The sequence below is a fragment of the Ambystoma mexicanum genome, chromosome 4p (assembly GCF_040938575.1).
Source record: "Ambystoma mexicanum isolate Mex_15411 chromosome 4p, UKY_AmexF1_1, whole genome shotgun sequence".
Lineage (NCBI taxonomy): Eukaryota > Metazoa > Chordata > Amphibia > Caudata > Ambystomatidae > Ambystoma > Ambystoma mexicanum.
In genome coordinates this window covers 1,135,802,471-1,135,874,559 of record NC_090927.1, presented here as the reverse complement: position 1 = coordinate 1,135,874,559, position 72,089 = coordinate 1,135,802,471, and positions in this window count along the sequence as shown.

The window sequence follows — 72,089 nt, the reverse complement described above, 5'->3', positions numbered from 1 at the left end:
ACTCAGATCCCCTTCATCAGCTGCCCTCTGGATGTCATCCCAAACAGCTAATACTACTGTTTCAGTCCCGTTACCAGGCCTAAAACCAGACTGGAAGGTATCAAGAATGGAATTTTCCTCTAAGTGACTCTACAGCTGCGTGGTAACGATCTTTTCCAGGACTATAGCAGTCCAGGGTAGACCAGTAATTGGACAATAGTTTCCCAAGTCCCAGTAATTTAAAGTCGTTTTCTAAGATGGGGGGCATGATTCACTGCTAGATATGCTGCGATTGGATCATAATCATGATTTGTGGGTTTAAGTTGTAAAATTAAATCTTTGATCATCTTGAAATTAATTGGAGAGAAGGAAAAGCAGGGGACTTGAGGAACAACCCTCCTTTGAGGGTCTTGGATTTGATTAGAGGTCAAAGTGACGTTAATTTGGTAGTCCAATCGAGTGAATATGAGGTTTATTTTTTCATTAAAAAACTAATTTAATTAATTTGCCAAAGCATGAAAAAATAGGATCCCAGATAAAACACAGGCCGGTGACGTAAGGCTCCTAATCAAGGCAGATAGACCCTTCAACCTATTCTTAGAAGAGTTGATCTGATCTTGAAGGAATTGAGATTTTTGCTGAAATAATTCCCTGTTTATAGGTTGCCAGTGTTACTTTGGCACTTTTATGGGAGGGCATGTCTTTAAGTTTGAACCAGATTTTTTCTTTCTTTCGATAATTGTGTTTTAGATCCTTTAAGGAATCTCTGAACCAGGGGTTGTTTTTGTTCTTTTTTTTATTCTTTGCTTTCAAAGGTGTTCTTGCATAAACATATTTACTTAAATTTGATGTATTAAGCTGGTAAAATTTGTCACAGTCTTTTACCAATGACAATGGCAAGAGTTTGGCACCTAAATGCAATCTTGTTACAGCATCTAGCGCCTCCTTGCTGCGCGATAGGACAGAGTTAGATGATGGGCTTGTCAGTGGGCCTGCTAAATCGAGCAGGATATAGAAAGTCAACATGAAATGGTCTGACTAGGTAACTGTGTTGTTTTCCCTATGGAAGAAATTCTGACCCCTGTATAAAACAATATCCAGACAATGTGAGGCAGATGAGCTGAGCAGAGATAAGTCATGGGCAATTAGTATTTCGCTCTATCAATCATTGTGCCACACATTCAAAAATGAAATCAGCAATTTGGATCATTGTACTGCTTCTGAAGCCAAGTATTGTTCCATTTTTTTTAAAATGTGTCAGTGGGTCCCGGAGGTCCATGAAATTAGAGTACCTGCATAGAGGTATTGCCTGAGGTAGAAGTGCAAGCAAGTACCTGAATGCCATTATCCCATTGCAAACCCTGAAACTTGCTTATAGAAAAAGTTGATTTAAAAACAGTTGTGACCCCACCACCTCTCTTGATATACCTATTTTCGAATGTTATTGAAAAGCCAAGTGGGACCAATAAGTGGAACTGGGACACAGAGTTAGCCTGAAACCAAGTTTCTGTGATAAAAAGGCAGTCTAAGCTGCATGAGGTGATTGAGTTGAATTGAATCGAACCAACTCCCACATGCATACAAACGCACACAGATGCCATTTCCTCCTGGTTCTGAACCTATCCTATCAGCCTATCCTCATTAACATACCCCACCCTCTTCTCTTGCAGACCCAGGTGAGCACATATAGTCTGCACTCAGGGGGTAGTGCTGCACAGTTTAAATCAACATAACATCTTAACAACAATCCTTTCAGACTTACACTGACAACTAACAGACAACCAACAGATGGCGAATCAATACTTCACACAACTAGCTGTCACCAAAAACAAACTATCAAACACGTACCAATGGAGGAATTAATAAGAGCTAAAAGAATATTTAGTAGCCCCTCTTATTGTGAAGCAGCCAAAAATATTATCATCTGTAGATTTCAGCAAAGGGGCTGCAATTGCAAGACGATAATAAAAGCAGTGGAAAAGGTAGAAGGCACGAAGAGAGAAATGTTGATTAACCCTGCTCCCAAAACAACCAGCAAGACATATGATACAACTAGATTTGTCACAAAGATCTGTTACAATTATCACTCAATCAGGAATATATTTCTCAAACACTGGTGATCCAGTAATCTGTCAATAGCCCAGCCTTCATTATGTAACAAGGTTAGTCCTAGTCATTTTAGGACCTTCGTACTTTATGCAACAATGCAAAAATCTGCATTCCTTAAGGCAAGACCGAAAATCTGGGATTGTAGGTCGTGGGAATGATAGCACCAAAGCTGTAGATTCAAGGTTGCAATCAGGTACAGAATTATTTAGAAAGCAAATATGAGCAGCATACATGGTCAACACAGGTCAATATTTGTATTGTGTTGTCCTATGAAAACAAATACTTTTTGATTATTTTCATTACAAGTCACTAAGAGATTGCATTCATCATGAACCATAAAACAGTGCATTATTTGTTAGTGGAGCAAAACTCATTACACTATTGACCATTATGTCATAAAACAAAAAGTTGCTTTTCCCAAATGAAGGCTTTTTTAGCTCAATGGGTAAAGTGTGGAACTTGCAATCTACTGGCTGCAGGTTCAATGCTATCATCAGTTAACACAAAAGAAAGGTGCCAAGGTACACAAGTCATATTTTAAATTTGTATTGATCTGTACTATTAAAACAGTGTTTTATCATTATTTGCATTACACGTGACTAACAGATAGCAGTAGTCCTGATTATAAATGCCATTCATGCTTTGCAAATGGACGTCAACGCCTTTCACCTTTGACAGTTCTGTCATTATGCAAAAAGTTGCCCGTCTTTAAAAAAAGACACATTGATTGTAATGTAAAAGCTGTAGGTGTGAGATTGTCATTGAGTAATCATGTATAGAAGAGTTGAGAAGCATACACGGTGAAAACAGGCTGGACTTTTCATTTTGAATTGCTTTTTAGAATTAAAAAAAATGTTGTATTATTTTCTTTAGACGTGACTAATAGATAGAAGTAACTTGGATACTAAATGCAACCACTATTATGTAAATGGAGGTCAGTACATTGCACCTTTGACCCTGATGTCATAAGGCAAAAAGCAACTTGTTATGCTGGAAGGCATGGTAGCTCAGTGGGCAGTGCAGGGGTATTTGACTGAGAAGGCTAAAGGTTCACAACTGGAATCTATTAACAATACTCGGACTATAAAGTTGAGCAGCATATGTTTTGAAAACAAGTTAATCCTTTCGTTTTTATTGCTTTGTATTACTTGAACATATTTCATGATTCTTTTATTATAAGGAACAAAAAAAGCAATAATTTTAATTACTAATTCTTGAAAATGGAGGGTAGCTAAGTGCACCTTTGGCAATTACGTCAACATTGCCGATCTTTCGTAGAGTGACCTACTAGCTTAACATTTACATCATGTCACCTGTGTTTTAAAAGCTGTGTGTTCAAGGATCTCGTCAGATAAAAAAGGACTGGAGTAGCGCACAGAGGAAATAGGTTAATGTATGTGTGTTGTTGTCTTGTCCAAGGCAAAATATGATTGTATGATTATTTTTTTAACAAGTGATTCATATAAGAAATCTTGATTCTGAATGTCACTTATACTTTGTAGGAGTATAAAGGGGTAAAGGTTCATGGCACCTTTACCATTATGTCATAATGCAAGATGCTGCTTGTCCCACACAGAGACATGAGAAAATATTTTAATTGGTAGTTCGAAGAACTTGCGATGAAAAAGCTGTAAATTCAAGGTTGTAATCAGGTAAAGAAAAATACTTGTAAAGTTGAGAAACATGCATCTTCAAAAACACGTTCATTTTGTCTTATGTATTCCTTTGTTCTATGCAAAAAAAGATAATTGTCATTACCTCTGACTAATAGATAGAAGCAATCTGGATCCTAAATACCACTTATACTTGGACATGTAGGCTAACTCGGTGCACCTTTGATAATTGTCATTACCTCTGACTAATAGATAGAAGCAATCTGGATCCTAAATACCACTTATACTTGGACATGTAGGCTAACTCGGTGCACCTTTGATAATTGTCATTACCTCTGACTAATAGATAGAAGCAATCTGGATCCTAAATACCACTTATACTTGGACATGTAGGCTAACTCGGTGCACCTTTGATAATTGTCATTACCTCTGACTAATAGATAGAAGCAATCTGGATCCTAAATACCACTTATACTTTGACATGTAGGCTAACTCGGTGCACCTTTGACTGTTATGTCATAATTCAAAATGTTGTAATTTCAAACACAAGAGCTGTTAGCTCAGTGTGTAGTGCAAGGAATGTGCATTGTGAAGGCGGTAGCTTCATGGATGTTATCCGGTAAAAAAGTAGACACAGAGTAAAGTTGACAGCATGCATCATCAAAACAGGTTAATATGTTTGTGTTCATTCCTTACTCCAATACAAAAAAAAAAGATGTCTTATCATTACAAGTGACTTCGAGATAGATGTAATCCTGAGCCTAATCACCACTTTGTACATGTAGGAAAACTCATTGCACGTTTGACTGTTATTTTATAAAGCTACTTTCCTAAAGCTAGGCCCATTAGGTCAGCGTGTTGACCAGGTGACTTGCAGTGCCAAGGTTCAATACTGAAATGAGGCAAAAAGAAAGGAAATCCAAAGGAAATCAGAGCATCATACATGTTGGAAGTAGTTCAACATTTTCATTCTTATCTCTCTGTACTATTTTTTTTTTAAACATATGATTATTTATTTTCACTACAAGTGACTAACAGATAACAGTAATCTTGATCAGGGTTGTAACTAATACTTTATAGATGGAGGCTATCTCAATGAACCTCATTGTCATAATAAGACCCTCCAGGATATTGTGGCATGGACCATCACATTTTGTTGCATGATAAAGACAATGTTAGTTCTCTATTGCATTTCTTGCTGCATTATTGCAGCAACCTTCAATTCCATAAGTAATTATTTGTCATTGCTTCCAGGACAAAGGATGCAGCCCTTTTTACAGTGTAGAGGACTATACATTGAAACAATCATGATTCAAATAAAATAGAAAGCTCCTTCCAACATCTACACAACACTAGACAAACTACATTATTTAAAAGCTGACTCTAACAAGACACACTACATTAAAAAGAACTACCAAATTAGGAAACTAATCTCAAGACTTAAAGGCTGTAGAGAGCCTATATGTATTTATGTATTTATTGTATGTATTGTTCACCTGTTCGGCGCCTATATAGCAAGTAAATACCGTTTCACAACGCCCAGAGGGCAAAAGGAGGGGACAGAGTTTGAAATACATTAGTTAACACAAAAACATTGTTTTAAAACAGTGGAGAAAAAAAGGACAAACCTACTATGCCTTTTGAGTATTCAGAACGTGCAAAGTGCAGGAAGGTAGAGGGAGGGTGGAAGTGCTAAAGTGTTTGTGCTCATGGGTGAGCCATAGATAAGTGCATAGTAGAAGTTCATGGTGAGGATAGTGCTATACGGCCAGGGGCCATGATGGCATAGTGTGAGCCTCCAAGGTGGAGGGAGTGCAAGGGCAAGTGCTGAGGGTAGACAGGAGCTGGGATGATTGGGTGTGGGCGGTCATGGGCCGCAAGGATGCATGAAGGCCCAGGACACCAATCACAGCAGCTGTGCAAATTAGCAGAGGAGAGAAGGAGGAGGTCAAGAGGAAAGTCTTGAGGCGCTTCCTGAATTTAAGGGAGTTCTGCTCAAGGCGCAGAGGAAGGAGGAGGCTGTTCCACAGGAGGGAGTCACCGGCTGGGGGTCGCATAACTAGTTAGCATGGAGGTGTCTCATTAATTATCAGAATGATTATATGAAGCGATGCATAACCCACAAAGTTATGAAAACCAATACAGTGCTTAGAAGCTAGAGGAATGTATCATGCAGTAGTATTTCTTTAAAACATTATTAAACCAATTACAGTGTTGAGAAGCTGTAAGAATCTTGCATGAAGTACTAAAGCGAGTACCCAATTATGACACCAATTACAATGCTTAGAAGCTTCAGGAATCCAGAATGAAGTTTTATATAAACCACAAAATCATTCAACATGTTACAATTCTTAGAAGCTGAAGGCTTGTAGCATGAAGCACAATGTAAATCACACAATGAGGATATCAATTATAGCTGATAGAAGCTGGAGGAATCCAGCATGGAACACTATGGCAATTACAAATTATGAAAACCATTACAGTGCTTAGAAGGCAGAGGAATACAGAATGAAGATTTAAATAAATCACACTATTATGAAAATAATTAGTGCTTAGAAGCTGGAGGAATCAGTATAAAACACTATTAGAATCACTCAATTAGGACATCAATTGCAGCGCTTTGGACGAATCAAGCATGAAGCCCTATGTAAACCACAACATTATGAAAACAATTACAGTGCTTAGAAGCTGGAGGAATCGGCAATGGAGTGTCTGGGGGAGTGGCAAGAACACTATATAGGGCTGGGGTAGGTGGGGTGGTGGTGCAATACAGGGTCTGAGTAGTGGGTTCGTGCCACAATTCTGTGCTTTGTTGGAGTGGGGGGCGCAATAAAGGGCCTGGGGAAGGCATGGTTCATACATAGCCAGGTGGTTTAGGGATTGCAATACATGGCCAGGGGGACCAATAGAGTGCATAAGGGGTTGTGAGCTTCAATACAGACCTAAAGGCCACAATATGAGCCTGGGTACGTTGGGACTGTAACACAGAGCCTGCAGGCCGAAATACATAATCCAGGGGGCACAATACAAGGATTGGGGCACAAAAACCTGACTGAGTGAATGCAACATACGTCTGCAAGTGTAGGAGGGTGTCTGCGAGACAGTGCTCAAACTTGCAGGTGAGTCGAGAGACAGAGGGCCCTAGTCATTGAATTATTTGCGTGAGAAAAAAGGGTACTTGCCTGCTAAACTGTCCGCAAATTCACATTTGTTAATTCGTGGAATGAAATGCACACTACTTTTCCTGGACTTGTGTGGAGTTTGTGCGAGCCATCGAGGGCCTTGCACGAGACTCCATGCAGAGCGTGGGTAGGCTTGCACAGAGGGCTGGAAAGGGGCAGAACACCAGAAATGGGGATGAACTTGCAAAAAAGTGGGCATTCCAATGGACGGTCTGCCGGCAGTCCCTCGCATGCCCACAAGTGCACGGCACGAGACGTATTTATAGATTTGATAGCGCAACCTCTCGATCAGGAATTGTCCAAGCAAGTCCTTCATACTATCTGCCACCCGAAGGCAGGCATAAGTACACTTGAACGTAGGATTTGCAGCATGGAGGTGGGGTTACATGTTGGATACATGGGTGCGTGTACTCAACCAGGGTTTCGATCTAATTTAGGGGGGCTCGTACGCTGTTTAGCAGGGGCAGGAACGGTTTACGGGGGTTCACAGGCAGCCTTCCTGAGTCATTACTGAGTTACAAATTTGTATATGTAGTTGGGGTGCTGTATACAGTTACGGGGTTCTCTGCACACAGTCCCTGAGATTTAGGTCTGATAGCGGGTGACCCCACACACTGTTTGAAGAGTGCATGTATTCGCATCCGGGGCAGTGCGCAAAGGTAGCTGTTCTGGCTGTTTATGCTTTGCGTGTAGGCGTGTTGGGGGCGTTCCAACCACAACTTGCAATTACAGTTACTTTGCGCTGTAAATTCCATGCATTCGTGGGGCGTGCATTTTTCATTCTGCGCAGGCCCACGTTGTGTCGCTGTGTCCTTCTCAGCCAGCGGCCCTTGCAGTACTTCTGCATACATTTCCATGAATCTGGCCCAGAGTGAGAGGGTGCAAGTGATTGAAGTTGGCTGTGATTGAATGTGCATGAGTTTGAGCATGCCTGTAATAGGGGGGAAGGTAAATTGAAAAATATGGTGTTTCTTTGCAACTGTGAGAAAATAATGGCACAGGCTTAAAGAAAATAGACGGGGGGGTCTAGCAGTAGGCAAACAGCGCACATGAAAGTGATTGGAAGATATGAACTGAGATAGAAAAAAGGGAGTCACAAGGTCAAGAGGGTATTTAAATAAACCAAAGCATGTTCATCCATTGGTGGAAAAAGAGGTAACTAGGGATGCTGAGAGTGGGGTTGTGGCTTGTTAACTAAAGAGATGGGGCAAAGGTAGGCACATGGGGTTGAGTTGAAAACATGCTCGAAAATGCATTTCTACGTGATGTTAATTTTGCAGCAAGTCCTCTGAGCAGCGGGCAGCAGACAGCCAGGGCCCAATTCATGGAATTATGTGCGCAGAAAATTGTGGACCTGCATGCGAAATCGCGCGCAAGTCCCCTTTTGTCGATTCATGGAACACAATGGGCAGGGCTTACCTGGGACTTTGGAGCAATCCGCGCTGGTCCAACATGTCACTGCGACACCACGAAGGCCTTTCGCGAGACTCCAAGCGAAGGGTCGCCGGGCCTGCACAGCCACCTATAAAGGGGGCGAACATGTGGAATGAGGAAGAACAAGCAAAAATGTAGGCTTTACAAGGGACGTTCCAACTTCAAACAATCGCACCACCAATACGCGCGCAAAACAACCGTATTCATGGAATTGAACAGGGATCGCCAGCACGCGAAAATGTAAGGGCAAATCCGAAACACGTACCCCACATGATAGCAGACATAAAAATCAACACGCACACAAACAAACGTATAAAAAGCATGCATGATCAAGAAATGAACGTATACAGGCACAATGAATGAACCATTTGTTGCAGCAGTCATCCTGGGACATCGCAGGAGGAGGAGGATGGCCAGGGCCTGTATCTTCCACTCAAGGACCAGCCTTTTTGGGATGCCTGGTGACCAGGTCTATGGCAGGTATAGCCCCCCCCCCATATCATCCTAGAGCTGGTCACGGAGTGGGAAGATGACCTTACATCACCCACCCTGTGCTCCCAAGCACTGAGCCCCTTGCAAAAGGTGCTCACTGTACTGCATTTTTCGGCCACTGGCTCATTCCAGTAGACCACTGCCATAGTAGGTGGCATTTCACAGGCCACGCAGTCACGCTGCCTACACCAGGGGTTGGCAATAATAACTGCATGTCCTTCTGTCCGCCGGCATATCTATCTGAACATCTGCAGAAATGCAAGCAGTGGTCCAGGATTTTTATGGGGTGGCACACTTCCCAAAAGTGCTAGGTGCCATTGATTACACCCATGTGCTCTACATCCACCTCGAGCAATAGAGCACATGTACCGCAACCGGAAACACTGGCACTCCATCAATGTTCAGGTTGTGTGTAATACCAAGGGCATCATTACTAAAGACTATGGCAACTATCATGGCAGCACCCATGATAGTAACATATTCAGGATATCCCCCCTACACCGGGTCCTGGAAGCTGGGAAGCATGGCAACACATGGCTCACTGGTGAGTAGCCATGGCCATGCACATGCATGCATGTTGCACACAGACAAATAGACACGGTGGTCAACAAATGACAATGACAACCATTCTCACCTCTACAGGAGACAGTTCCTGAGCTCTGACCACATATGTGATGACGCCAATGCTCAACCCAACACACCTATCCAGGTAAGATACAAAACTGCCCATATTGCAACTCGGGGCATAGTGGAGCACACATTTGGAGTGCTCAAGTCACGTTTCCGCTCCCTTGACCACTCTGGTGGTGTGTTGCTAAATGCACCACCAGTAGTGTGTAGGATCATTGTGTTAGGATCATTGTTGCGGCATGTGTCCCGCACAATGTTGCAACACGGCGTGGCGTCCAAGTGGACATGGTGGTGGCACCCCATCCACACTCACAGGCCCACCGCTTGTTTATGGCTGGGCAAAGGGCACGTGGAGAGGCTGCACGTACCCAGCATGTGCAATCATATTTAACCTAAAATACCTCCACTGTGGACTGCACACGAGCCCGCTAGATCCCAGGTGCCATTCAATGATGACAATGCGCCAATCCACTGTGACCACACAACCACCCTGAGAAAGTACCCTTGGAAGTGCTAAATTGGGTGCATCCCTTAGAACTAAAACACATTTCATCCTGTGTTGGCAAAAGAAACTATTCTCCTGAACATCCGTGAATATCTGCTCTCCAACCTTGACTCTAACATTCCCTATGTCCTCATCCTACTCAATCTCTCTTCTGCCTAACACATGGTCAACCATAGCATCCTGCTCAACCATTTCCATGATAACATCGGTATCACTGATCAGGCTCTGACCTGGCTGACCTCTTTCCTCTCTGATCGACCCTTCCAGGTCCAACTCGGGTCCTTCCTATCATCTATCTTCCTCTCTACCTGTGGTGTTCCGCAGGGGGGTCTAACCTCTCGCCCTGGCTTTCAACCAATACATGGCAACTCTCGCCCACTGCATTGCCATTTTCTGCTCAAATTTCCAGTGCTACGCTGATGACACTCAACTCATTTTCAGGCTGCCCTCGTCTACCTCCTCTCCCTCTCTCATCTCTGATTGCCTCACTGCCATTCAAGATTGGTGTGCCGCCAGTGATCTTTGTCTGAATGCCAGCAAGATGGAGATCCTCATCATTGGCACACCTTCACCATTCTTTCCCCTCACTCTCTGGCTGGCCTCCCTTGGCCCTCCTCCTACCCCCACCTGCGAGGCTAAGAACCTCTCTGTCATCTTTGACTCCACACTTTCCTTCTCCGCCCACATCTCTGATGTCTCTAAAAAGTCAAACTTCCTCCTGCACCACCTCAGAGGTACTCTGCCTTTCCTCTCCTTCCCCCAGAAGCTCACTGTCTCCCAAGCTTTGGTTCTCTCTAGGTTGGACTATTGTAACAGCCTCGTCCTAATTCTAATTGCCTCTACTCTCTGCTTTCTGCAACTTAACCAGAACAGGACTGCAAGACTTGTCCTTGGCCTCAAGCCCTGGGATCATATCTCTCCAGCTCTGAAATCTCTCCATTGGCTCTCAGTCGATGCAAGGATTAAACTCAAAACCCTCTGCATTGTCCACAAGGCGTTCTGGGGCCTGGCTCCAAAATACCTTCAGCTATCCCTCCGCGAATACCTCCCCTCTTGAGCTCTTTGCTCCTCTACCTCTAACTCCCTCAGGGTCAGTCATTTTTCAAAGAAACAAGCTTGGACTAGATCTCTGTCTTTGCCTGAGGCCTCTCTCTGGAACAGCCACCCTGCCACTCTAAAACTTGAGGAGAACCATCTCTGGTTCCGAAAGCATCTCAAGACCTTCCTCTTTGCTTCTGCCTTTGCCCCCTCTCCATTGCTGATCTGCTTTCTCTTGGCATTTTTGCACCTGACCACCCTCTGCACTGGGTACCTCCTTACCCTGCCACCCTCCTGCACTGCCTCCTGGCCACCCCTTGCACTGGAGACTGTATCTGTACCCATACAGTCCCCCATAACCCCATTTTCTTCTTTTTCTGTAATGATCAGACTTGCCCAGTCTGCTGCCGTAAACACAGCACGTGCCACTTGCTGGCTGCACTACCAGTGTTTATTGCCTCTATTATTCTATTTATTTTTATTTATTATTATTTATCTGTTTCTCCTCTGCTCTGCACTTTCCACTCTCCCCTTTCCATGCACTTTTTCCACTTTCCCTTTGCCATGCACTTGCATGTTCTCAATGTTCCTTGGCCTAGTAAGATTGTTGTTTTGTTTCTCCCCTGTTCCCCTCCCTTGCCGTGTCGCGCTCTGAAACACTTGTGTACGAGTGTGATACAAATAAATTATCATATCACAACCTGTGAAAATTGCACCCATTAAAAAATACTTGTGGCCCACAAGACAAGTCAATATCAAGTGAACACACACAGTGGTAGACTCCCATGCAAACACCACAGAAGAGTCTGCTAATGTCTGTCACTTACCTGTACAGGGTACACACCTGCATTGAATACGATGCACACCATCAGGAGACGCTTCCCCTAAATGCAATCACATGCATAGTAACAACAGAAACAACATGCACATCCATGACAACACATGATTTGCTACAGAAAATATGCAGAGTCCACCCACTGCAGGACAAACACAGGGTCCCAGACATTCACAGGAGATAGTTAGTGATCAGCCCAGGAGTGCAGTGTACCACAACAGAGAAAGGAAGAGAAAGTGACACTGAGCGGGAAGCCCAAGGAAATACCAAATCAAGGAGTACACTGCCTGGATTGGAGAAGGACAATGACATCCTCTACAGCACAGTAGGTGTGGCCATAGAGGAATTCACCAAGGTAGGTAACACAGTGACATGAGCACCACTTAAATAACCATACCAGCATGTAAGCATGCAAATCACATATAAGTTAAGTAAGACTTGCAGAAAACATGCACACCAATGACGCATGCTCAACATGCAAGACAGTGATCATGCTTACCCGCTGACTGTGTTGCCATGGTGTGAATCCCGCATCACCTTCACCCTGAACTTTGTCTCCTAATCAGGTACAGGAGGGACAGTGCCTGGTGGAGGGCATGGGGAACATGGACATCACAGAGTGCAGGGAGTCTCCCCTGGGACAGCAGTCACCGCCAGATCATGGATTACTGAAACAACATGGGAGAAGACATTACAACAAGGAGAGTGAAGTACCATTCACTCAGCACATATGTGCAATGGAACACAGAAACCATATTTAACTGCACATGCCATACTGTGCACCACCATGCAAACATGCAAACATGCAAGTTGACCTCACTATGCAGGTCTGCATGTCCACCACTGCAAACGTCATGCCTTCAGATGTTTACATCCCACCTCAAGGAAAATATAATTAAAAAAATGAAAAATAATCCAGAAAAGGGCAACTCAAAAATAAAATGCCAACATCCGGGCCTGAAGTGTAATAAAAAAAAAAGTATCCAAAATAAAAAATATAAAAATCAGAAATATCCATCATGGACTGGGGGGTGGGGAGGTCCACCCAGGAGGGAGAGTGACAGGGTGCAGGTCAACTTCCACATGGTGGATGTAAAAAAAAAGAAGAAAAAAAAGCCCTTCATGGGCTTACGGACCCCACGGCTATGGTGGACAAGGAGGTATGTCTCTGCTGGCACCACTACCCTGGGTTGAATCAGAAGGTAGAAGTGGTGCTAGAGGCTGACCATGCAGTACCCTGGCCTGGTCCTCAGTGGCAGAAGCCATGCGTGACTCTGATGAATGCACCAGCATACTGAGGGCTTGGAGGTCGCCATGCACAACATCACAGTGTGCACGGAGACCCACCAAGACATCCTGCCTCAATGTCAGCATCTCCGTTTGGAACAGTCTCCTGGTGGCTGCCTCTTCCTCATAGACTGCAGCTCTGTAGGTCAACAACTTTTGCCTCAGAGCTTCCCTGTGTGCCCGACCCTCTGCAAGCAGGGATGCCTGCAGAGACCTCAGATCTGCCCATTGGCTCCTGCTGTTGGCCTATATGCCCAGCCTGTGGGAGTGGCATGTGGATCGCATTACCTGCATCTGTTACAACACCGGTGTTGCTGATGGGATCATGGAACTGGCCACCCTATCCATGCCCTCAGCCACACTCTCTAAGGCAGCACCCTATCGGTGTGCATAGTGCAACATCTGCTTCTTCCACATCCCCCATGTGTGCAGGCCCATGCCTGCCTGACCCAAGGGATCATGGCCCTTGCTGTGATGCCACTGCCTCTGACTGCAAGACTGCAACCTTACCTTGGACATCTGGTCCAGGACCAGAAACCAATATATGGGAGCATGGCCTTGCATCTGTAACCACCACAGATGGGCCTGACACCACTAACTGGCATTGTGAAAGCACCTGACCCCCTGCAGACTCACAGGCCCCAACTGTTCCAACAATTCGTGCACTTACCTCTGCCAGAAATGTGGACTGCTCACCCTGTTCAGCACCAGAGCTACTGGATTCCCAAGAGTCAGTGGGGGTCATTACTACCCAGGCGGTAAGTACGCCAACTTTACCACCATGGTGTAAACTATGTTTACACCATGGTGGATGGCGGATTTACCACCCCATTCCAAGGTGAGTGGGGCGGTAAATCCCCATTTCCCATTTTACCCTTCCCCATTCCCATTTTTGCCCCATAGGGCATAATGGGAGTGGGGAAGGCGCTAATTACGCCACCGTAAATTACGGTGGCGTAATTAGCACCAAGGCGGTTTAGCGCCATGGATTTTAACGGCTGCTAAAAGCAGCCGTTAAAATCGGAATCAGGCGTTAAGGGTTAACAACGGCGTTAACCCTTAACGCCTGAGTTGTAATGAGGCCCAGTATCGTATGCCGAAAGTTCCAGGATAGTCTGTAGCACTAGTGGATTCTCATGGCCTGCCATGCCACATCCTCCATTGCTGGTCTGAACCGACACAGACTATTCCTCCTCCTCTTCCTCCTCCTCTGCATCTGGTGCTGCCTCACCTGCACAAGGACAGAAAAATACATGAGGAGTCATATGAAACGTGTCTACAGTAAACATGTGTGTCATATTGCTGTCATGCAACAAAATGCAGGGCATGTCTCCATGAGAGAAACAGCATACAAAGACTATGTACAAGAAGCCATCTGATCACGTAATATGCAGACTGGCAACAACATTACATGCTCAGGCCAATGCAGCTATCAGACACATTGGCAACAAACATGGTTCTTAGCAAGCACATTATGACACATTGCACTGCAAACTATTGACTAATACCATTTAAATAGGCATGGTCTTGTGGCTCTGTGACATGCTATTACATGACATGCCAATAGGTAGACACACATATTTACACCCAAGTACGCATCCATCACATGCCACATCAGTGTAGAGCTGACACAGGGACTGCACACAATGGGAACATGCCCTAAGTGTTGAAAAAAGAAAACAGTCCCAGTTGAAGTAAGACTGTAAGAATAACACCTATCCAAGGTCTGTCAAGTGGAGAGAGTAATTAAATGCAGATGCGGATAGGAAGAAGGTACAGTGGCCCACAAGAGGGACAGGGGCATGGACCCATGGAGTGTGTGGTGAGTGTGGGAGGGTAACAGGGATCAGGCCTCACAACAAATTAACTCTGAAGTTATTGGCAGCGTGGATGTGCACAGCCTAGAAATATACACACTCACTCATGGCACGCTGTGAGGCGTGTTGGTAGTCTTCTTAGAAGTTCTATGTAGAATGGAAGCACCTACGTATTTGTGTGAATAGAGAACCGACACCCTGAAGTGCATGAAATGTAACTCGTGCTTCAAACACAAGCACATGTCTAGCAGGGCAGAGAGACTGACATCCCTGATGCAACTAACAAGATGTCAAGTTGCAGTATCGTGTTGCAGATGTTGGGCGGGTATTCAAGAGGGGGATGAGTACTGTCACACAGCCATGTTCAACTGATCTACAACAAATGTGTTGTATCCACTCTTGAGTACACTGGACAGGAGTCTGTACACCACAACATGCTTCACCCAGGGCAGTCATTCAAAAGCAGGCAGAAGCACAGCACAATAATACATCTTTGTTATCTTTCACTACACGTACTCAGGATGCACAATCTTAGTCACTCACCGGACGTGCCCTCATAATTTGGCAGGCCTCTCATGCCTTGCAACTGCTCCGGTAGAATGAATTGCCTCAGAGCCTCTTCATGCTGGTTGAGCTCCTCCTCCTCTAGTGACCCCCCTCCAGTTGCCATAGCAGAGGCGAGTTTGTCACCCATCTTGGACTTGGTGCGACGGGTGAAGTCATTCCAGCGTTTCATGACCTGAGCAGCAGTGCGCTTCTCATACCCTAAGGCGTTTATCTGATCCGTGACATGCTGCCAATACACCATGTGCTAAGCAGGTGTATGTGTGCTCCATGATTGCAGGCACATGTCATGGTGGTGCTCGGTCACGTAGTCCATGAGGATCTGTAGTTCTTCATCATCGAAGTTCCTCTTCCTCAATGTGCCAGTGTCATGTGCTGTGGCATGGGGTGGAGCCTGTTCCTGCTGTGCAGGCTTTGCCTTCTTAGCACTGACCCTGTGTGGCTCGGACCACTCTGGGCCCTACATGCCAGACCACTAGTGGCCTGGGGCATGGCATCACCCACTGGGGCTGAGCCAGCTGCTTTAGCTGCACGTCCCTTATCCTTCAGGGCTGGGACAGCTACTTTAGCTGCACGATCCTTACCCTTTGGGGCTGGTACAGCAGCTTCTACTGCACATCCCTGGACCCTTTGGCCTGGAACAGCAGCTTCCACTGCACGTCCCTGGATACTTGGGCCTGGGACAGCAGCTTCTACTGCACGTCCTTGGACCCTTGAGCCTGGGACAGCAGCTTCCACTGCATGTCCCTGACCCCAAACCCGGCCACCTCTGCCACCTTTCCCTCTTGGGGCATTTCCAATCATGTTCCACGCATAAGTGAACAATGGGAGGCACACCAAACAATTGTCCTGGGCAATTAGAGTGAGAAGGCAGTGTACATGAAGGAAAACATACTTCTGTGACAGAAATATAGGATGTGAAACGTGCAGGCACCCTACAAAAATCAAAATTGCATACGTGAGACCTCCTGGATAGCTTCCGTTAAAAGAAAAAGCACTACACGATACGCAGTGGCACCCAGCGAGACAGAAAGTGCCTACGCCAATCCCTGGAAAGGTACATTTAAGGTAAGAATAGAGGTACGCGATACACAGGGTCACCCAGTGCAGGAAAAATGCATACATGACTCACCGTTAGCCTCTGAAAATACAAAAGTAGATGCGCAAATCCCCCACCAAAATAGGAAGTTTGCACGGTCTCTGAAGTGAACTAATTGCGTGGCACCCCAAAAATCACAGTATTCCACTCGTCTGTCTACTCCGCTTCGCACTTACGATCGGAGTTGCTTCTATGCGTACTTATGTTTCCCGAATCTGGTGTGCTCAACGCCAGCACGCAGCAGGTGTCACATAAGTTACATGCTGAGGGCCTTCCCTCGGATTTCATGTGTCCAAGCTATTTTCTAACGTGCAAAGTCCCGCCACACTGTTTCCGGCTGCCCACGCTTTAATACACGGAAGACCCACGCTCTTGCCTCAGAGCCATTTAACCTGTCTCCTACTGCCCTGAGCCGCCTCCTAACTAGCCATCTGCTGCTGCCTGCCGTGTGTGTGCCTGCTGCCCACCTGCCCTGTGTTTTGAGTGCCTGATGTCAGTCATTGCCAGGTTTCCTGTCCCTGGCCCTGGGACCACCTCAGCTGCTCCACCGGACTCCCACAATGACCATACCACCACCACCGCCCCACAACCCGTCTCCAGGACCACCTTGCCCACCCACACCTGCCTCGGGGGTTGCCATGTCTGCACTGTCATCTTCAGACGAAAGTGGCAACCACATGGCAGCGAGGCAGAGGACTTTCAGCTTCACTGGCAGGGAAGTTGACATCCTGGTGGAGAAGACCCTGGGGAATTTTGATGCCCCCTTTATCCCACTGATGCAACGTGGAAAGGAAGGATGTCAGTGGATCTGGTGCGGGATCACAGATGCCATCAAGGCAGAGGGGGTGGCGACCCAGACCTTCAAAAAAGTGCACGAGCGCTGGGAGGACCTGAAATCCAGGACCCACAGCAAGGCCCTGCGCTTCTTCGAGGCCAGTGCTGCCGCGGAGGTGCCTCGTGCACGCAGGTGCCGACGGTCCATTACCAACATGCAGGTCCTGTAGATGTTTTATCCGGCACTGCACACCCAGGTCTGTGAGTTGCGTCAACGTCTGGATTCAGCTGGTGAGTATCCATGTGTTGCTATGCTCTGCAGTGCATGTGCATGTTGCTGCATGTTGGCAGTGAGCCCCTTAGGCTTACAGCAAGTATGCCTCTGAGACAGATGTCTGCATGCATGCCCCAGACATTGCTCTTCATGTGTGCATTGGACCATATGTATTTAGAATTAGATATCTCTTTCATTGTGTGTTGTACTGATGCCTTTCAGACCGTAAACATGTTTTGTTACTTGTGTCTCAGACGTGACTGTGTGACAAGTGTGACAGTTGAGGTAGAGTTGCCTGTGACATATGCATGCATGATGTTCATGTGTATGTGCCAAAGATGGGAATGTGTGACTGGCCATCACTCACACCTGGATGCAACACATGCTTTTGGATGTCTGACATAATCATGTAGAGGGATTAAGGTTAATGGGAAAGTGATTGCTCATCACACTACTAGTGGCTTCTCTGTTGATGTTTGTGCATGACATGGTTATGTGCACATGATGCATGTGTGTGTAGCATAGGCAATTGCTTGGTTTTGAGAGTGTCATGTAGTCTGATGTGAATGTAGGGAGTGATGGGAACACATATATCTGCATGGATGTGGATTGCTTGTCCATGTGTGTTGGGGTGGAGGATGATGGTTGTTCCCTTAACGAGTCATGTTCCTGTGAATGTTGGTATTGCCACGCACAAATTGGAACAGTACACTGATGTTTCTGTTCTGTGTCTCCTTTTCCACAGCTGCATCTGATGAAGAGGGTGGAACCAGTGCAGTGGAGCATATCTGTGGGGATGCCTTCACCAGGCAGAGGCTCAAGGCCCAGCCACGCTCCCATGAGAGCACTTCTTCAGGGAGCGCTATGACTGTGCCCGCGCTGGTACCATCAGGCATTGCTGCTGAGGGTAAGTCCAAGAGGGCGAATGTGGGAGCGGACTCCTCAGCAGTGGGGGGGACAACTGATGCCACACAGGGGCCATCCATTGCAGAAGATGCCCCAGAGTTATCCAGGTTTGTGGGGGAGAGTGGGAGGAGGTGGCCGTTGAAGCACAGCCCATGCGATCAGGTGGGGGCGTTGTGGTGGGCGTGCCTACTGCAGTCCTGTCCCTGAGGCATGAGGCTGTACAGGCCACAATGGAGGTGCCTATGCGCATTCTTGTCCCTGGGCCAGCGGATGCAGATGTATGCGCCTGTCGGGATGTCTCCAACCAGACCCACCCCACGGTGTTGTCTGTGTCCACCTAGACCAACACCCCATACCATCTGGTGTTTCCATCCGGGACTTTGTGATACCCCTGCAGGTCGGTGTGGCAAGGCGTACAGCCGTCATCCGTGATGATGTGCAGGCTACACATAGACTGTTTGTACATCATCATGGTGAGGTATGCTGCCTCGTCAGCTGGTTTGCAACATGCCTCTTCTGGTTTGTGCTGCATGGGATGTTCACTAGTGTGACCCCCTTCTCGTCTTCCACCTCTGTGTGGCAGTCATCCACCAGGGTGCCTTCCGGCCCAGATACCACCAGGGCCCTCTGTGCACCAGTCCCACCCAAATTGCCCACTCTGGTGAAGCCAACATCCATGTCTGAGTTGGGAGTTGAAGGTCAATCAGCTGAGGTGGTCACCGTGCCTACCCAGGCACTGACAGGGTCACTGGTAATGGAGGGACAGCAGGCACCCATACGCAGGGCATGGGCCGTACGCCCCTGGGTATCGTCATCATCCTGGAGGGCATATACACAAAGCATACACTGGGCACTGTGGCAGCAGCAGGCATTAAGGAGGAGGTTACCATTCTCTGGCACTACATCGAAAGGGGGCAGTCGCCCAATGTGAGGCAGGAGAAACACGTGGATCCCAGGGAAATTATGTCTTCCGTGTTCCGGCGATATGGGCAGCAAATTGGAGCAAAGAGACAGCAGGCTCGGGAAGCAAGGAGTGTGGTGGCAAGGGCTGAGATTCCTCTGCATCAGCCGAGGAGGTGTGCTGTCATCCTGAGGCCACTTCCAGGGAAGCCGAGGTGATAGAGAAACAGATGCTGGAGACCCTGCAAGCCCTCCAGGCAAGAACGGAGGCACGCCTGGGTAGTAAGGACGTGGCACTGGACTCTAAAATGTGTAAATAGTTATTTAGGTGTAGGTTTCCTTTCTTTCCTTATTATTTTCCCCAGACTTTTCTGACAGACCTTCCATGTTTTTACTGTATATAGTTATTTAGGCCTAAGGATTTTATTTTTTTTACATATTTTACCTTAGTTATTTAGGCTTAAGGATTTTATTTTTTTACATATTTTACCTTAATCCTTCATTTGAAAATAAATTCTGTACATATGTATTCAATACATATCATTGTGTTTGTAAAATTCCATTCTTCGCGCAGTTCATTTGTTTGTCGGCCTGTTTGCTAGTTCTATTTTGAGCCAGTGCATCTCTTCATTGCAAGTCATGTGTCTTGTTGCTGGGATGTTTGCAGATGGCAGGATGCACATGTGCCTGACATGTGGTGGTGTGTCAATCAGACAAACGGGTGTGCACTGTATATTTGGATTTGCATTGACCTGTGCTGCATCACTCTGTGTTTGGCATCACTGTGGTTGGGGTGGAGGGAGGTGGGCACACTGTGGGAGTATTCCATGGTCACGTTCATAGCACATTACTGTGTTATTGCTGTGTAAAACACATGTCAGGCGTGCACCTTCACCAGCAAGTGCAGTCACACAGTGCCTTCTCTCATGTGTTGGTCAACCTCTGCCACTGGAATGCAGTAGTGGCACATATTTGATCTTCCAGAGTTGCTGCACAATTCACGAGTCTCTGTGAGTCATGCTCTGCCCACCCTACCACCACCCATGCATGGACCTGTCATGTGATAGTTCCCTGATAGGTATTTTGCCACCCAGCTCACTCATGCTCAGGCTCTCACACGTCTGGCCATTGTTTGTGGATCTTGCAACACGTTTTGGTGTGTTTGCTTCTGTCATGGGCACACATTCCATTACTGTGCTTTGATGCCATGGCAATGTTGCATGGGCACCATGCACATGTTTTTGCACTCTCTTGTCACATGTGTATGTTGGGGGATGATTAAGGCCTGGAAGGGTGTGTGAGCAGATGATCCACTCATGGATGGACCTCCAGTGATTGCAGTTAATTTGATTTGCTGGATACATGTTCATGTTGCAATTCATGGTGCTGTCACACCACAGACATTCAGGTTAACAACAGACATGCATTGCAGTGTTGATGTGTCAGACTGTCAGGGTACTACTGCCCGTGGGGATTGTGCCTTCTGGAGGGGCTGCCTGTTGGTGGTGTCACTTCTGGAGGGGGCTGCCTGTGGGGGTGTCCCTTCTGGAGTGGGCTGCCTGTGGGGGGTTTCCCATCTGGAGGAGGCTGCCCTTTAGGGGGTGTGCTTCTGGAGGGAGCTGCCTGTGTAGGTGTCACAGGTGAGGGGGTTTGGGGTGGTGTTCCATCTGGAGAGGGCTGCCTATGGAGGGTGTCACTTCTGGAGGGGGTTGCCTGTAGGGTGTGTCCCATCTGGATGGGGCTGCCTGTGGGCGGTGTCCCGTCTGGAGGGGGCTGCCTGTGGGGGGTGTCCTAGTTTAGGGGGCTGGGGGTTGCATCCCATCTGGAGGGCGCTGCCTGTGGGGGACGTCACAGGTGAGGGGGCAGAGGGGTGGTGTCTCATCTGGAGGGGGCGGCCTGTGGGGGATCACAGGGGGGGGGGCAGGGGGCAGTGTCCTGACTGAAGGGGGCTGCCTGTGTGGGGTGTCCAATCTGGAGGGGGCTACCTGTGGGGGGGTGTCCCTTCTGGAGGGGGCTGCCTGTGGGGGTGTCCCTTCTGGAGGAGGATGTCTGTGGGGGGATGTCCCATCTGGAGGGGGCTGTCTTTGGGGAGTGTCACAGGTGACGGGGCTGAGGGGTGGTGTGTCATCTGGAGGGGGCGGCCTGTGGGGGATCACAGGTGAGGGGGGCAGGGGGGCAGTGTCCTGACTGAAGGGGGCTGCCTGTGTGGGGTGTCCAATCTGGAGGGGGCTACCTGTGGGGGGGTGTCCCTTCTGGGTGGGGCTGACTGTGGGGGGTGTCCCTTCTGGAGGAGGCTGCCTTTGGGGGTGTCACAGGTGATGGGGACTGTGGGGTGGTCACCCGCCTGAAGGGGGATGCCTGTGGGGGTGTCACAGGTGAGGGGGCTGGGAAGTGGTGTCCCTTCTGCAGGGGGCTGCCTGTGGGGGGTGTCCCTTCTGGAGTGGGCTGCCTGTAATGGGTGTGCCTTCTGGCGTGGTCTGCATGTGGTGGGTGTCTGTCCTTGAGGGGGCTGCCAGTGGGGGGTGTCACAGGTGAGGGGGGTTTGGGATGGTGTCCCATCTGGAGGGGTCTGCCTGTGGAGGGTGTCACAGGTGAGGTGGGTTGGGGGGTGCTGTCCCATCTGGAGGGGGCTGCCTGTGGGGGTTGTACCTTCTGGAGTGGGCTGCCTGAGGGGGATGTCACAGGTGAGGGTGGTGGGGGGTGGTGTCCCATCTGGAGGGTTGTGGGATTGCAAGGATTTTTGAAGAATAGTCCCACACAGTTTCCAGTGAGATAAAATAACCTTTGTTACAGGTCATGAAGTACTGACCCCCAGCTCAACCGTACACCCGGCTGGCTAGTGCAAACAGTAATAGAAGCAACATTAAGAGTAAACATTCTCTGGCCAGAGGCAGGCTATGACAACCTGCTCAGAACTATATTACACTGTGACATTCCACATAGAATTATACTACATCGTACACAAAGAACACCTTGCTCACTATGAATAGCAAGCATGGCCATAACTTCATAACATATCTCCATCTCTTATTACCCACACAATCTTCTCACCACAGCGATTCTACTTTTATTCCAAATTTGTCCTCCACTCACCCTCACAGCACCCCTCAACACTGCACCCACACGTACAGGATCCAAATACAATGGATCTTCCTTCTTCTTAATCACCGCCTTCCTGATCCTCACATAATCTCTGCATTTCACTCTGAGTTCCTTATTTCCTCTTCTTCGGTTCTCCCTCATAACAAACTGCTCTTTTCTTATTTCTGAGATCTTTTCTCAACTTTTCAATCTCACAATCTGATTCCACTCCCCTTTCCATCCAAGGGGGACAGACCAAAGAATATCCTTTGTGCCCTCTCATCAATTCAAATGGTGAAACTAATGTAACAGAATGCAGTGCCATTCTCAACGCACCCATTCTTTCATCTACTGCCAAACTCCTACTCACACCACACGCTTTCGTCAATCGAACATCCTCCATAACACATCTGTTCATTCCTTCTACCAACACATTCCCTTTGGAATGGTACAATGCAGTCTTCTTTTGTATTATGCCACAAGTCCTCACATATTCCTTAAAGCATCCTTCCGTAAACTGAAGAGCATTATCCGTCAGAATATACTTGGGATATCCTTCTCTCCCAAATACCTCACGTAAAAACTTAACAATACTACCTCCATCTATGTCTCTAACTATCTTATACTTGCACCAGCGAGAGAATGCATCAACCATTACCAATATGAACCTTCATTTTCCATAGCCCATTTCCATGGGACCCAAAACATCAAACACCACCTCCTCCAACACTCTTCCCGGGATATCCTTAAACATTATGGGATGTTTCTTTGCTACCAAACCTTTACCGCTCTCAGCACATTCCATGCAATCTTTCAATCTCTTTTCCACCTCCTTGTCAAATCCGGGTCACCAATAATCTGCCCTCAAAGCTGCTTTTGTTTTGCTGATCCCTATGTGACCTTTATGGGCTATATCAGTCATTCTGTTGCAGATCACCTCGGGCATCACAGCTTTGCCCCACCGAAACACAATGCCATCTTCAATAGTCAATTCCTCTCTAACTTCCCAAAATGGCCTTTCCTTCACACCCAACTCATTTTTTCTGGGCCAATAACTTTGGATATACATTTTCACTTTTGACAACAATTCATCATTATCTACTGCTGTCACCCATTCCTCCTTACATACCACATTATCAGTATTGGCAAAAACCATTTCTATTTCCTCATCTTGAGTCTCTTTATTCTCCTTCATCGCTAATCTGGACAAACAATCCGCAAATACATTTTCCTTTCCTGATAGGACCGCCACCTCAAAGCTATGACACTGTAATCTGGTAACCAACCCCGCACCTCTCTGGGATACATTATCTAATCCTTTGTTTTCAAAAATCGACTTTAATGGCCTGTGGTTGGTTCTAATCCCAAAATGTGTGCCCCATACAAAACTTTTGATCTTCTCAATCTCCCATAAACAGCCTATGGCCTCCTTTTCCTGGACTGAGTGCCTCAATTCTGCACCTCTCAATGCACTAGAAGCATGCGCTATAAATTCTTCACCTCCCTCAGCTTTAATTTAGGACAAAAACGCCCCTAAACCCACATCGCTTGCTTTAACGGTGAGCACACAATTTCTTCTTGTGTCAAATTTCATCATAGGTTCAGCCAGATTTATTTCCTTCTTAATCTTTTTAATTTCCATCCGGCATGCATCATTCCGCAAAAACTCTTTACTTTTCCCTATTAACGTTCTCATCTCAGTGACCTTTTCTGCATAATTGTTTATACAATGTTGATAAAACTCTAACATTCCAAGGAAAAATCATAATTTCCCTCTGTTCTTGGGATCTGCAACCTCTTTGGTAGCAGTGCGCATTGAGTCCTTCAACTTTATACCCTGGGCAGATATTACATGTCCCAGGTACTCGAACTTGCCACCACGAAATACACACTTTTCTTTCCTTAGAGTTATGCCACTCTCACTCAAAATGTTCAACACTTCACTTAATCTCTGATCATATTTCTCCACATTCTCTCCAGATACTAGAATGTCATCTTGAAAGCAAAATACACCACTTATTTTGCCAAAAAACCTATACATAATTTTCTAAAAAACAGAGGGTGCAGATACCAGCCCAAATGGCATACGCTTGTACTGAAATACACATTCATGAGTGATGAAAGCTGTTATATTTCTGGACTTCTCTTCAAGTTCAACCTGATGGTATGCAGACGCCATATCAAGTTTGGAAAAGAGTTTTCCCTGCCCAACCATCGATTACATTTTGCTCATATCGGGCAATGGATGTCTATCAACCATAATCGCTTTATTTACCTCCCTTAAATCCACACACAATCTCAAATCTCCAGATGGCTTTTTTACAATCACTAGTGGAGAAATCTATCCCACACCACCAGCTCTTTCAATCACACCCATTTTTGTCAATTTCTCCAGTTCCTTCTTTACTTCTTCCTTCAAAGCGAAAGGAACAGATCTCAACTTTGCTGTCACGGGAACACATCCCTTCTTCACGACAATCTGATGTTGAATACCTCTCACTTTACCAAACTCTTTTCTAAACACTTTTTCATACTTATCTTCCACACACTGAGAAGTGTTTATCTGCATCACCTGTACATTTTGATTGGGATACAAATGTACCATTAGTCTTTTCTGATCCTCCAACCAAACAAAGGTTTCCCCTTTTTAGTGATGTAAACCTTTCCTTTGGCATACCTTCCCTTAGATTCAAAATCTGCGAGGAAGTATCCTAAAAGTTCAATCTGATCTTCATTATACCCTCCAGGATTAATGTCTGGCTCGAGCAAATTTCTAAAATCTCCATTAATTTCCTCTTCAAGCACCTTCTTGGACATCAATGAAATTTTAGATCTCGAATCTGCCACCATCCTAACATCACACTGATTGTTTCCCAATAGCATATGGATGTCACACTCCATTTCATCATCATCATTTACCATATTAACCATAATCTTTTCCACATTTGGATTTTCCGCTTCCTCTGAATACCCAATGCTCTCCTCATCAATTACTACCAAAACACTTCTTTGGAAAGATTAGTAATTTTTACAACAGTTTGCAAAATGCCCACGTATTTTTCACTTTGCACATATTGATCTCCTCCCAGGACATGCTAATGCTGCCGCAAAATTTGAATTACTCGCACATCTGAAACATAGATGCTCCTTTTCTTCCCTTCTTTCCCCTTTCGATGCCTCCTTTTTGAATTCAGGCTTCTCTTTCTTTTTATACAATTTTTCCTTCACCCTTTTCTTCTTTTTTTACTGCATTGAGTACTTCATTTTTTCCTTCATTACCATCCTTTTCTGACAACTTTGCAACACGTGCCAAGGAGTGTTTTGCTCTTTTTGCTATGTTGAGTACCTTATCCAATGAAGGTTCATCTCGTAACCATAGTTCTTCACAGATTTTGTTATTTCGGCAGTTGATCATAAATTGATCCCTTATTCATTCATCAAATGAGTCCATGAATTTACATGACAAAGCTAGATGTCTCAACGCTGTTACAAATTCCTCTATGCTTTCACCAGGTTCTTGAACCCTCACCCCAAAATTGTATCTTTCAAGAATAGTACTTGTTTTAGGTTCAAAATGAATAGCCAACTTCTTTAAGGCAATATCCAACTCTCTCATGTCATCTCCGTCTCCCACTTCTGTTATATCTAGAAGAGTGTCATTTATCCTCTGCCCCTCATAACCTAACACATGCATGAGCAGTGCTACCTTTCTTTCCATTGTGTATGAGTTACTGCATGATGCCCTAATGTAGTATTGAAACCCTTTTGTCCATTGAGGCGACTTCACCTTTGGGTTTCCTGGGCATGCTATAAACAGTGAAAGTCCCGGAACACCTGTCATGTCCATGTTCTACTTTACACTTGTTTAGTTGCTCTGTATATGTAGGTAAAACTTCTATTTAGTTCTTTCACTTTGCATTTTGCAATATGTTTTGCTTGCTGCTATTTCTCATTGTTATTGCCATATTCTATACAATTATTAATCTTTTTTGTTTAAATCAAGTATACTGGTTAAATATATAACCTTTTAACACTGTACTTTATACAAAATATACAACACATGAGTACATTACCAAATAACAGTAAAAAACCTTTGCAGCTAGTACATACACGTATTAAAAACTTATCGCAATATAATCAAAAATAAAAATAAAATAGCAAATCACAAGTGATTGCATTTGAAAATGTCCTCCCTACATAATACATTGCAAAGTCCAGCAGTGGATTTTCTCCAGAAAACACTATAGATCAAGGTTGATCAGTTTGGATAGTATTTATATCATGAAATAGTTTTGAATATACTCTTAAATAAATATCAGTACGAGTGGGGCAGATAGTCAACAAACGGCAGGCCGTTTCTATTATCTTGTTACAGAGTCGACACATACGATGTTGCAGAGGAACCCCTGTCCAAGCCCAAATTCTAGAAAAATGTAGGCAACTGTTCAAGCCGAAGTGCCGTTATAAAATGGTGAACATTTGAATTAGAGAGTTTGTTAATATAACTGGAAAGGGCATGATTGGGAAAACAATGTCTTACATAAGTAGAATACAGCGATTTGTTAGCTAGCATAGATACATTGCTAGATCTGCTCCAAACCAGTGCTTTCCCTTTTAGTTCTTTCTCAACAATACTAAGATTAATAACTGAAGGAACAATAACATCAATATTCATACAACTTGATTGTATCTCATTAATCCAGCTTTTTAACACACCAGTAGGTCAGTCTAACTCAATATAATTTACAAAATAGAAAAACATAGAAGCACCATTCCTTTTTTTTTTTTTTTTTTTTTTACTTGTGTTTAATTGTATTACAATTTTTACAAGGTTTTTTCCTTCTGTCAATTCCCACATGTTTCCTTTAATTGTTTGGTTTATTTATGCTTCCTGCTACCTTCCATGATATTCGTTTTCTTCTAAAAAGGAGAACAATTTCCTATTTGTTCTCAGATGTCTTTTCTTCCAACTTCAAGCTGTCCATAAATTTGGCAGTCGCTATCGTCAAGGTGGTTGAGTCACTGCTCATTAGCTTATTCCACCAGTCCTCTTCGCTGGCAGTCTGATACTTTATTCCGTGTGGGTGGAGGTAAGTTTGTCTGAGTTTGTTCATTCCTGGACAGTGAAGAAGTAGATGTCGTAGTGTTTCAGTGACCAACCTTTTACAATAGCGGCAGTTGTTATTCTCCGATTGTTTCCTGAGAAAGAGAATCTCATTTGTCTTCAGGATGTTCAGGCGTGCTCTCTGGAAGATTGTCCGCAGTCTTTTGTCTGGGAACTTTTTTAGACAATTTCTTACTTCGTCTAGCTTTTGAGTGTTGGTTGTATGATGGGTCGGAATTGTGTGTTCTTCCGCTTTTTCTAACGTGTCGATCCAGCCTTGTAACTTTAATTTCTTCTTTATTTTCCCTGGAATACGATTGATTTCCCATTCAGAGCAACCAATTTGCGCTGCTTGTTCCAAAAGGCTGTTATACCAAGTTGTTAGCATAGGGTTTTTGCCGCTCTTCATTTCTTTGAAAATGATGTCCAAAATTTTTGGTCTGGGGAGCCTTACGATTTTCCCTAGAAACAGTAGACTGTTCCTCCCCACCACTGAGTTCAATGATTGCAAACTTAGTTTGCGTCGGATGTTTGCTACAGGGATGGAGTTTGGCAAACGGAGCACCCTCCGCCAAAATGTGCCTTCCAGTTTTGCCCACATCGTCTTCGGGAGATATGGCATTGCCTCTGCTCCATATGTCAAAGCTGGGGTGGCTTTTGCTTTAAAGACTTTTATTATCGGTAGAGTTGAAAATTTACTGAATTTTCGTTCCAGGGATAGTGCTTGAGCTGCTAGTGTTTTTGCCTTAGAGAGCAGGTGTTCTTGCATCGTTATTTCAATTCTGCTGCAAGATAATTTCACCCCCAGATATGTGAAGCTCTTTACTGTATCCAGTTTTTCTGAGTTTGCAAACCATTGAGGGCATGCCATGTATGCCTTGTACAGCTCCGGCGCCAGGGGACAGCCTTGCTTGACTCCCCTGGCCGTCTGTATGGTTGTTGACAGCGAGCCGGCTGCATTGAGCCGGACTCTGATTGAAGTGTCGCTGTGCAAGGCCTTCATGGGTTCAAGGATAGATAACGGGCAGTTTTGTTTTTCCAGTTTCTTCCATAATTTGCCCCTGTTTACGCGGTTGAAAGCTTGGACCAGATCAATCGTAGCGACGAAAATTGTAGGTTGATCCTCAAAGACTTTGGATTTCAAGATGCTAATCAGCATAATATTGACAGAAGTACCTAAGTTCTTTTCGAACCCTGATTGTAATGGGCCCGCTGTTTTTGCCTCCTTCTGCCATGTCTGGAATTCGTCCAACACCAAGGAGCCGAAGAGTTTCCCGAACACGTCCAGGAGTGCAATCGGCCTATAATTTTTTGGGTCGTTCCTCAAACCCTTCTTGTTAATAGGAACGATATTTGCTGTTTTCTACGTGTCGGGAATGGATCTTGTAATCCTACATCTTCAGAAAATTTCCGTTATTAACGGTGCCCAGGCTTTTGCATCCTGTTTGAGGTGAGTGTTAGAAATTCCGTCTGGGCCAGGTGCACGAGAGTTGTTTAACTTCCTAATCTTTTCCAGAATAACCTGCTCAGAGCATGTTATCCATTGCGATGTATCTCGTTTTGCCAGTTTGGTTTCTATTGGCGTTGGTTCTTTGAATAGTTCGGAAAAGTATTCTACCCATTTCTCTTCTGAGACACTGTTGGTAATGGTCTTATCTGCAACTGCCAATTTGTTTTTATTAGCTTCCAAAAGTCTTGCGAGTTCTTTTTACACACTGCTCTTAACATGGACTCTGCGTCATCTTGATACAGTTCCCATAGAACTGATTGGAGCCATGCTTTGTAACCTTTTTTTTGTGTAATTGCCAACTTAAGATTTGTTTGTGTTGGGTTTAATTTGGCCTGCCGTGTTACTTTTCGTAAATAGGATTTCTTTGTCCTCAGTTCTTCATTATATTTGTGCAAATAGATTTTTTCCGGTCTTCTCTTATGCATTGGGCACAAGTAGGGAATAAGAAGTGGACAGTAGTACAGTTTTTTAGTGAGAACTTTCACACTGGATTGACTATTGTAAGTTGCTGTAATGTCAATTAAGGCATCTGATGTCATTTTCAGCCGATTCCCTTGTGAATTTGTTTCGAGCTTGTATGATATTACCACCGGTGCGTGTGTTCTTATTGACCATGTCGCAGTTAATAGGTTGTGATCACTGCAGGTGGTTTTCACTACCGTAAAGCTCTTGATTGTTGAATATAGCTCTTTAGAGGCAAAGATGTAATCGATAGTACTTTCCTTTCCTTCACTTTCCCATGTTGGAATCTTGGGACTAGCAGTTTCTAGGGAGTTCAAGTTATACAGGTCCCGGGATTTCATCAACTCAGACCATGCAAGTCCTCGTGCTATTGATTGTGAGTTGGCGGTGTTTCGCAGTGTCTTTGTAGCTTTAGAAACAGGACAAGTAGCGTTCAGGTCGCCACATATCAAGATGTGATCCACATCGTAACTTTCGGTGACGTCTGTTAATATTTTTTCCACTGTGTTCAGAAAATCATATGTTTTGGATTCCATTGGGTTCCAATAGATGTTCAGTAAGAGGATAAGGTCGTGACTGGGCTTTACCTGGGATGTTTCGTCTTTTGCCCATTTCAACAGTATTGCCTGGATTGCCAAGGATGATCTCAGGTTGTGGGCTATTTGCAAGGTCCCCCCTGACCTGACAGCTGTTAGAAGGCCTGATATAGGTAGGCCTCTATCCCCTTTTAGAGCAGGAGAGAGTAAGACTTTGTAGCCATCCAAGCTAGGCGGGTAGAGCAGCCAGGTCTCTTGCAAGCTTATTAGGTCAAATCGGCCAAGATTTATCTCCCCGGGTTGGGTGAGATGGGTATGGCCTCTGGTGTTCCATGAGCCAATAATGATATTTTGCTCCTGCTTCTGTGCACCATGCGTTTGGTTTAATGAGGCCCTTCTAGTACTCGCCGGGGGACGATTTGATTGCTATTTCTTGGCATAGCGTGTCAGTACCGATGGAATCCATGCCCATTTTTTGGGATCTTTTTCAACCTTATCTGCGTGATTCTGGGTCAGAGGCTCTGCTCGTTCACTGTGTATTTCTTTTTCCCTTGCAACCAGTCGGGGGAATGGACCCCTTGGTTTTCTATTTGATGTGCTTCCTGAGGCCTCCTCGTTTGCTCTCCACCGCCCTTTAGTGGTAGAACTTTCGCTGATCTTTGCTCTTTCTTTATCTCTTCTGATGTACGACAAGTTTGAACTTATGATTTCTCGAACTAGGCTTCTTTCATCTACGATTTTTCGCTCTTTCTTGTGGGGTGTGTGGGTGGATTTTCTCTTCGTTCTAAGAGTGCCTTTCACATTTGGAGTTCTCTGTGCCGGTTTCCATCTTTCTTTTTCGTTGGTCTCATAATTGCGTTCTGGTTTTGTTACGTGTGAGTGGGCTCTCCTGTGACATCTTTCTTCTGATGTAGTTTCTCTTAGGAGGTACCCTCTTTTTGACAGTTCTCCTGCCACCAAGAGCAAGAGTTTTTTCACTGTTTGAGACGTGATATGCAAAAAGATGCTGTCAGTCCTAGCTTTATGTGCGAATTCCACTATGTTTATGTCCACACTTCTGATTTGATCTCCTTTATGTATTTTTTCCAGGAGGTTCATAGTTGCTCTTCTGTTTAGGACAATCTTTTCTCCCGTTCTTTCACGTCGTTCTAGTTTCAGCGTGTGTGACGAGTGACTCTTGTGGGTGAAGATGGCAGATGTTCGCGTAGGATTTTGCTGTGAAGGCGAGACAAAGAGTCTTCGATTTGATCTGATTGTCCTGTCCAAGGGTTTGTCTCTTCGTCTGGTTTCTTCAGTCCTGTGGCTAGTTTTTCTGTATGTTCGAATATAAGAGTTTTTTTGTTCTTCACTTTGACAAGTCGAATACTTGTGTCTACAATAAGAATCGCTGTTTGGTGTCTCTTCGGGCCTTGCAACATCAGATTTTTCCTTGTTACTCTTAAAACGGTCATTGTTTCCTCCAAGGTTCAGTTCGGTTTTATTGATCTTTGTAATAGCCAAGCAGAACAGCGGTTTCCTCTCTGGAGTGATCTGACGTCTTCTGTCGCTTGAATCTTCTGCTTTATCTTTCTTGTTTGTTAATGTTGGTATTTGAGTCTGATGTTTCGTGTCCTTTGGATCTTGCTTCGGAAATTTGTCATCCAAGAAAGACACCTTTCTTTTTTTTATGGACGGTCGAGGTATTTCTGACTCCGAAGTTTCAATGGAGTAGACACTTAAATTGGTTAGGTCAAGTAAGTTAGCTTCAATGACTTGACCCGAATCTCCAAATTTGGTGTTCTGTTGAGAGTCGTTTTTCGGGGACTTTGATTTTTGATCGATCACCCTTATCCATTTAGTCATGAGTTTGTTTGTGTTGCTTTCAGTTGACATTTTCTTCTGTATGTGGAGTGGTTTTGTGTTTTGTTTTTCTTTCACTAATGATTGACTTTTTATAGTCTTTTCTCTCGGCTGTTGTTGGACACTCTCTTTGTTCTGCAGTTTGAACTGAACTTCATCAGTTTGATCTTTGAGAGTCTTTTCCATGTTGCAACGATTTACGTGTGAGCTCATGACGCTTTTAGTGATGCGTGGTTGTCGCGAATACTCCTCGAGTGTTTCTTTGATAGAGGTATATGTCAGCCTCTCGCCAGTTTTATCAAAGGTCGTTGACTATGCGTCTTCGATTTCTTTTTCCTTATTCTCAATCAAGTCCGTTTGGTAACTGACGTTCACTGATTTGTTTTTGAACTGAAATACCTCGGGATTATCAGTCATGGAGCCTTGGTCATTTGTGCTTGCCTTCCATGCTTCTAGGGCCATTATGTAGCCTTCAAGATGGATTAGCTTTCAGTTGCAATAGTGAGGTGTGGTCCCTCAGCGTGTCATTGATGGTTTCATATAATTTCCCAAATGGTGCAAGCGCAATGGTCACGGCTGACATAATGGGTAATATGTCAATGCTTTTGGCGGGTGAGTTTTTCTCCTTTTTTTTTGCATTTCATTTTCCATCTTTGCTTTATGTGGAGTAGAGAGTAGCAGTCGTAAAGCGTCTGCTGAGACATCGTCCTTTCTTTGCTGAGGGGCAAGTTTCCTACCTGAAATTGTGTCTCTGAGTTTTAACATGTTTTTGTAATTTAGTATTGCCTCCGCCAATTTGATTTCTTGTTGTTTTCTCTGGTGGTTTGGTTGGGTCATCGTTGAATTGTTTTCCCTTTCTTTCTCCTTCACCATATTAGTTTCATTGGATAGTTCAGCTTTGTCCGTTTCGTCTAACAATCCTGGTAGCAGAAGCAGTGGTTTTTGACTCATGGTGAATTCTGACGTATTTGCTACTTCATGATTTCTTTCTTCAATCAAGTCTAACTGTAATACAGATTCTTGTTTCTTTTCTTCCCCATCTGTGGGGTCAGCTGATTGTCCCGGGACGTTTTTTTGCCCTTCATTGTTATTTTCCAACTTTTGCTCCATAATTCTTGAGACTGTGTTAATATTGGTTGATTCAGTTTTTTGTTGAGGTGTGGGTGGATTGTAGTGCCAGCGTATTTGGGGTAATAAGCTGGCGTTTTCCATTCGCTGTACTAAAACTGATTGTTTAAGTACGTTTCTTCGGGGAGATGGGGGGATCCCCTCCAAGATTTCCATGTCGGACAGTTCAAACCGGTTAACCGGTGGAATCTTTCCCAGTTTTTCAAAGAACCTTCCAATCGGGTTATTTGTCGGGGTTATTATTTTACCTGTTCTTTTCGTCTGTGTCTTTAATGGTAATCTGTTATTGGGTGATGATGAGCCAGTTGGCTTAGATTTTTTTTCCCCTTGACTTTTTATGTTTTGATTAAATGGGATTTCGTTTGATTTGAAATCTGGAATGTTTACCTTTTCATCACCGTCTTTTCGGCAATTGAATGAATGATCCAAAGCTGTTTTGGACTCAAACCCGTCTTGTGCTTCTGTCGTTGAGTAGGTGTATATCTTACCCCAGTTGTGTTCTCTCAAGATGTTCAAATCATCAATTGCATCTGCATCAGGGTCCTCCAAGTATGATAGAGTCCTGATGGAGCAATTATGGTCTCTGTTGTCTGTTAGGCTTGGTAAAGCGGCTATTATGGTCAATGTCTAAAGTCTCATTTGCAATCCTTGGTTTTTTGCAGGGTGCGCTTTTTTCCACACCAGTGTCTTTTTTCGCAAAAATTTTGTCCAAAAATTCCTTCAATCCTTTCATAGTGGTTAGGTTGTTGCCATTGACTTCATCTGGATTCAGTGCTCCATGCAGCGGCTCAGCTCTGCCACCAGAGGGCAGGTTGCGGCAGCACTCGATCTCGGGCTCTCCGCCCACCGCTTCCCGAAACGCCGAACCCAGTCCCGGGCACGCCTGGACGAGGCCCGCCACCGTCCCCCTCTCCTCCGCACCCAGGTCCTCTGCAGAGGGGCCCCCGGCAACCCCGACGGCCCCCCGCTCGGGGGGTGACGGGGCCGCCTCAGTCGCCGCCGGGACCCCACGTCAGCCCCCATGGCCCAGTCGAGAAGCCGGCAGCAAGGCTCGGTCCCCGGAGAGAGGGCACCCCACGGCCGCCCGGCCCGCCCCGACGCCAGAAGGCCCAACGTCCGACGACGAGGCCTCCCTCCAAGGTAGGTCATGTTGATATCGGTGGGGAGATCTCAGAGGAGGAATCGGGGGTGAGCGTGTAGGCATTCCTACTTGCTGCGTGTCCATCATTTTATTTTTGGTTTCTTGTTTAGTACGTGCGTGTGGTTCGATTGACATTTTCAATGTTAGAAGGCCACTTCTTAGCACTCGGCCAGTTTCTTCGTACTCAGTGACCCCTAGCTCGGGCTCTTCTGTCGGGGGGGGTCCTCCATAAGCACGCAATTTGCAAATGGTATACAAATGTCCGTATAGTATTCAAGACAATTCTTACTTTCTCGTGCTTTTGCGAACTTAACAGGGAGTGGTCGGGGGGGGCAGTCAGCCAGCATGCCAGCAGCCGGACTGCCAGACTGCACCTCCTCGCACCTCTCTGCGGCCGCTCCGCGGCCAAAATGGGTTTTTAAACCCTGTGCCTTAATGAAAGGCAAAAACAGACTTCAGGTAGCTGGTAGCAGAAAAAAGGTTCAGGGTTCACTGCCAGACTGCACCTCCTCGCAGCTCTCCGCGGCTGCTCCGCGGCCAAAATGGGTTTTTAAACCCTGTGCCTTAATGAAAGGCAAAAACAGACTTCAGGTAGCTGGTAGCAGAAAAAAGGTTCAGGGTTCACTGCCAGACTGCACCTCCTCGAAGCTCTCGGCGGCCGCTCCGCGGCCAAAATGGGTTTTTAAACCCTGTGCCTTAGTGAAAGGCAAAAACAGACTTCAGGTAGCTGGTAGCAGAAAAAAGGTTCAGGGTTCACTGCCAGACTGCACCTCCTCGCAGCTCTCCGCGGCCGCTCCACGGCCAAAATGGGTTTTTAAACCCTGTGCCTTAATGAAAGGCAAAAACAGACTTCAGGTAGCTGGTAGCAGAAAAAAGGTTCAGGGTTCACTGCCAGACTGCACCTCCGCGCAGCTCTTCCTTTTTTTGTTTAACATTTTCAGATAGAAAATACTGTTCATAATCCCTTTTCGTGTACAGATGGGAACTAAAACCAGCTCATAAAAGATGGCTTCAACAGGGGTTGAATTTGAAAGTTCTATAGCCAATCAACCACAGTTTACCCACCAAGATCTCGAGCCACTCTGTTTCTTTGTTAGTAAAGATCTCAAGTCCATAGAGGGCACTAGGGACGATACTAGTTTTACAAAGACATAATACCCATCCATCAAATAGCCACCTCTATGGGTAATGAATCTTCTAATGCCATTACATTTCCTTCATATTTTATTCTGTACAACTTTTGCAAGCATGTTAAACTGAAACGTGGTTACCCCCAAGCACACATATTTGGTTCCCACTTCAATTGACTTATTATTGATCATCCAGCCAAAGGTACTTATTTTCTTTCTCTTATTTGCTGGTATAATCATGAACCAAGTTATTATCGGAAGAAAATATTTGTAGAGACAATAAACTGCATTGGAGATCTATGGGAGTACGGTCAATAATGGCCATATCATCCGTATAGTTCAGCCAAGCTATATGCTGAGAACGAGTGAGGTTCATGTAAACATCGGTTACTGCGCCACAGTAATAATTAGATTCCAGAGAACAGTTTCTTGTAAAATACTAAATATTTATTGGTGGCCCTTTATGATAACACGTGTTTCGACATTTTGGGTGCCTTTGTCAAATCAGGGCAAATATTGCTATCTGGAGCGATCATAGGAAACAAATTATGTATACCTAATAGAATGTTGTGACAAAATAAACAAGTAATAGACCATCATATTAACATCATATGATCGAATAACAATAAGGTGAAACATTGGGATGAAAGAATAAAAATAAGAAACAAAAAGTCGAGTTCAAACAGTGTGGCTAATGGAAATTGAACACACATTATGGTGAATTAGACATGACAAGGTTGCAATGGCACATGAGATCATTCGTGAATTTGATACATGAACAATGCAAAGGATTATAAAAATACTGCAGAGACATCATGTAACATTTGTAATGAATGAGAGAAGACCGAAAATGCGGATGGGATTAGGGGAAGTATATTAGGTTATGAGAAAGAGAAATAAATAATAAAAAACATGTGAGTCAGCTATAAATCTGTGCTCAATTGCTTGAGACACTGAGTTATCAAAGAACTTCTGCTTACCTATCTGCTTGTTTCAAGAAAGCATAGTGTCTAGAAGACTTTTGTAGTATCGGGCTAAATCCCTTCAGAATCATGTGAAAAGCACTTGAGAAAACAAACGTAAAAAGGTATAATATCAGTAACTTATTCTGAAAGGAAACGGCTGGTAGGTGTGCCTGTCTCATGTTGGCAGTACTAGTAGCACCCTTGATATGGTTGTTGCCTTCTTTTGTTGAAGGGCATGTGCGCTGGAACTGAATAAATCTGCTTGGTTAGTGATTTCATTTAACAGCATGTTTTACAACCTGCTGCTGGTATCAGTGCACGAGACACAAAAAGTATTGGTGCGATCTGATACATATCCGTAGTTGACATTACATGGCATTGGTATTATGTCCAAGTTCACAGAGTCGTGATGCAGTTTTGACGGTGTATAATCCGCCCATTGATGAGTTCCTACGAAAAACAAATAGAATGCTTTGTTGGGTTGTAAACCCAAGCGTGGTGGCAGGAACGTTTAAACGTGATACACTTATCTGTGGTCCCTAAATGTGGTTCGGTGTGCGGTGCGGACCCTTTGCTAATTGGTAGCACTATGTGGGTGGGCCTGGAGTCCCCGCTAAGGCTTACCTGGAAGCATCACTTCTCTTGCATCACACGTCGTATTCAGGAAATGGGAGTCAGACCTCTGACCTAAGTTGTGTTCTGGCATTGCTATGACGATCAGGTGGTCCTACCTCTGTTTCCATAGTTGGCAAGGCTGGCGGACATGTTTTGGAACAGCATAGTGTTTGACTATAGTAATTACGTCTAACTAGAGACTGGGTGCCTGGTGAAAGCAAGGATACATAAAGTTCTCCTAGTCATATGTTTCGGGGACATGTTTATGTAAGGTTATTTGGTAACCATCCATTACAAACGTTCATAGTGATGTGCCCTTATACAAAAATAGACCCCGATTGTTTGAAAAATACTCCCTGCGATCTGGGCACTGTCCTGTATTAGTTTGACTGACCAGTGTTCCCAGTGTATTATGGAAAATGTAGTCCAAATTGCGCATTCATGTGATATAGTTGCTGCCATGGGGTCAGTCCACGATGCCAATTAAAAAAAAAGTAAACAAAAAAATGGCTGCCATGGAAAGGAGAGAAGGGACTACGTGGACTAAGTGTTGGAATCACACTTACCTTCTTCGCCGGCGGGGGAAGATGGCAGCCTCCAGCCGTGAGGTTGCTTGGAGCGGGGGATTACCACTGGTAAAGCCCCCATTCCGAGCCTTCTCATTGGTTGAGAGGCTACCACACACCCCCTTGCTGGATACTAATAGTATTTAGATTATTATGAAGAACGGCATCAACCAAATGAAATAGGACATTTTTTATCACCCGTAGCTCCTTGTCAATACTTAAAGGGGTAAGTACTTTTAAACTAATACGAAATTCTGGATCGGGTTGAGGTTCATCATCGGAAGAGGCGGAAGAAGAAAATCAATCATTGTTGGCTGGTGAAGACGCGTATATATACTTTCAGCAATGTGAGTCAAATCAGGTGTACTGCATACATTTGGAGTGTTTATTATACGCATGTCATTATTAATGTTAATCACTGCCGGCTGTGGCTGTTCGAAGTCATTTTTTAAAGCAATTACTGTTCCTTCTGCAGGCTAAGACATAGGTTCAGCAAGGAATTATTGTCAATAGGGTTGATTGCCGACATATCCAAAACTGGTTGCTCATTAGAAGATTTAATTTCCTTCTTTAGAAATAGCATCAACGGATACCGGCTGCAACGGTTTTAGATATGGGGTGATTTTTCCTTTTACTGCTTCCTCAATGCCTCTTTTGTCACATATACTGGAGATAATGGCAGACGCCGCGGCCACAGACTGGTGATTGCTTTTCTTTGTTTTTGTACAGAGTGATTAGGTCAGTGCGTATAGCATGGGACTGGTGGGTGCCAGATGGACTTCAGAAAAAAAAATACATAGAAAGTAAAGTTAAACAGCATACACAGTCTGAACAGGTGCATTTTCATTTGTACGGCTTCATACAAACCAAAAAATATGTTATGTTGTTATTCATTACCAGTGAGTAACAAATAGAGTAATTGTGATTCTAAAGTTCTCTTACACTTTGTAAAAAAGGTTAGCTCACTGCACCTTTGACCATTATTGCATAATGCAAAAAGCTGCTTTCATTAAATAATGACACATTAGTTTAGTGCTTAGTGTAGGGGAATTGTAGTGTGAATTCTCTATGGTCAAATGTATAATCCGGTAAAAAGATCTCACTCAGTAAAGTTGAGAAGCATACATGGAAGGAACAGGTTAATATTTTCTTGCTTTGTCTATGCAAACAATTGCGGAGTCAGGGCAGAGTCTGAGGAGCTGTGGAGAGCGGAGTGGAGAGTCTGTGTTCCCTGCCTATCGCTTGCTGAGGGTGTGTCTGCATACACCTACCTACAAAGACTCACTCCCCCCGCAGAGCGGGCGCGGAGTCAGGGCAGAGTCTGAGGAGCTGTGGAGAGCGGAGTGGAGAGTCTGTTTTCCCTGCCTATCGCTTGCTGAGGGTGTGTCTGAATACACCGACGTACAAAGACTCACTCCCCCCGCGGAGCGGGCGCGGAGTCAGGGCAGAGTCTGAGGAGCTGTGGAGAGCGGAGTGGAGAGTCTGTTTTCCCTGCCTATCGCTTGCTGAGGGTGTGTCTGCATACACCTACCTACAAAGACTCACTCCCCCCGCGGAGCGGGCGCGGAGTAAGGGCAGAGTCTGAGGAGTCAGAGGATCAGAGGAGTGGAGGCGTGTGGCCTTCTTGGCTTGAAACCCATCCTGTGGTCATAGCCCCGACGCGAGAATGCGCGAAACTCGCGCTCAACGAAAACTGACCTCTCCAAGATCTACAATAAAGACTGCATCGGGTGACAGACCTGGGGACCCTGCAGTACACGTATTGTCGCCTGATGCTCGAGGTACGGCTTGTGCGGGATCAGCCTCAGCTCTATCAAGCATGTCTTTACCTGCACGGTCTGCATCTATGACAGAGGTGAGCATTTCCCAATGCAATCATTGCACTGCACACAGCAGTTGTACCGGTATCGGCAACCGTGTGGAAATATTTCAAAATGCCGTTACCTGTGTGCATTCATCCGTGCCTGCTCCTTCGCTGAGTGTTGGCGGGGTCTGCCGGTCCTGTGGGCCTGCTGTGTGTGCCGACGTTGTTGGGAGCGGTGTGGCTGGCGAGGTCGCTGCCTCTGATGGTCCCGTCCTCGCTGGCTGCCTGGAGCTGTCCGGGACTGGAGCCGTCGCTCCGTGTGACGCTGACTCTGTTGGGCGGGAAGAGGGGTGGAGTTTGCCGGGCACAGAGGGCGATGACTCACGGCTGCCCGGCTTGAGTGCAATGGTCCGTGAACCAGGCGGTGTCTGCTCTGCGGATGCCGTGGCTGCATCGATTGATTCGCAGTCGTTCCCTGAGAATTCTCCTAATTCCTCAGGAACAATTAGTGAACCTGTTAAAGGCCAGACAAATATAATCTCTGAGTCACCTCGGTCTCGATTCTATAGTGCCTTGACCTCACCTGGGAGCTTTGACATTTGTCCAGTTTATAATAGCAAAGAGGCCTTTTTATTGGAAGACCCAGTCGGTCATCCTAGTGGTGATATATGTGGTTCCAAGGAGCCCGAGGGTCTGGCAGTACGACAAACAGAAGAGAGTGTTACTGAACCATGCATGAATGAGATCGGGGGTGGCGCCCTGCCTCATTTTTCATCGAGTGTTGCCATCCACAAACCCACATCAGGATACGGAAGAAGAAACTCATTGGAGGTGGCCAACAAACTGCTACTTTATCTCACTCGTTTAAATAAAGAAAGAGCTGTTAAAAATAACACAAATGGTGATTTGGTGGGGCAGCCTTTCGGAAAAAATCTTGCTGATCCAGGAGTGTGTCCTTCTATTAAGCAGACCACCTTGCTTACTTTAAAGTCTAGCTCACTACACAAACGAAGGAGGATTGGCGGGAGTGTTTCACCCAATCTGAGCTGCTCCCAGAACAAAAAACTCAAAATGAGCTCTATAGAGACCAACAACTTAATGGGATCACCAGAGACAGCCTCGGCACAAAGGCCAGTGACTGAAGATACTTGTTGTACAATGGATTCTTCATCTGACCAAACCTCAACGGACTCATCCATAATGGAACGGCCGTATCCTAAGATAAGACGCCCGGCACACCATGGTAGGCGATTGCCACCTCTTGACTCTAAAAATGTGGATGGCCCAGGAAATGTCCAATATACTAAGGATCTACAAACAACCATAATTTCCTCCATGGCCATTTCCACCGCCCCTTTCATCAAATTGTATGAGAACCTTAATGACAACATAAAAGAGCTTTCTGCGGTGGTTATTGCGATGAACATCAAATTGGAGACCATGGAAAACAAAAACTTCCACTGTAAGGAAGTTCTACAAGAGTTACATAAAAAAACAGACTGGGCGTTTGAAACACTTTCAGAATATGCTAAAAATGCAAACCTAGACAAAAAACTTCTAGCTGAAGTAGCCAAAGAAGCGCTGGGTCTTTTTCAACAACAAAAAAAAGAACATGGTTACCAGGGGGTAGTTTCCCCGTATGTTGTATCCCAGGCGAATCAGACACGTGTTTTGCCAGCTTCCTTATGCAGCACCGAGGGATGTATTCCAACTAATCCACCGGAGATTGCTGCTACTAACATCAGTATTACTGCTACCAACACATCACGCGGATCCGTTCATGCGCAAAAAGAGCCAACATTAAACAACAACGGAGCGCCTGAGTCCTCTGTGACTCAGGTTATTACTGCAAATTCGATAGATCTCACTTTGACACCTGAGAAAACGGCGAAAGCCAAGAGTCCGTCTACACAGCCGCAGGTTGATATCATCGCGACAGAGGGTGGCCAGCCTAACATTCCGTTTGCAGTTGCTCTAAAAGAGAGCCTGGCGGTTACGAACCTAGCTCTACAAAATCCCCAAGAGGCATCAACTTCGAAGCCGATCCATAATCAAGAGCCGCCTTGTTCTCAACCGCAACTGACGTCCCCACCTGCGAGGGCAATTCCTTTGCCTGCCATACATGACTTTTTCAAGAAACCAATGGCTGCACAAAAGCCTCCTGCAGCCAACAAGCAAATTACAGGTGGTTTACTTAAAAAAACTAAAAACCATCCTGCAAGAAAAGCGAGAAAAGGAACGGATTCTCGAAAATTCCTACGTAAATTAAAACCGTCAACTTAACTGTCAACGGCACCTTCAATAAAGAAACCTCGATTGGGAAAAAGCCGGATGCAAGTACCTTAGAATCTATGCCGGTAAACTTCAAAGAGACATCAAACTGTGGCAGTGATGACGACGATGATCTAATGAACATGTCTATGTATGAGGACGAAGAACCTACTGTTAGCGACATGGCAGTGGCATCGCTGCAGAGTGCTCCGAAACCAGGCTCTGCTGTGCTTGCCCACCCTGACCCTGACGGGCCCGTTAACACACCGCAGGAAAACGTTAAGAGTCCACGAACCTCATCTCTGAAGTCGAGTCAACCTCCGCCTATCACTGAGAAAGCGCTCAAGGGAGCGGCTAGAATCTGCCAACTGATTAAACCACCTTCTCGGCAAAAGATAGATGAGGTATTGCAGAGCCCACGTTTTGTGACACTAGATGACAAAAGACGGATGCTTGATGCCAAACTGCGCACAAAGGGATCGACACTTTGCGAGTCCGACATTTTGTCCACGGCCAATGAGTTACAAGCCTCATTATGTGTCAAACAGGATGTATCTATTGGGGCCCACACGGTGAGCAACTTTGGGTATAAGCCGCCTATGCTTACAGACAGAAGCCAAAAGCAAACAGAATGGCTCAACCGCTCAAACAAATTTTCTCAAAAACCAATGGAAAAGAAGAGAACACATCAACCATCGACGCGGCAAGCACCACATTGTCTAACATTGGAACGTATAGAATCGTCGGATGACCTGATATTAAATCGATTCAATGTGATGCGGCTGTGTCAGCTGATTCCCAGCCTACGTGCAATAACTTCTGAAGATCTTAAAATTGTTGAATTCCCGAACGAAAAAAAAAAACTGATGCTGTAATTTTACACTTACCCTCTAAGATCATAGCAGATACATTACTGGATGCTGGACCGGTGATGATGTCCCTAGGTTTTGACATAACCAACACCGAAGCAGGTGTCCTGCCTGTTGATCCGAAAGAGAGATCACGCAGTAGATCGCCGAACAAAGTGAATCGAAGTTTGGCTAATGATCTGGAAAACAACACTGAGAAACAACCGAAGGAACGTCTTATGCCTAGCCCTCCTAAAAACTGGGATTCAGTAGTCCCCCCACATGGGGATGACTTGATAAGAATTACAGTTAACGGAATGGTTAGCCCACCGACTACAGGAGACAACGAGAGGAACACTCCCACTATAACAAACAAATGTGACGATTGGTCCTGGTTGGCCAAAACCTTAAACACAGAACCGTTGAAATAATGCCAGGAATCAGGTAGCTCAACGACATGCACTATAGGCTCTTGGAACACTAGAGGCTTTACACATTTATTTGAAACACCTTGGGCCTCAAAACTGGATATTCTGTGTTTACAAGAAACATGGCTCTCTAAAAGTCCATTGTTGGAAGGATTCGAAATAGCTATCAATCCAGCTATAAAACAAACAAAGGGTAGACCGATGGCTGGCCTCCTCTTGGCTGTGAGGAAGGGTGTTGGCCTTCGGATCCTGAATTCCTCTAACCCTTCACCTTTAATTCAGGTCTCCACCGTCGGTGTCTATCAGAAAGATCTAAACAAGGAAGCTTGTCTATACATCATCAACTTATATTGGAATCATAGACACAATGAAGAGCTTACCTTCATCGATCTTGTAACAACTCTGATAGACGACTTACTCACAAAGGAGCAACCGTTAGATTTGATCGTATGTGGTGACCTGAACATCGTCTGTATACCAGACTACGCTCAAAGTGGCAGAGACAACAGAGGAAACTGCAAACGCGAGCAAGCTGCGGCTCAATGGTGTTTGGAGTTAGATCTTAGAGGCTTGCATATGCTCAATGGACAAACGGTCGGTGATATTCCGGCCTGCCCTACGTGGAGAAGAGCTGACCAAAAATCGGTCATCGACTATATATTTGTGACTGAAAACATCCACAAGAGAACCATGAAATTTGAAGTCATTAAAAAGCAACACAGTGACCATGATATGGTAAAATTGTCTTTCCTTCGTCCCTGTTCGGGCGAGCAGAATTGTTGGCCATTTGCGGTGTGCACTGGGACTGGTAGAATACGTCTAAACCTTTTGGACACTGAAGTAGCAGCCATTTATAATGCCTTTTAACACACTGCTAATTCTCTGGAATACCAAAATCTCCTGTCCAGCTTTGAAGAACACAAACGAAACCTAAAACACGTTGAGTTTCGCCCAAAGCATAAATTCAACGTGTCTATTCTTCAACGCAAAAGAGAGATGAGACAAGAAATAAGAAAACTAAAAGGTCCGTACACCAACAATATGAGAAGAGCAAAAGTGTAATCAAGGCCAAATATCGAAATTGGCTTAAATCACATGCAGTGATTATGCTACAAAATGATTCAGAAGAGATGCTGCATAAGATGGCTGGTAAAAACTCAGCAGCATACTGGAAACTGTTAAACAACACTATGGCTCCACAACAAGCCCTGCAGGCAAATGCAGTTACTGAAGCTGAGTGGTCGACGTTCTACACAAATCTCTTTTGCAGAGACAAACCTGTACCACATTGGGTACCCTTGACGTCGAATAAGTGGGATTTGGTGTTTGACAGAAGCGACATCTTGGATATAATCAAGAATGTGCACGACTCCAGAGCGCCTGGCTCGGATGGCCTAACTAACTACACACTGAAAAAAAACCCAGCCTTATGGGCAGATTTCTGCGTTATTCTGTTTGATCGGGTCATTGCAAGCCGATCAACCCCCAAGTCTTGGAAAAGTGCCATGGTGGTCCCAATCTTCAAAAAGGGAGACCGCTAAAATCCAAAAAACTATCGGCCCATAGCGCTTCTCGACGTGTTGGGGAAGATTTACGCCACCCTTCTGCAACATAAACTGTTAAAATGGGCGACAGACAATAATCACGTAGACCCCAGACAAGCGGGGTTTGTAAAGGGAGTCGGCTGCGGCCTGAACTTGTTGGTATTGAACCTCTTAAAGATGGAGGCAATCAGAACCAACACCAGGATCTATCTGGCTCTGATTGACCTGTCCTATGCATTCGATAGCATAGACAGAGAGCTGTTATGGAAGAAACTCATTAGATGGAATTGCCCTCCAAGCCTAGTGGAAGCCATCCATGAACTACACACAGATACCACTATTAAGATCCGCATGGATACTAAAGGCATGTTATCCGCTCCGATCATTACACAGAAAGGTGTGAAACAAGGCTGCCCTTTGGCAGCCATTATTTTTAATCTCTTTATATCTGACATAAAAGAGGCATTTAATGGTACAACAATGTTTCCCCCGAAACTACATGGATCGCCTATCAACTATCTGGTCTATGCGGATGATCTTATTCTGTTTGATCTGACCCCCATAGGTCTTCAGCGGAAACTAAACTGTCTTGACACCTATACTACAGATAACGGCCTTAGAATCAACAAACAAAAATGTGAAATCTTAATCCTGGAGAAACTGCAAGGGTGTAGCTCTCGACAAAAGAAGACCAGATGGTATCTTGGTAACGAGCAACTTCAGATCGTAAAACACTCCATCACACCATGGGCAGAATTGGCAAAGAGCAAATGCCGTCAGATGGCTTGTCAAGCGATTCTAATTAACAAAAAATTTGGAAAATTCAGTTTAAAACCAGTAATTGAATTTTTCCAACAAAAGTGGTACCAGCATTAATTTATGGCGGTGAAAACCCGTTTGGCTGTTCATGTGAACTGTGGAACTCACTCGAGAACATATTTTGGACGCGAGTTCTACAGCTTCCCAGGGGCACCTCGACGGTCTGTATCCGCTATGAACTGGGCCTCATCTCGCTAAATGCAAGAGTCACCTGGAACCTATTGAGTTTGTTTAGGAAAACAATGACAAAAGATCCAGCGATCCAATTTAAAATACTCTACAAGCCGGATACTGCCAAACAATACACGATTCTCTTTCAGTGGAATCTCCTCTGTCAAACAATTCTAAAGGAGTTTGATATTTCCACTATAATGCTAACTGAGAATCCTGAGTTGGCAAAGACAAAAATCTGGAAATCTGACTGGATCAAAACTTGCGATTTAAGAGCCAAATCAAGCCTAATGCAAGAGGTCCCAGGAGAAGCTAAAGCATACCATCAGAGACACAATTATCTAACCCTCCTGCCAGATCAGCATGTAAGATCCCTATACATGCGCTTCAGGTTAAACATGCTAGAAACAAAAGAGCATATGAGCAGTTGGGTGAAGTGTGCGGATGCTGACCTAAGGTGTAGATTCTGCAGCAAAAACAAGGAAACTTTAAAACATCTAACGCTGTATTGTGAAACATTTCAACATCAAAGACAAATCCACTTTGGAGCGCTGATTAATGAGCATCGATGTATGACGGTTGACGATTGGTGGGCAGCTTTATTTGAGGGATCCAACAGAGCAGTCTTATTTGCACTAATAAACCTTCTTCGTGCAGTAAAAGGAGGTCTGGACGACCAAAAAGTAAATCTAATGAAACCAAAGAGATGAAATCTCTAGTAGCTCATGGACCTAACCCTAACATGACTTGATGGATGTGCTAACACAACTGCCAAAACGATAAATGGGGGAGGGTGGGATGGAGGGAGAGAAAAAAGAGAATTTGTATGTGATGTAGTCTTGTGTTTGTTTTGGTTGACTTTGCTGTTTTTTTTTTTAAAGGTTGAACAAACCAATAAAAAAAAAATAATAAAAAAAATAAATCAAAAACAATTGTGTGATTATTTTCATTTTAAATGAATTTCAAGTGAAAGCATGTTTTCTTTTGCATTGCTTTGCACAATTAAAAACATATGTAATGGTTATTTTCATTACACGTGACAGATAGCAGTAATCTTGATCCTGAATATCACCTGTACTTTGTACATTGAAGTTAACTCATTGCACCACTGACTGTTATGCCATGATGCAAAAAGCTTATTTTCCTAAAGCAAGACTCGATAGATAAGAGGGAAGAGCATGGATCTTGGAATGTAAAGGTTGAAGACTACCATCAGATACAAATACTCTGAACGAAAGGTAAGCAGAATACATAGAGCAACATGTTTATTTTATTGTTATGCTTTGTACTATTCACAATTTCTGGGATTATTTATGTTACCAGTGACTAACAGATAGCACTAATCTTAATCCTTAATACCACTAGTTGTTTAAAAATGGATGTTAACTCATTATACCATTGACTGTTATCTCATAATGCAAAAAGCTACTATCCGGAAAGAGTGACCCATTAGCTCAATGGGTTGTGAAGGGCACTTGTAATTCAAAACCTGTCGGATCAAGGGTGTACTCAGGTAGACATAAATACATAATTTCCATGCCTGTTCTCTCAAATGGCCTCCCAGCAACTGGCAGAGGCATTAAGGGGGCATTTGGGGCACATCCAGACTTGAAAAACATGACAGGACTTGTATAAACTCTTTTATTTTTACCCCCATCTAGGGCCAGTAAAGATGAGCAGACAGCCTTTCAACTGTCTTGGTCACTCATAAGAGACCCACAAGGAATGTCATGAGCCAAGTCCAGTAGAAATCCCCTGTGGTATTAGAGCACAACAAACTTCTGGTTGGCCCCTGGCTCATCATTTTTGGGCTCACTGTATTGGGGGCCAGTCTCCCAGTACAACCTGAACATCTGAGGGGCTTCCATCTGAGCCTGATTTTCTACTTGTTCAGACAGATCTGCCAGAGTGGGACAGTCGTGCTGCGCTTGGCAAAAGTCAGCCTGACTGGGTGCTCCAGTTGAGGAAATATTACTCAGATCGGGCAGGCCTTTAAGGTCTGAAAACACTATGTCCCTCATCCCAGGTTGTGGTGCTATACCTGTAGTCAACCCTGCGTTTGGTGCCACAACAGTAGGCACAACAGTGGCCATTTGGCCCACTCCAGCAGGAGCAGGCACCTTTGTGGACTCTCGAATTGGACTGGGCAGTCCTTGCAGTGCTGGCCTCTCACCATCTGCAGCTGGAGGCGCCTTTTGGTGCATGTCTGCAAGGGTTGCTGATTCTTTGGCCATTGATCTTCTTACTGAGGCAATGATTGCTTCACCGGCAGGTCATTCGATAGCAGAGATTTCACCAGAATGGCATCCTTGATAGTGACACAGAGATGAGAGCTTTCTCCTCTCCAAGTAAATCCATGACAGCTAGTACACATTGGGTGAAGCCATCAAACCCCTGAACTAGTGTGTCAGAAACAGGTATGATCAGATCCCTCTGCAACCATGATTCTCTGATGGCAGTGGTACTCGCAGAAGTATCACAAAGTGCTGGGGCTTGTTTCTCATTTATGAATATGTGATCCAAAAATGTCTCAGTGTTATGAGGAACTATGGCTTTTTGTGACACACAGTACCTTTTCCGCTCAGATATTCTAGGGTACATTTGGACAGCCCCTGTTGTAGTAGTTCCTCATCTCTGATGCCTGTGATGGCTGTCTCTTCCTCCTCCATGATAGTAGCCCTGACTACACGTGGCTTGGGTCTACCCTTGCAGGCAGGAGCTCTGTTTCTAGGTTTATGGTCTTCACACTCAAGGTATCCCTGCGGGGATGGAAATGTGGGCGACCCAGTGCCAGAGGTGTTTTCACCCTCCTTTGGTTTACTATTATTTTTATTTATTGGTCTTTTATATAGTGCCTACACACTAAGCATGTGTTTCAAAGTGCTCCAATGCAGGGAGTATAAGGGAGTATAAGAAGATAAGAAAAAACACAGAATTGACATTCTTAATAGACATTGGAGCATTCAGAATGGGTAAGTGCTATGCATTTGGAGGTACAACATAGAACTAAGAGGAATACAAACTGTTTACAACATATGACCTAATTATTGTACGTGCCTGATGGTCGTTTCAATAATGCAAGAGCTGTACATAAAAAATGGAAAGAGAGTGGGGGGGGGCGGCTAGAGTAAGACGAACAGGGCAAAGAGTGCATCATGATTGCATGACAGTGATTAGTGCATGAGACATGAAGTAAGAGAGGGGAGGAGTTGTGGGAAGGGGCTGCACTGCACAGTCATGGCCAGTCTCTAGAAGAAACGGATTCAGAGCTATAGGTCGGAGTGTCATGGCAGTATTCCAAAAAGGATCCCACTGAGTGCAGTGCATAAAAAGGGGAAAATGTAAAAATAAAGTAAAAAGCACACCCTCAAAATAATTTTAGACATACGACGATGCAGAGCAAAAAAGGTACAGTGATGTAACAGGCACAAACACCTAGATGCCATTTTTAAACAGAGCATAAAGCAGAGTAAAACGGGGTGCAGTGATGTAACAGGCACACTCATCCAATCATCTAGAATCTAACATTTTTAAATAGAGCATAATGCAGAGCAGAAAAGGGTACAGTGATTTAACAGGCACAACCGCCTAAACACAATTTTTAAACAGAGCATAATGCAAAGCAAATAATGGTTCAGGGATATAATAGGCACAACACAGAGCGTTTGTCTGTGATTCAACACATGAGCGTCAGAAGCGGCCACGGCTCACACTGCGTTTCAATCAGTGTCGGCAACATTGGTGCGGCTTGACGTTTACGTGCTAAGCATTTTGGGTGCTTTTCTCTAGTGGACGCGGACGTGTATTCGGAGGTGGAGGTGAAGCGTTCTTTGTGGGAGTGGGAGCAGCTCTCCCTGGAGAGTATTGGCGACCCCACCCACTCCATCAGGCCGGTGACTAGAAAGCTCTTTTCCCCAGTGGCAAAGGAGGTGAGGTGAAGCGAGGAGAGGGGTGGTGGCCGTGCACCACTGTGCACCCTGTCTGCCTGGATTGGGATGCCGTAATCCACCTTCTAGAGGCACTGATAATTTCGTGACTAGAGAGTCACTCCCCCCACCTTTTTTATCCCGTGCCGAGATTTGCTGTGTCTTTTCTTTACGGTACTTGCGCTCCACTGATCTGTCTCCAGCCCCCTCCATTCCCTTCCACTCCCTTTCCCAGCTCCTCTGGCTCCCGTAAGAGCATCGCAGTGCCTACAGCTACTGCGCCGCAGCAACAGGAGCAGCTCTACACTGAAGTGGGCACTGTGCCATCAGGAGTGGAAGGAGAGGGAGTAGTCTAAAATAATTGGCTCTACTTGATTTTTCATCTGCCTTGCCTGGGAGACTGTGGGCAATGCCTTTGATCCCGGTGCATAAGTCATGTCTATTTTGATAAAGCACTAAGCAATAAGGATATGACACGAGCATTCTATAGATTGCAAGCATCATTTTTGTTCCTGACGCTTGGCAGTTTGGCGCATCTGAACGAGAGTGTCAGTGACAAGCAGTCAAACTGCCTGAGTTGCCTACAGTGACAAAAGCGGACAGATCGCCACTGTCACTGTTAGGCCTCATCTGGACCAGGAACTACACTAACTGCCTGCAAGACTTCCTTCAACCAAGCAACCTCCATTTTTGAAAGACCATCTTATAGAGGGGTGCGGCAAGTCACATAATGCTCACAGTTAAGAAGTGTTCTGCTACGAGGTACAATCTTCGCAATCAGAAGGGCAGATCTTCCCCATCAGGTACGAACAAATGTAAAGGAATTAAACCTGTACGATGGAAAAAGGTGCTATCACTGACTTTTTTCCGATTCCGGGTACCTCAAACCCAATAATTTCACTGCCACCTGCGGAGAAGGAGACTGGCAGCCACAGTATGATTAACACCACAGTGGGCTTAGGGGAAAGCGCAATCGACAATAACTAACTGCTGGATCTCTGCCTATCTCTGCAGAGATCCATGATCCCTTTAGCAGGAAGTAATGTTGACAACCAGATCGATAGCTTTCAACACCCGGCTATCAATACACAACGTGAAACATACAATAGACTATCTGCTTCCCTAACTTGGATGTGCATTTGGAGTCGCCGGAACCAGACAGCAGCAGAGATCAAAGGGAAAGCTGTAGGACCCTGGGGGATCTGCAAGCCTCAGTCGCGTCTTTACAATTTGCATTAAATATTCTGCTAAAGATGTGCGGGAAGATACTGGATGTTACCCTTACCTTGTCGGCAGGAAATACAGAGAACAATAGTAATCAGGAACCTGAGCCGGAGGAAGGTAACGCCACTATCCCTGACTGCTTGGAATCAGCGGCCCTTGACTCAAATACTACAAACACATTGGACGTCTATTTTTCACGCAAACAGCGACGAATGGCCAGAAGAGCGACTGGAAGGAAAAAGCGTCAAACTGTGACCATAACATTACCAGAGCCAGAAGATGAAATTGCCAGACCCACAGAAGGTAGTACACCCAAAAAGGGACAGAGAAAAGCGAAAAGGAAAGTGGCACGTGCCCGCAAACGCACTGCAGGAAAAGAGGGCAAGTTGACCAGTTGGCTCATCCTTGATAAGAGTAATACCTCTTATCCAGTAGACGTGGGGGACCCGGAGCCATCACTTTGTTTAAGCGAGCAGGACGGGAACCCAGCTCTGAATATTACAAACGTTGAACCAGTCATCTCATTGCAACCAGATATCAAACCTGTACCGCCAACAATATTGCCATTGGAGGACAATGGTAACACTATACTGCCTCAAGGCGGAAGAACTTGTCTCATCAAAAATTTGTATCAAACCAGCGACCATGAATGGATCACCAGATCAGCACTGATGACCAGATTACACTGCATTCCACAGCTGAGAGTGCTGCGATCTGAGGACTTTGAATTTGTCGAACCACTGAAAGTAAGGAATTCTAACACATCGGCAATACACTGCAAATTCTTAGCAACAGCTAATTTGATACGTAGCTTTAAAACCAGTCTGAGGGAAGCAGACATGGAAGTAGACACTGATCCTAACATGATTGATCCACTATGCCCGCTGCAGATGACTAGCACAAAAACGGAAGAAATTACAACACCACAGTTAAATAAAGGCAATTCTGTACAGATGGCGGGTGTACAGAATGTTCTTAAGTGGATTGCGGGGTCTCTCCCTGCACTAACACTAAGACAATGAGATCAAAACCTAATATCTTGGAACTGTCGGGGCTTTATCCACTTATTATCTGCGGATGGCTCTATTCTCCTGTTAGCAGGACATACCTGCATATGCCTCCAGGAGACGTGGCTTACCTCTCGGGCCCTGCTAAATGGTTATACCATCCATCAGGAATTAGCCATAGAGGGGCAGAGGGGAAGACCATATGGGGGATTACTCATTGGAATCTTACATCCACTAAGATCTACCCGTATCCACACTAACATGGAGGAATTTGTGCTAGTGGTGGAACTAGAACTCCCTGGCAAAGATACAGTGGATAATATACTGCTGATTAATCTATACAATCCTCCCAAATCTTCCCACAGAGACCTTATTCAAGAAGCCTGTCATGATCTGATGATTGATTGGATGACAGATGTAAGAAAAAATCTGGTAATAATCGCTGGCGATTTTAACTGTCACTTAGTGGGAGATGGGAGCAGAAGTAACAATCCCTTGCTGAAGAGAATAGGCAAGATGTGGCATGCAGGTGCAAATCCTGAGGGATTACTATGGTTCAACTTCTTTAACTCATGGAATTTTGAAATTCTAAATGGTAGAACCAGCAGTGACTACCCGGGACAACCCACATGGGGTAACACCAAATCCAGAAGTACATTGGACTACATTTATGTTAGTCCCTCTATGGCCACTTGGGTCACCAATATGAAGATCAAGGACAATGATTGGAGTGACCATGCCACACTTACATTCACATTCAATTAAACGGCACAGCACGTTCGGACCAGACCTATTGGTGAATTGAGGACGAACCAAGCTTCCTCAAACATCCGTTGGTCCGACAAAAATATCAAGAAAGCAGTAGAATCCACGATTGATAAGACAAGTATGGGTCGCGATGAGCTTCTTGCTATGACCAGCAATGAGATCGAAGAATAGATTACATCATTCTCGTATAGTTACGCTACTGTCAAATCAAATATGTTGGCCCCAGAAGTTAAATTCACTAATGCCTTTGACATTGAAATCAGAGATGCCAAAAGAATACTAAGAGCAGAACTCAAGAAGCTGCGTAAAGCCTCCATTACATGGAACAGTTACCAGAATTTAAGTAAAAAGCAAAAAAACGCTTTTAGAGCATGGCTCAGGCAGAAACGATGCGCAGCCAAATTACTTAAATGGCTAAAGACAGTTCAAACACTCTGCACAGGGAACTCTCGGTCTATATGGGGACTGCTGAGCAAGGCAAGGGGAGACACCAGTAGCTCCCCATCTAATCCTATTGGCATAGTCCAGTGGAAGGAATTCCTGAGAAGCCGCAACTATATTGCCCCTGGTCAGTCCTGGGAGATGAACATTTTGGGCCGACCCACTCCCCCTTTTAAGGTGACAGTCGAATCACTGATTACCAAAAAAAAAAAGCTCAAAACATTGAGAGCCCCTGGGCCCAATGGCCTGGCAAATGTTATTCTAAAGAGCAATCCAGAATTTTGGGCAGGAGTCCTTGAGATACTATTTGAAAAGATCTTGAACGATGGGCGTATTCCGGAATCCTGGCAGACAGCAACCCTGGTCCCGGTTTACAAGAGGGGAGACCGGTCGGACCCTTCTAACTATCAATTACTGTCCATGTTGGACTGCACGGGCAAACTATTTGCGGCGTACCTACTACACGGACTCCAAATATGGGTAGACAGAGAGAAGATCCTAGACCAATTCCAATGCAGCTTTAGGGGTGGATATTGTACAGTACACAACCTGGTTGTAATGGACATACTTCGGAATAAGGCCAGAACACCAGGCAACCCGCCCCTATATGCATTGTTCATTGATTTCAAGGTTGCCTTTGACCTAGTCCCTGGGAATCTACTGTGGTCTAAACTTGAGAACTTGGGTTGCCCCAAAGGAATACTATACTATCTCAGACTGTTACATCACAACACTACAGTCTCCCTGAAGTTAGACTCTAAGGGGAACATGTCTAATAAGATTGGACAAAATCGTGGCGTAAAACAAGGATGTGTTACGGCACCAATATTATACAATCTGTTTGTCCATGATATACCTAAAGTATTAGCATCAGAACACAACTGTTCCCCTAAGATAGGCGCCGCCCACTGTTTGGTCCTAGCATATGCTGACGATTTAGTCATCATGGACCACACATTTAGCGGTATCCGAAGGTCAGCAGAGGCATTATGGTCTTATACTCAAAGCAACGGTCTTGCAATCAATTTGAACAAAACCCAGATGGTGGTCTTTAGTAGCAAGAAGATACCACGAGTGAGTGTTAAAATACATGGGTCTGCAATTCAATACACCCCCTATTACAGATATCTGGGCATTGGGATTGAGCCCAAGGGGCAATATACTATGTGTAAACAGGCTAGAATCACGCGAGTGGCCCAAGTTTCAGCCCTGATATATCGTTTTTCTATTTCTCATTGTGGGTACACCATCCTGGAGGCATTATGGTCTTATACTCAAAGCAACGGCCTTGCAATCAATTTGAACAAAACCCAGATGGTGGTCTTTAGTAGCAAGAAGATACCATGAGTGAGTGTTAAAATACATGCGTCTGCAATTCAATACACCCCCTATTGCAGATATCTGGGCATTGAGATTGAGCCCAAGGGGCAAAATTCTATGTGTAAACAGGCTAGAATCACGCGAGCGGCCCAAGTTACAGCCCTGATATATCGTTTTTCTATTTCTCATTGTGGGTACACCATCTGGGCGGCACGACAATTATATCTCCAGGTGCTAGCACCAATGATAACCTATGGCCTAGAAGCCTTACAACTGATAGATATGGGGTGGCTGCAGATTCTTGAGAGAAAATATTGCAAGAAAATACTCTGACTTCCGACATGCATACCTATGTCCATCCTTAGACTAGAACTGGGTCTCATCTCGTGGAAATCTCAGGTACTTAGAAAAAGGGCTGAACTGTACTTAAAAATGACATCGTGAGACCACCAGGGGGCGCGGAACATGCTGGACGTGTAAGTCCTGCGCTCCTGAATCCACCGCAGGGCCTAGTGGATACTACCAGTCCCGGGCCTGGATTACCGAGCCCAGCCAGTGGGGAGCCCCTCTGAATGCAGCGGGCCCCACCCCGAGACCCGCAGTGAAGACCTTCCGGGGTGAGACCGGGAAGCGGAGCCCCAAGAAAGGCCCACAGAGCGCTTCCCAGCACCGGAGGCTAGTGTGCACCGGAGACGCCAGAGGCCCCAGACAACGAGGGCGGCCGACCCCGCCGCACCGCGACGAGGACTAGTAGAGCCGCTCGCCCCCACCCTGCGCTCACGACCTGTGTCGGACAGTCGGGTCCCGGAGGAGGCGCGGCGACAGAAGAGATAGAGGGCCGCGGGCTCTGGAGAAGCGCTTCCTCGTCCCTGGGAGACCCAGGGCCCCTCCCGAGTTCCTGTGGAAACACGGAGTCCCACACGAGGACTCGCAGACGGCCGCCCCCGCAGGAGGAAACGGCCAACCCAGGATACTGGACCAGAGCACCACTGAGGGAGACACGGGGCGAGGACCCTCCACACGTGATCCCTGCCGGCACGGGGTACCGGACGGGTGTCGCGGTCCCTGGGGGACGTGGCCCAGGCCCCCACTGGCTACGGAGAGGAGCAGTTGAGCGCCAGTCAGCACGCCGGAGATAGCCCACCCAGAGCCCGATCCACCGCAGCCCGAGCCAAACCGTCGTCCCTGGACCCCCCACAGTGACTGGGAAGTGAGGAGGTGAGGAGAGCGTGGGCGGGAAGAGACAGACTGGATGCAGTGAAAGCGGGCTCCCCTCCCGCGCAACCTTTCCATTGCGGCACCCCCGCTCCCCAACTAGTTGGGGAGTAGGCTGGAGGCACCGAAGGGGCCGGGGATCGGACACCCTACTCCCCGAAGGTCCCACCTGTCGACACGGCACAGCCCCCCCCACACGAGGCACTCCACGCAGGACCTTAGCACACCAGACACGAGAGGGGCCTTGTACACCACAGAGTCCCCCGCGAGAGGACCCCAGACGGAGGCACCACCCCTGGATGCGTCAAGACACCCAGACCCTGGAGAGCACGCTGACATTGGGGGCGATCTCGTCTCTCCAGCACTTCCGACGGCCCCACTCAGCCACGAGGGAGGCCCACAGAGACACCATGCTCTCAGGCGGCGAATCCCCCCCTGCACCACTCACGAGGGAGGATCTCAAGGACATCCTCCACGAGATCAAGGCAATCCGGACAGATATACAAGCGTCCATAGTGGATCTCAAGGGGAGGGTGGACACCTTAGAGGAGAAAATGGAGGGGATGGAAAACAACCACCTCCAGACGGACCTCCTGGTCATGAAATATGAGGCGAGGCTAACGGATGTAGAGATAAGAGATGAGGACATAACCTTGAAGATAGACGATTTGTAAAACAGAGAGCGCCGGAACAACCTGAGTATCATGGGTGTCTCGCAGGAGAGAGGGGAGACGGTGGCGAATGTGGGGAGGAAGGTCCAGGGCCTGATAAACCAGCTCTTCACTTTAGGGGGGGGCAAAGAGGTCCAGCTGGAGAGAGCGCATCGAGGTGGAGGGGGTGTGGGTGGAGGCCCGAAGTTCATCGTGGTGAGGTTCCTCCGCTATAGGGAGAAAATGGAGGTCCTGGAGAAGGCAAAGAGGCTGGGGAGCTTTATTTTTTAAGGCGACACAATTAAGATCTACCAGGACTTATCGTATCTTACTCTCACCCGCAGAAGAGAATGTCATCCGCTCACCCAGTGGCTAACTGCTCAAGACATAAGATACAGATGGTCCTTCCCCTTCGCCCTGTCCTTTGAACGCGCTGGGGTGGACTACAGAGTGACCAGTGGCAAGGAGACCTCGCAAGTACTGCAAGTGATCCAGGGGGTCGCCCTGGGTGAGGAAGACGAGGAGGGCACCCAAGCATCGGGTGACACCAGGAGAGAACCGGTTGGCCCTTGGGCCACGAAGAAGAAGACAAAGGGCAGAAGGAAATTCAGGAAACCAAACACCCCGACATCGGAGGCCGAAGGGGACCAGGTGGAGTAAGACAAACCAACGTGGAGACCAAGATTATTTTATTAGCAACCCCGGTCGGGGACGCAAGTTTCATCAAGAGAACTGCGGTGCAGGAACATGTTCACACTCTGGTGGCTTGCCCGTTGGCAGGCGTCATGCAAGATGGAGAGAAAAGGGAGGGGGGAGGCGAGGGGAGGGGTGACAAAGTCCTTGGGCACAGGACATATCCAGTGTGGTAAAGAATCGGGGCGGCTCTTACAGGACCGGGAAAACAAATAATCCATCAGAGAGAAGCAATGGCAGACAATGAAGAAAGGGGCCGGGTCGAGTCACTTAGGATGGGCTCCCTCAACGTCAAGGGGCTTAACTCCCCAACGAAGCGCTCCCTCCTAGGAAGGGAAATGGGAAACGGGAGAGTGGATATTATGTTTGTACAAGAAACCAGGACGGTGAGGGGGGAGGAGAGGGCCATCCCTGGACCACACGTGGGTCAGACCTTCTGGGCATCCGGCCACATAAAGAAAGGAGGAGTCGGTATCCTGCTCCATAGGAATCAGAAATTAATGGAAGTGTCCACTTGGGAGAGGGAGGATGGGAGGGCCCTGGTAGTGTCCGGTAAATTACATAATACCAGAGTCACCCTTGCAACAATATATTGCCCCAATACGGGTCAGAGGGAATTCGTCCAAGAGGCCCTGGGGGAGGTGATGGCTAAAGCAGATGGCCTTTTGCTCCTGGGGGGGGACTTTAATATGTGGGCGGAACGAGAGCTGTACCATAGTGGAAACGCAGGCCCTCTAAACAGCAGTGGGGAACGCCTCACGGGGCGTTGCGGGAAATAATGTGGGAGCAGGGGCTGGTAGACATATGGCGGGAGCTGCACCCGAGGCGCAAGGGATGCACTTTCCACTCTGCGGCCCACGGCACCAGAACTAGAATAGATTATCTTTTCATTGGAAACCAGCACATAAGCAGAATAGAGGCCTGTGAGATTCGGCCCGTTAGCTGGTCAGACCACGACATGGTCTGGTCAGACGTCTGTATGGCAGGCCTGAAACCCAGGGAATCTCTATGGAAGTGCAACAATTTCCTGTTGAGAGACATGGTCTTTAAGGAAGAAATGGCAACAGCGATCAGGGAATTTTTTTAGGTAAATGACACGGGGGAAGTCAACAGGGAGATTGTGTGGGAGGCGGCAAAGGCAACCTGGAGAGGTAGACTAATCAGTGAAGGGGCCTCCAAAAAAAGGGTTAGGACCCTCCTGACACACAGATTGAGATTGGAGATAATTATGTTAGAAAGGTCAGAGGGGAAGATGGAGACGGAGAGAGAGAGGGACCTGGGCATCGCTAGGGAAAAGAGACAAGAATTGCCGGATATGGAGATGGGCAAAATTGTAGCGGGACTCCAACATTTACGCCAAAAATACTATGAAAAAGGGGACAAGGCGGATGCCATGCTGGCAGCAAAACTTCGAGGCCAGAGGGCGGATAGATGGGTGGCGAGGTTAAGTAGTGGGGAAGAAGGGGACGTATCCGACCCGGAAGAGATTGCAGAGAAATTTGCGTCCTTCTATGAGGCTCTGTACGGGAGAGAGGGGGAGACGGAGAAGAAAGCCTTGGATGAATATCCCAAGGGGGTCACCCTCCCGGCTCTTGAACCCCTAGAAGCATCAATCCTCGATGCCCCGATAACGGAGGAGGAGGTACTAAGAGCCATAGCGGGCCTGAAGAGGGGTAGGGCCCCAGGAGAGGATGGGTTCACGGCAGGCTTTTACAAGGCCTTCTCTGGCCTCCTGGCAGGGTTCCTGGCAGGTCTCTTCTCGCACATAATGGAGACAGGCAGAGCACCCACATCCTTTGGCAAAGCGCTAATTACGGTAATCCCGAAGGAGGGGAAGGACCCGGCGGACAGCCGCTCCTATAGACCCTTGAATGTGGACACAAAGCTATTCACCAGGATCATTGCTACTAGGCTGGATGGTCATATGCCGAGGCTAATTCATCCCTATCAGGTGGGATTTATACAGGGTAGGCAGGGGGCTGACACAATGCGGAAGACCCTACATCTGATGAGGGAGGCAGCGGCAAGGGGTGGAAACCCGTTCTGGTCTCTATCGACGCAGAGAAAGCATTTGACCGGGTCGACTGGGGATTCCTCCAGGGGGTACTCAAGAAACTGGGGCTGGGAACAGGGATCATACGAGCGATCAAAGCCTTATATGTGTCACCAACCGCCAGAGTCACAGTCAATGGGCGTCTGTCACGGTTCTTCCACCTCCAAAGAGGTACGAGGCAGGGCTGCCCTCTTTCCCCACTCCTCTTCGCCATGACAATGGAAGTATTAGCAGAGTATGTCAGTGGCTCCCCAGAGGTTCAGGGTATTGAGGTGGGGGAACGTACCTTTAAACTGGGTCTTTACGCAGATGATATCTTGCTCCACCTCCGGGAACCGACAAGGTCAGTCCCGGCAGCCCTGCAGGAAATTGAACGGTATGGTCGATTTTCAGGCTTTAAGGTGAATATTAGCAAGTCCATGATTTTCCCGTTTGCCTCTGATACGGATAGAAATGTTACAGAGCTTATCCCGCTACGCCTGCAGATCTGTACAGAAGGGATAAAATACCTGGGGATTAACATAGTACGCCCCGGGGAGGATCTGAACCAGGCCAACTACCCCCCACTATTTGATAAACTGTTCAGAGAAATGGAGAGTTGGGGGAAGGGACAGATCTCCTGGATGGGAAGGATAAATGCTATAAAAATGAACCTGCTCCCCAGGGTGCTGTATGTCTTCCAGATGCTCCCCTTGGAAGCCCCAGACACATACCTCAGAGAAGCCAAGAAGCGCATAATGAAGTTTATATGGCAGGGCAGGAGACACAGAATTGGGTATGAGACCCTCACCCGCCCCAAAGAGAGAGGGGGGGTCGCCTTGCCGGATCTGACAGTCTACCATAGGGCAGCCCAGCTCAGGGCCTTGGCCCCACATCTTAGAGAGGACCCCAATAAACAATGGGTATACATCGAAAATCACTACCTGCACCCAGTCACTGTAGGCGAATGGCTATGGGTCCCCTTAAAAAAGCTCCCTAAAAGAATCAGGGATCACCCGATACTGGGTACAATGTGGAAAGCGCTAGCGGGGAAGGGAAATAGAGAGAAAGTCACAACATGGCCCTCGCCCCTGAGCTACATCTGGTCCACTTCAGTGCTAGAGGAGATCCCAGGCCACGAACACTATCAGTCATGGTTTGACGCAGGCCTCTGCAGGGTCGGCCAACTGGTGAGGGAGGACACCTTCATAAGTATCCAGGAGCTCGAGGAGGCTCTGGGAATTGGCAGGCTCTTCCCACTTCTATATCTTCGCCTTAAGGGAATTCTCATGAAACCAAAGCTAAAGCCCTGCATACAAAGGAAGCTCACCCCAGTCAAGAAAATCCTAGACTCCCACACGGAAATGAAAGGCCTTATCTCTCTCCTGTACGGGGCTCTCTTAATCCCCCGTGAGGGATCGATTAAAAGTCTTAGAGGGAAATGGGAAAGGGACATGGGCCGGGACATTGGGGATGGGCTCTGGTGGAAATTATGTAGCAGGGCATTCAAGACATCTATTTCCTGCCAGTACAAGACACATGCCATCAAACTTCTTCATAGGTGGCAATATGACCCGATCACCCTCTCCAGGATGTTCCCAGACGTTGTCCCATTGTGTTGGCACGGTTGCGGTGAGAGGGCCAACTATTGGCACATGTGGTGGTCCTGCGAGAAGGTCCAAGTCTATTGGTTGGAGGTGCTCAGTTGGCTTAAGAAGGCGGGAGAAAGGGTCTATCCATTGGAGCCACTCACACTATTATTTGGGCTACAGCAAAAGGATAAGCACTGGGAGAAGCTCCCGACTTGACACACTCCTTACTCCTAGCAGCTAGGGCTGCATGGGCCAGGACTTGGAAGAGAGCAGCGCTCCCCTCGAGGAGAGAATGGGTGACAGTGGCCAAGGATATTTACTTTATGGATAAACTAACAGCAGCACTTCATGGCTCAAGCTCGCAACTCGAGGCCGACTGGTTACAATTCATGGAGGTGTTTGCCAGCACAAACTGAGAGACAGAAAGGTGATACGGCCACTCCACCCGGCCCGAAACCAGTTTCAGGATTGAACTTATTTCATGCTTCTAAGGAAAGCTGACTCATTGCGTCTGTTTATTTGCCCGGTCGGCGCCGTCCGAAGAAGTTATCCACGGAAACGTGGAGCCTGTGCCCCAAGACGGGGGATTTGGAGGGGAGGGGGATGGGGGGAGGGTGAATACAGTGGAGAGTTACGGTCTTTGTTTGAAGTTTATAGGGGCATGTGCCCTAATGTAATCTCTTTTCAGAGCTCTTTGTTGTTCAGAAAACCAATAAAAATATATTATAAAAAAAAAAAATGACATCGTATACAGATAACCTCTTGCTGGCTGCTATGTACAGCGAAATCAATAATTCCTCCTCATTTCCACTCATGAGAAAACGCATGGACTGCTACTTGGAAAAGATTGGTTGGACCCATAGGCCATACGGGGACACAGCCTCTTCACTCAGAGCATTATCTGAGAAATCCGAACTGAACGACTGGATTGACAATTTTGCACATCTAGAAGATCTGAAGTGCTATGTCAAACATATGAGATACACCTTTAAGAAGCCATTACCATACTTGTCTCTTTGCCCTTCCCCACGCCTGAGACGATTTATCCTCTTGCTAAGGATTCACCAGCTTCCGGTACTGGCTATAAGCGGGATTACGAGCAATCTCACTATACCTGAACGCTCTTGTCGACTGTGCGCGAACAGATCTGAGACTGAAACTGGCAAACATGTCCTTACTAGATGTCCTGCTATGCTAAAAGACTATTCAACATACTATGCAGACTAAGTCCACAAAATGGACCATATCAGCAGCAATGACTTCTGGTTAAGGGCGATCAACGCAAGCGGATTGAAACTTTATATCGCAATGTATAATGTGTGGTTGACTATAGAGAATTTAATGGATATATATTTGCTCTGCTGTCCTAATCTGCTAATCTATTCACCAGAGTTTCATCTATGAACCAATAAGTGTTTGCACTAGTAATTTGCTTCTGAGTACTTTTTCTTTTTTAGAATATGAAACAGATTTAACATAGGCAACTATTAATTAATGCCAATGTATTGACTATACATTATTTAGATATTCTTTATTCTTTATTGTCGGTTCTGTACTGTTTATCGCTGGTTTTGGCTGTTCGCTTGTTCTCTAATCTCTAATCACTATTCCCTTTTCTTTTTAATTCTCTTTTTCTTACTTTTCACTTTAGGTATTTTGAAAATTCTTTTACATACTTGTCCTTGTCTTTCTCTTAAAAATAATTTTAATGTATTTTTTATATGATGATTGAAGTGACAAGAGTATTTACTTTATGTAATTTATGAAATGTGAAAAGCTTATGTTAAGCTATAACACATTAATAATAAAATTAAATTAAATAGGCACAACATCTAGTTTTTAAACAGAGCATAATGCAGAGCAAAAAAGGGTGCAGGGACGGAACAGGCACAACCATCTAGATTACATTTTTAAACAGAGCATAATGTAGAGCAAAAAAAGGTTCAGTGATGTAGCATGCACAATCATCTAGAATCAAATTAAAATGTTCTTTTTTTTTCTTTGAACAGTGCAAGTGCAGTACGAGGAGTAGGTTAGGAAGGAGAGGTAGAGAGACAGACTGATTAAACAACAGATGAGGTTCAGGAGCTAGAGGAGGAAGCAAAAGAAAGATCAGACATCACTAACATGTTCCAAAAAGGGTGCAAAGACGTCCAAGAGGCAAGTCCAACATGAACAGGGTGATGAAGAATTGATTAAATGAGCACCATAGTTGGGGGGTCCAATGGGCCACCCAGGCCCGAACAGGCCAGACTGTTTTTTTTGTGAGCTTTACAGTCTGGGGCAGTTTCCTCGCCTGCCGGCTTCTGATTGGGTAGTAAGAAGGCAGAATAGTCCAATCTGGAGCCTTGTTTACACGGCTCCATGGCAACTCTCTGAGGCACTCCAATGCCGAAGAAGAGGGTGGCAATATTGGAATGATCAAACAGCAAGGCACGCTGAATGGGGCCAACAAGCAGTGTGGGCTGTGTAACGCAAACTAATCCATGTTTGCTGCATGCTGCTACTGCGGCCATACAGCTCCTCCACACAAGGATAAATGCAAGGGAGAAGCAAATCTGAAAGTGGTCACCCCCATTGGTTCCGATGCTGCTGATCGCACCCCTCAGTCCTCCGGAGTGTAAGAATGATCTGCTGGGAGGGAGGGGGAGCGGGGAAGCGCCAGTGACCAACATGCTCACAGTGTGAAAAAGGAAAGAAGCAGAGAGGTTGAGAAAGGGCCTTTTCTGTGGGTCTTGGCATCGGGAGCTGGCTTTCTCACCTTCCATCTTCTGATTGGGTAATAAGAAGGCAGCATAGGCCAATTGCGAGTCTTGTTTACCCGGCTCCATGGCAACCCTCGGATGCACTCCGATTCTGAGGAAGGGGTGGCCATTTTAGAATACTCAAACAGTGAGGCACGCTGAATGGGGCCAGCAAGCAGCATGGGCTGTGTAAGGCAAACCAATCCAAGTTTGCTGCACGCTGCTACTGTGGCCATCCAGCTCCCCCACACAATGATAAATGCAAGGGAGAAGCAAATCTTAAAGCACTCACCCCCTATGGGATATGATGCTGCTGATTGCCCTCCTCAGTCCTCCAGAGTGTAGGAATGATCTGCTGGGAGGGAGGGGGAGCATGGCAGCATCAGCGACCAACACGCTCACTGTTGTTCGATGGAAAAAGGAAAAAGGAAAGGTGCCCTTGTCGTCTGGCTTAATTCCAGGCACCTGCACTTGAGCCTTTTTCTGTACTAAAGTGCTTGTATAACTGTTGGCTAACTGGGTCTCTGATAATCTAGTCCACTAAATGTTGGTGGAACTCCATTTACGAAATTGTAAGAATATTCACACATGCTAACAAATTATACAAAATTGTCAACTTGTTGCCTGTGACCCATTCAATAAAATTATTCAATTACCCATGTGAAAATGCCTCACAGGTTGGACTCCCCTTCTTGGAGAGATCTCTTAAGCTCCTGAGATATTGTTCTGTGGTTTTTCAGAACTTCCTGAGGACTGTGTCATTCATTTTGGTATAAATGGGCCTCTCATCATGGGCCCACAGTAGGCAGCTCAGAATGGCTGTTCCCCACAGCTCTCCTTCCACCTGTATGTGTAAAGCTAGTTCCAGTGTTTCAAATCAGTCACAAATAACGTTCCCCACATCTTATGGTTGGAGTAAGTACTTGATAATGTGGTGCCTAGATTTTCCTTGTGAACAAACACTGAACACACTCCCCTCCCCATTAGAGGTCTGTTCGGTGGCCTCTATCTGCTCTTCCAGCTTGTAAGCAGCACAAAATAATGCTCTTTCTGTCTCCCTTTCCTCTTTTTCTGTTATTCTAAGGCCTCATTTCCCTACTCTGGAAGTGGAAGTTCTTCTCAGCCAGCTCTGCTCTAGAGGGACCACCCTGGGACTTGGCTGAACCGCAGTACTTAACAGAAACCTACCTGAGAAATGTTAGAGGCTACATTGCCCCACCCTTCTGATGCTTTGGTGAGAACTGCTTTCATCACTGTGGCCCTCTGTAACTTATATGTCCCCTCCCTCTCCTCCACAGAGAAAGGTGTACCTGAGCTGGCACCTTGGGACTCCTCCACCCCCTAGCTTCCTCAGAAACCTGAAGGCTCTTTAGCAGTTTACTTTTCTAAACCTTATAACCATGAGTGAGACCTTGCTCATTACATAGTTCATAGTTCATAGTTCCTGCTTTCAAGCTTGTTGCAATGCTCATGTCCAAATTCCTACTAGCAAAAAGGCATGTCAGTGTTTCTAACATTAACTGCAAAAACGTTTATTTCTGGAAGACTAAGCTGTTGGCACAGTCTGTGTAAAATCCCACTGCTGCTAGCAGTGTGACAAGATTACTTCTACTCGGAAAGACTATACGGATTAGTGGCGGAACTACCTATTCAATGCCCCCCTCTCCCTCACACTTCTACAGACCGACAGTGATCACAATAATAATGGTAAAACAGCTAGGATATCCACCTCCATTGCCTTTTATGGTTTCGGTGGCCGAGGGAAGGCTATACACTCAGAAGGGGTGTGAATGTGAGCTAGTAGCAACCCCATCAGCAAAGTAAAACAGCTACAAAATAAAATAAAGTCCTATTAAAGTTTTAGAAAAATATATACTTTAATTGCAGGAATCAGCTGTACACTGAACTCTCAAAAACACTGTTACAAAGCAGTGAGTGATGTGAGAATCCAGTAGCTCAAGTTGAGCTGTAATGTGAAATCCTGGTGTTTCAATGTTTTGTTCGATGAGGCAGTCTGAAGACGTCTGCACAGGGGCTGGTGCTTGAGCCAATCATGTGATGGGGCTCTGCTAAGAGGATGCTGTGTTGAGCCACTCAGATGATCTGAGAACAGTGGTTCAAAGATCGAGTCAGTGCCAAAAGCAGTACTGTTGGAACCTTCTGGTTCAAATACGGCGATCACTGCTAAAATGACGTTTGATTGGTTTGATGCAGCGAAAACAGAAATCCTGGATGTTCTGGTACAAAAGACAGGTGGAATTTATTTGGGTTCTGCTCTCCCAGCCTAGTGAGGGTTGCAAGCAGTGTGCAGTTATTGACTCTCAGCAAGAATCATCACTTCCAGTGTGCCTTGGGAGTGGGTAGGGAGCAGGGTTTGCCACTGCCTTGGATCACTCCTTTGTCTCAATGGCTGAGGGCTTTGGAAAGATCAACGCTCCAAAAGATGTCCAAAAGACATCTTCTTTGAGTCATGGATGGTCCAAATGTGAATCCAAGAAAGGGTGGGAGACCCCCTATTTTGTAGACAAACGGCACCAAGGGATTTAATGAAAGTATGTGATTCTATCAAATCACTGTGTTGTGATAAGTGGTCTATGCTTGGTTGCATCAAACCCAAAGTGCTTTGTGCTTAAGAAATTCTAATGTAAATAAAGGAAAATGTGGTACAGAGAGAATGAAGATGGTGGAATCAGACCCCAACTATGCTGAGCTCCCTCTGACTACGCTAACTCCACCCCTTCCCAAACCCGTAGCATCAACGACCCTTTGGTATGCAACACTCTGGTGTGAGACTAGTACTTTTGGTTAGAGTGTGCCCTTTGATTCCAGTTTCCCAGGAAAGCTTCTTCTGAGGGTCTTTCTTGTTGGAGTGGTGGTACTTAACTTCACAAAGGATCAAAAGGAAGGCAACCCCACTGGCTATGGTCTTGCTAGGTTCAGCAAAGACACACATTCTACGGAGAATACACACAGCCTGTCCATGTCTGGCCTAGTCTGAAATATATGCCCAGTCCTGACAGGGGCTGATAAATATATTATGTGAAGTACCAGCCATCATTCCCCAAACTCAGGGATTGTTTCATTTGTGTTTAAAGATTAGCTGCCATTGGGATGGTAATTTATCATAGATATGTAGTTTTGGAACACAGGTGCAGACTTTAAATGCAGCCTCTGTACTGAAGTGACATTTCTGTCACCCCAGCTGTCAGGAGTACACTAATGACCTCTGAACCTGCTCTGTGGCACTTGAGTGGAGGCACTGCAAAGCAAATCAGGATATAGATACAGCAAGGCACAGGCAGCCGTACACTATATTTTGGCATTGAGTTTAATGAGAGGGGGTCTGGTTAGAAGATCACCCTTTCTCAGATAGAATTACCTGCAGCATTTTATCATTAGTTAAAATCATAAAAGCCGGGGTGTTTTCGTCCTTGCCAAAGGCCAGTTCTTCACACCAACAGATGGCAGTAGTCTTGATAGTAAATATTACTTAAACTTTGCACATGCAGGTTAGCTCATTGCATCTTAGACCTCTGTATGCAAATAGCTGCTTTTTCTAAAGTGCGACACGTTAGCTATGTGGGTAGAACATGTGACTGGCAATGTAAAGGATGCAGGTTCAAGACTATCATCTGATAAGACATTCTTAGAAAGAGATATTGAGCAGCATGCATGGTGAAAACAAGCCGTTATATTTCCTTGGTATTGGTTTGTGCTATCCAAAAATGAATGTATCATTATTTTCATTACAGGTGGTTAACAGATAGCAGGGACCTTGACCCTAAATGCCACATGTACTTTGTACATGGAGATTAGCACCTTTGGCTGTTAAGTCACAATGCCAAAAGCTGCTCTGCCAAAGGCAAGACCTATGAACTCAGTGGGCAGAGTCTGGGACCTATAATGTCAAGGCTGTATGTTCAAGATTGTCCTCAGGTAAAACGAGTTTTACCATCACAGTGTTTCTTTTCATTCAGTTGCTCTTCCCACCCAGTAATAGTATTAGTACTTAGTGTATAAATCCGTCCAATTGGATCATGAATTAGCAGAGTCTCAAACATATCCTGACAGGATAATTAAATGGTCTGGAGAAAACCACTCTCATTCCAGCATCGAAAGAAAGGGAGGAATAATAAAAAGCCAGAGACAATTTATGGTGGTTTTAAACCAACCTGACGTCTATCTCACTGCGCCATCTGTTAGTGGCTAATAATCCGCATGCAGTGATAGAGGCCATCACTTTAACTTAAGAGTATGTGAGCAGCCTCATAAGGCACGGACTGATTGAATGGCTTTCACTCCCTGAAATGATGCCTGCTTTAACAACATGACCAAGAGTGTGCAAAGTGCTTCTTTCATTGACTCTGATAGCAAACCAGAAGCAAGTGTGCAAAGAAGTATCAAAAGGATTTAAGATGACAGTACACTACGTTTTCTGAGCTAAAAAAAAAAAAAGGGTTGCTTCTATGCAATCTTAGATCCCTCACATCTGAGTGACAGCTCTAAAAAGTAAATGGGACCTTGTCTTGATGACACAGGTAAGGAGGTATACTAGAAATGAAGAGTACAATGAAATAATCAGTCAATCAGTAGGAACTCAATTTGTAAGCGATAGTGAAGAATATTTAACATTTATTATATCTCTCTGAACATTGAGAAAACACGCCCATTGGTCAATCCTCAAGCTATGCTAACTGGTACTGCGGGCAGGGCTATCTATGGGGTGCTCCATCTCATCTCAGGAGTGCTGCTTAGAGTGCTTCCGCCAGCACCAACCCCCAATAATTCCATGGCAGACATGGTCCACGGCTTGCTTCTTTGTCTCCCCTCCTGTCAATCCCCACCCCCACTTTTGACTGGCCCACTCGTGGCAGGTACTGGCAATCCCCACCCCCACTTTTGACTGGCCCACTCGTGGCAGGTATGGCCCCACTCCTACCATTGATACTTAATTTCACCTCGGTCTCTCCTGGCAGTCCTAGGGCCTGGTTTCTGCACTCCATCGCTGCTCCAATCCTTGCTGGGCAGCATCTGGAACATGCAGCCTGGTCCTTTCAATAAAGCCCTTCATCTTCCTTGGGCATCCTCATGTCTGGATGCAGGCTGGACATGCCCCTGCCCATTCCCTGCAAAAACCTCAGACAGTCACCTCTATACCCCAGCCCGTGTTTCCATCTTTTTTTTTAAATGATCCTACATTCGGCTGTACAAATGTACAGACCTCGCCCATATCACGGGCCTATAGGTATGAGCCTGTAAACTTGATAAATGCATTAGCTGCACTCAGGCGTTTAACCTCGTCTTCAGAGCCCATAACTCCTGGCACAGTCCTCAGGTGAGGTCTATGAAGCTTAATTAAAACCCTTGGAATGTTTAATGAGTGATCTCATTGGACAATCTTCAAGCTATAAGAACCAGTGTAGGTCATAGAATGTTTCTTATAGCCACAGATCGTTCAGAAGGTTGCATGTCCAGGCCACCAGCAAAGCACCTGTATGGGCAGCCAACTCCCTGCAATCACTCATGCTGATTTAAATCTTCCTGGCTGCTGATCCAAGCTCACGTTCCGACTCATGGTCTGGATTCTTTTTTCAAGACCACCTCACGTTTTTATAAAAACAGATCAAAGTAAAACAGAAACACCCTTTTATTCTACAGCCTTGCCACTCCTGGGCCTAGCTAATTCCTTTTCTGTCCTAATGACAGTCGCGTTGTGAGTGCAAAAGAATGAGTGTGGCACGGGTGCGCAAGACAGCTGGAAACACAGCAAAATGAACTTTCGGTTTCTTTTTTTAAACACAGATCATCACCTCATTGTTCCCCTGATCATCTACGGGTGCTGATGGTGATGGTCCATGGTATGGCAAACTGTTACCAACCAAGATGTCCAAGGATGCTGTACTGTGTTTTTCGAAGGATCGCTCTTTGCAGAAATCACAAAGAGAGGAAATGCTGAAAAACAAAGGAGTGAGGAACTCATTTTGATTGCTCATTATAAACAAAATAGCACCATTATGAATTTGGTGGTAAATCAGAGCTAACTCTGCTGATTGACTGCCTAATTAATTTACCGTTCCCACCAACCAATCCTGTGGATTTACCATGGAATTACGAGCGGCGGCTCGGTGTTCGTAGTCCCCATTTTTAGACTACCTAGGACTCCTTGTCAGTTTTAGCCGGGTTACTTCCAGTGGTAATACTGTGGCAAATCCAACGAGTTTCGGGTGTTAAGGTGGAAGATCTACCTCCAGCAAAAAGCTGGGGGTAAATCTTCCAACCTTACCACCGGAACTCGTAGTACCATGGTGTGATAATGCAGCGGTTAAGTGGAAGCAACAGAATGAACACCCCTTTACTGCCACTTTTTGCCAAACCGCAGACTCGCAATTAGGCCCAAAGATAGGAAACCATAGGGAGAGACTGGTTTTGCACCTGCCTTTTAACATGTGTGCCATTTTAATCAAGATTCCCTTGTTGGAAAAGAAACTGAGAGCAACTCTGGCGTATCCAATTTCTAAGAGAAGGGAGAGGTTTAAATCCACATGGATTCCTGCTCGATTTTTAAAGATGAAATGAGAAGGCCAACTCCATAGGGATCGATTGTAGTGCTGGCTGCAATGTCCATTCATGGCGACTGGCGCAACCTCTTATTTCCAGGGTGGGCTGGTCAAAGGCACAGGAACCCGGGAAACACCCAGATTCCCGTGTTGTTTTCCTACCCCTGTCCTCCAAATAATCCATATCCCCAGCACAGAGAACGCCAACACAGTCCTCTCCGTGGAATGTACAGATCGTTTGAGCAGAGAGTGTCTCCTGATTGCCATCTTGAGCACATTCCCTGCCATGTTGTATCTGCATATATTGACCATTGGCCTTTAGTGTGGAAGAGGCTACCTGGTATTGCGTCAGGTACATCACCTATTAAGGCCCTCATTACGACCCAGGCGGTAAGTTACCGCCTGGGTCGTACCCTTACCAACATGGCGTAAACTATGTTTACGCCATGGTGGTTGGCGGATTTACCGCCCCATTCCAAGGTGAGTGGGGCGGTAAATCCCCATTTCCCATTTTACCCTTCCCCATTCCCATTTTCGCCCCATAGGGCATAATGGGAATGGGGAAAGGCGATAATGCTTTGCGGCATGGATTTTAACGGCTGCAAAAAAGCAGCCGTTAAAAGCCATCCCGCAAAGGGAACCTTGTAATCAGGTGTTAAGGGTCGGCGCCGTTTACGGCGCCGTAAACCCCTTAACGCCTGAGTCAGAATGAGGGCCTGATGTGCTGATAAATAGATGACACGAATCAGGAAGCTTGTAACGGTCAAGCATCAACCAGGTTATGCATTCATAGACAATACCAAAGAGTTATGGACACTCATTTGTACAGTGTACTATGTATGGTCTTCCTAGACACGCCATAATGCTTCACCTGTGTTCTGTTTATATTTGTATAATATGTAGGGGACTCATATAACCCACATATTGTTTTGGTGATGGTCATGACCCCAGAACACCAGCAAAAAGGTAAGCAGCAAGATAGGTTAGAAAATAATTAGAGATACTTTCCTTCTGAAGACCTAGTGGTGATCAGCATGGAAGGAGACATTCAAAGTTGTGGGATGAGCAACAACACTGCACTACCTCGGAGATGTGAGTTGTTGAATCGGGGTTTCAGGGTGGAATCTTGCTAGAGGTGGAACTGATAGATCGTGTGGGCTGATAGTGTTGGAGTTTGTCAATAAAATCAGGTATTATTGATAGGAGCCATGGCAACCCAGTCAGAGCACTATGATTTTGCCATCTGAAGACATGAACCGCCACGAAGACTCGAGTCATGTGTTAGAGCTGTGGCCATTGGTAGGCGTTCTCCAGAAACCAATAATGCACCTGTCCTAGGTGCTATACATGAGACATACGGTGCTTTACCTGGGCAAAGCAACATGAGCAGGCTTTTCTGCCACTTTCCAGCACCACAAAATAAACGTGCATCCCAAAGAGCAACGCTAGTTCCCTACATGGCGGAACAGCTGGGTGTTGCGTGCTTGGAAGTTCAATTCACAGTGCACAAAAATACTTGCAGGCACTTTATTTAGACTGGGGGTTCAACTCACTGTCCCACATATGCAAACCAATAACAAAATGTCCACTTCGTGCTTGAGTGGCATGTGCATTTTGTTTTAAATGCACTAACCTACAGGGGTTTTGCCAATCGAATAATGCAAAGTCCCAGAACCAGCAAACTGCACTCCCAGTGGTCAATCGCTCCACACCCAGCCTGCCACATCTTTAGAGGTCACATACTCAGTATTACATTTTGCACACGACCCGAGGCGCATATGCATCACTCACCTTCACTTACCTGCCCACTAGGATTGAAGTGGCTTTCTGACAAAGGAACGTTTAGACACTCCACCTCGCAAACCCCTGTGCCAATAGGAATACCCTTTTCTATGGTATGCTTGCATGTGGCACCATACTCTAAGTTTACTTTGATGCTGTCGGGTGGCTCTCTACCTTTCCGTTCTCTCTCCCTCCAGTGACATCTTGCAGTCAGGGAAATGCAGTTGTTTTTCACTTACTTGTTGACCATAATGTGGAAAACAGATGGTTTTGCGTATATAGGGAAGATACCGAACTGCGCGCTAAAAGTTTGGATGTCTATACTTGTGGCCTGATAAAGGATTAAAGCTCCCTTGGACCCCTTGTGACGAGTTGCAGGAACTCCCCGCCATCTTGGATAAAGGGAGTGAGACACAGAGGGCAGGGTTAACCAGGCTGCTACCAGATGTGAGCCCAGAGGGTGGTTGGAGTGGGCCACACAAGACCCCTGCACGCCTCTAAAGGAGAGTGCGGTCCATTCAGGGCCTTCACCTCTGCTGCTAAAGGGTGCAGCGGGCAATCATCTAGGAGAGGTGGTGTGCATGCCTCACGCTTAGTGCGCAGGAACACGTGCGTGCAGCAGGGGTCCCAAAGAAAGAGTGTAATTATATTACCAGGGTAACCCAGACTGTCGTTCAACCACAGGACTTCATTACCCAGAACACCTCATGAGGGAGCCATGACTACAAACACACCTTT